Source organism: Giraffa tippelskirchi, chromosome 10, assembly GCF_054371585.1.
Source record: "Giraffa tippelskirchi isolate mGirTip1 chromosome 10, T2T-mGirTip1v1.2.pri, whole genome shotgun sequence".
Lineage (NCBI taxonomy): Eukaryota > Metazoa > Chordata > Mammalia > Artiodactyla > Giraffidae > Giraffa > Giraffa tippelskirchi.
The window spans coordinates 4,520,154-4,573,238 of NC_137284.1; the positions used below are offsets into that span (position 1 = coordinate 4,520,154).

General features: G+C 60.0%; 1 protein-coding gene and 1 long non-coding RNA gene across 14 annotated transcripts; one reads left to right on the forward strand and one right to left on the reverse strand.

Annotated features, from left to right (window-relative positions):
• Window positions 1-22,413: 22,413 nt before the first annotated feature.
• On the reverse strand, window positions 22,414-51,586 carry TPCN2 (two pore segment channel 2). Of its 13 annotated transcripts, none has more exons than XR_014067888.1 (27): window positions 51,411-51,586; window positions 47,910-47,990; window positions 47,076-47,140; window positions 46,248-46,324; window positions 45,694-45,871; window positions 44,664-44,780; window positions 41,571-41,677; window positions 40,062-40,134; window positions 38,624-38,723; window positions 37,657-37,722; window positions 37,255-37,319; window positions 36,605-36,705; window positions 35,961-36,042; window positions 35,707-35,793; window positions 31,624-31,743; window positions 31,478-31,537; window positions 30,791-30,919; window positions 29,993-30,042; window positions 28,672-28,771; window positions 26,858-26,929; window positions 25,547-25,620; window positions 24,974-25,055; window positions 24,769-24,886; window positions 24,384-24,465; window positions 23,944-24,038; window positions 23,100-23,217; window positions 22,414-23,051 (listed from the first exon to the last, which is right to left on the reverse strand). XR_014067888.1 is itself a non-coding variant. In XM_081537909.1 (27 exons), exons 1-26 carry the CDS (start codon window positions 51,520-51,522, stop codon window positions 23,139-23,141), a joined length of 2,337 nt encoding a protein of 778 aa, XP_081394035.1. In that variant the 5' UTR covers window positions 51,523-51,586; the 3' UTR covers window positions 22,414-23,051; window positions 23,108-23,138. The 13 variants fall into 13 exon arrangements, 8 of the variants coding, with proteins under 8 accessions (XP_081394035.1, XP_081394034.1, XP_081394037.1 ...); XR_014067890.1 differs by having other exon boundaries at window positions 26,858-26,987; XM_081537909.1 differs by having other exon boundaries at window positions 23,108-23,217; window positions 24,804-24,886.
• LOC145524856 (uncharacterized) lies at window positions 34,083-37,771 on the forward strand. The gene is made up of 2 exons (XR_014067893.1): window positions 34,083-36,891; window positions 37,300-37,771. It is a non-coding gene; the product is annotated as an uncharacterized LOC145524856 (long non-coding RNA).
• Window positions 51,587-53,085: the final 1,499 nt, after the last annotated feature.

Sequence of the window (53,085 nt, forward strand, 5' to 3'; positions counted from 1 at the left end):
AGCTGGATGGATGGATGGGTGGGTGGATAGATGGATGGATGGATGGATAGATAAATGGATGGGTGGATGGATGGATGGATGGATGGGTGAGGTAGTTATTCATTCACTCATTAATTTAATAATAATCAAACCATTCAACATCACAGTAATCTAAGTCTATGCCCCAAACACTAACGCTGAAGAAGCTGAAGTTGAATGATTCCCTGAAGACCTACAAGACCTTCTAGAAATAACACCCAGAAATAGATGTATTTTTCATCACAGAGGATTGGAATGCAAAAGTAGGAAGTCAACAGATACCTGGAGTGATGGGCAGGTTTGGCCTTGGATACAAAGTGAAGCAGAGCAAAGGCTCACAGAGTTTTGCCAAGAGAACACGCTGGTCATAGCAAACACCCTCTTCCAACAACACGAGGGACGACTTACACGTGGACATCACCAGATGGTCAACACCAAAGTCAGATTGATTGTATTCTTTGCAGCTGAAGATGGAGAAGCTCTATACAGCCAGCCAAAACAAGACGGGGGTTTGACTGTGGCTCAAATCATTAGCTCCTCATTGCAAAACTCAGGCTTAAATTGAAGAAAGTGGGGAAAACCACTAGACCATTCAGGTATCACCTAAATCAAATCCCTTATGATTATAGAGTGGAGATGATAAATAGATTCGCTGATGGAGTGCCTGAAGAACTATGGACAGAGGTTCGTAACATTGTACAGGAGGCTGTGACCAAAATCATCCCCAAGCAAAAGAAATGACAAAAGACAAAATGGTTGTCTTAGGAGGCCTTGAAAATGGCTGAGAAAAGAAGATAAGTGAAAGGCAAAGGAGAAAAGGAAAGATATACCCATCTGAATGCAGAGTTTCAACAAGTAGCAAGGAGAGATAAGAAAGTCTTTTTAAGTGAACAATGCAAAGAAATAGAGGAAAACAACAGAATGGGAAAGACTAGAGACCTCTTCAAGAAAACTAAAGATAATAAGGGATCATTTAACGCAAAGATGGGCACAATAAAGGACAGAGACTGTATGGACCTAACAGAAGCAGAAGATATTAAGAAGAGGTGGCAACAATCCACAGAAAAACTATACGAAAATGGTCTTACTGACCCAGATAACCAAGATGGTGTGGTCACTCACCTACAGCCAGATATCCTGCAGAGTGAAGTCAAGTGGGCCTTAGGAGGCATTATGACAAACAAAGCTAGTGGAGGTGATGGAACTCCAGCTGAGCTATTTCGAATCCTAGAAGATGATGCTGTGAAAGTGCTGCACTCAATATGCCAGCAAATTTGGAAAACTCAGCAGTGCCACAGGACTGCAAAGGGTCAGTTTTCATTCCATTCCCAAAGAAAGCTCATTTCACACGCTAGCAAGGTAATGCTCAAAATCCTTCAAGCTAAGCTTCAGCAATATGTGAACCGAGAACTTCCAGGTGTACAAGCTGGATTTAGAAAAGGCAGAGGAACCAGAAATCAAATTGCCAACATCCATTGAGATAGCAAGGGAATTCCAGAAAAACATCTACTTCTGCTTCATGAACTACACATGCTAAAGCCTTTGACAGTGTGGATCACAGCAAACTGTAGAAACTTCTTAAAGAGGTAGGAATAACAGGCCACCTTACCTGCTTCCTGAGAAACTTGTATGCAGGACAAGAAGGAACAGTTTTAGAACGACGGACTGGCTCAAAATTGGGAAAAGAGTACATCAAGGCTGTATATTGTCACCCTGCTTATTTAACTTTTATGTAGAGTACATCATGCAAAATGCTGGACTGGATGAAGCACAAGCTGTAATCAAGATTGCCAGGAGAAATAGCAATAATCTCAGATATGCAGATGACACCACCATTAATGGCAGAAATCAAAGAGGAACTAAAGAGCCCCTTGATGTGGGTGAAAGCAGAAAATGAAAAAGCTGGCTTAAAACTCAACATTCAAAAAACTAAGATCATGGTGTCTGGTCCCATCACTTCATGGCAAATAGATGGGAAAACAATGGAAACAGTGGCAGATTTTATTTTCTTGGGCTCTAAAATCACTGCAGATGGTGACTGCAGCCATGAAATTAAAAGACACTTGCTCCTTGGAAGAAAAGCTATGACCAACCTAAACAGAATGTTAAAAAGCAGAGTCATTACTTTACCAATAAAGGTCCATCTAGTCAAAGCTGTGGCTTTTCCAATAGTCATGTATAGATATGAGAGTTGGACCACAAAGAAGGCTGAATGCCAAAGAATTTATGCTTTCGAATTGTGGTGTTGGAGAAGACTCTTGAGAGTCTGTTGGAGAGCAAGGAGATCAAGCCAGTCAATCCTAAAGGAAATCAACCCTTAACATTCATTGGAAGGACTGATGCTGAAGTTCCATTATTTTGGCCATGTGATGCAAAGAGCCAACTCATTGGAAAAGCCCCTGATGCTGGGAAAGATTGAAGGCAGGAGGAGAAGGGGACGACAGAGGATAAGATGGTTGGATGGCATCACCAACTCGATGGACATGAATTTGAGTAAACTCTGGGAGTTGGTGATAGACAGGGAAGCCAGGCGTGCTGCAGTTCCATGGGGTCGAAAAGAGTTGCACATGGCTTAGCGGCTGAACAGCGGGAACAAATAGTGACCAGAAGGTGAGTCCCCGTGGATCCATGGGTGATCAGAGTGCCTCTCAGGGGTGGGGGAGGGCTCCTAGGTGGTGCAGAGCTGGGAGGGCAGCAGGGCGCCCCTCTCTCTGAAGTGGGATGAAGCTGCAGCCTGAAGAGTGGACAAGAGGGAGCGTGTCAGGCATGTCCTGGTGTGGCAGCAACAAGGAACACCACCCGGGGCTCAAAACAGCAGAAAACCAATGCTCTCCCAGCCTGGAGGCCAGAGCCTGAGGTCAAGGTGTAGTCGGGGCTGGCTCCCTCCAAAGGCTCTGGAGGGGCATCCTTCCTGCCTCTCCCACCTTCTGGGGGCTCCGGCCCCCCGGGCTGTGGCCACGTCTGTGTCTTCGCAGGACCTCCTCCCTCTCTGCTCTCTGCTCTTCTGTCTCTTATAAGGACGCTTGAGATCCCCTGACTTGGTTACATCTGCAGAGACCCATTATAGACACAAATAGTGTCACATTCACAGGTACATGGGTGGTGGTGGGGGGACATGACCAGGTGTGACTGTCCCATGGCACTGAGGAGTGGGGGCCGCAGGAAGCCCACCCCATGGATGCGACCTGAGGTGGAGGAGGCCAAGTTGCCCAGGGGAGCATCCAGGCAGGAGCCACGCCGGACGTGTTCACCGCAGAGCCCCGGCGGGCGCTACGCTGATGTGTCATTGTTCAGTCACTCAGTCGCATCTGACTCTTTGCGACCCCATGGACTGCAGCACGCCAGGCTTCCCTGTCCTCCACTATCTCCCAGGATTTGCTCAAATTCATGTCCATCGAGTTGGTGATGCCATCCAACCATCTCATCCTCCATCATCCCCTTCTCCTCCTGCCCTCAATCTTTCCCAGCATCGAGATCTTTTCAAATGAGTCAGCTCTTTGAATCAGGTGGCCAGAGTACTGGAGTTTCAGCTTCAGCATCAGTCCTTCCAATGAACACCCAGGACTGATCTCCTTTAGGATGGACTGGTTGGATCTCCTTGCAGTCCAAGGGACTCTCAAGAGTCTTCTCCAACACCACAGTTCAAAAGTATCAATTCTTCAGTGCTCAGCCTTCTTTACAGTCCAACACTCACATCCATACATGACTCCTGGAAAAACCATAGCCTTGACTAGACGGATCTTTGTCGGCAAAGTAATGTCTTTGTGGTGCTGATGTGGGGCTGAGCAAACCCCAGGCCCAGCGCACACTTGCAGTGTCGATGGCAGAGCCTTCCTTGCAGTTCCAGCACAAATACAGTGTCCCAGGCCCTGGGCCACATGCCGTGGCAGGGCCTGAGGACCCTCCTCGAATGAGCTCTGGGCACAGGAGGCAGGGTCTTCCTGAGCAGCGTGGCCTGGGAGGATGCTCCCTCCTTCACTGGATCTCAGCTTCCCCAACTCCAAGGTTCTGAGACAGAGGCCCCTGAAGGCCATTCCTGCTTCAAGTTCTCCAATTCCGAGGACATGTGGGGCTCGGCTTGTCTAGAAACCCACTCACTCGAGACTCGCCCACCGGCTCACGGAACACAGAGCTCATGCTCTGGGCGTGAGCCTCCAGGCGTCCCAGGGACCCTGCCAAGCCCCGGCCCCCCTCCCCCTGAACCTACCCTCTGAACCGTCCACAGGGTCCTGGTCCTGCTGCTGCCCGGAGGTTGTGATCCTTGAAAGCCCCGTCACCACGGGCCCCTGTCCAACCTGTCTTTCTGAGGCCGGGCTCCCCGTGGCCAGATGCCGTCTCCGTCACCTTCCAGATTGTTCGTGGGCAAGGGCTGGCTGGGGAGCTGGCCTCCGAGCGGCCCCAGTCTGGACAGCAGTGAGGAGGCCTGAGTCCCCAGGCTGGGGTTGGCGGGGAGGCCGGAGCAGGCTCCAAGAATCTCCCAGAGGCGGCTTCCCACAGAAGCCTCCCTGGGCGGCCCAGCCAGCGGGCCCCGGGGGAACGGCCAGTTCGGTTTGGCTTCGTGGATCCGGATGGACTGGAAATGCGCAGCTCCACACTGGGCGTTCCAAGCCGGGCCTGGAAATGCTTCAAAGGCCTGGGAGCGGGGTCGGGCGGCCGGTTCACACGGGCACGGTCACTCCCGCCGCCCACCAGCCAGAGGCCCCCAGGCCCTGCCCGCAGAGAGGGGGCCCCCGAGCACCAGCCAGGCGTGGGCCCCTCTCTCTCCACGTCAGATATTAATCAAACGCATCCTGATCGTGATCAATGGAGGCGGCTTGGCAGCGCAGGCCTGGCCGGTCTCCAGGCCCACCTCCAGCCACAGGAAAGACGAGGATGGCAGAAGTGATCCTTGGCAAGGCCACCACATTGTCCTGGGCTGTGGGAAAGCGCTCCCTGCACAAATGCTTCCTTAAAGCCAGCCACAAGGAAATGTTCGCGATGGCCTTGGCGACAACTGTCCGCTGGGCCGAATGGGATGCGAGTAAATTAAGGCCGCGTCCACACGTTCAGTAAATTAAGGATGCCAAGAGCCCGCGAGTCACCAGGTGGTGCCTCGCGGCCCCAGAGCAGGTGGTGGGGCCTTTCTTTTGCTTTTTTCGTGTTTCCAAATTGCCACCCCAGGGAAGCCCAGCCCCCTCCCACCCCAAGGGCCCTGAAGCCCCTGAGGGCTCCGGCTGGCAGGGCTGGGCCGTGGCTGCGGGTGGTGGGTGGGTCTCGGGATCGCCACGCAGGAATGTGGGGCCTGGCGCACGTCCGAACCTGCCAGATGGTCCCGCGTCTTGGGACCCAAGGCTGGGAGCCAAGCAGGAGCCCTGGGGTGGGGTCCGCCCTCCCGGCCTCTGCACAAAGCCATTTGTCAAAGGTGTTTCCCAAATGTCTCTGGAAGGGGCTGTCCTCCGAGAGGCTGGCTTGGGCCTGAGCCAGGCAGGGCCGTCGGGGGCTCTTGGCAGGAGCGCCAGCCTTCCTGAGATCAGAAGCCCCGCTCTTGCTCATCCTAGTTTCTCCAGGCCAGGTGAGCACGCCTGGCAGGGCACCAGGGGCCAGGTGAGGCCAGGGGTATCTGACCCAGATGACCACACGGGGGTCCCAGGGAACCCCCGTCACACAAGACCCACAGAGGCGGGCCCTGCAAACAAGAGCTCCCCTAGAACTGCTCCGTCGGGATCATTAGCTGTTAGACAGAGAGCCCCAGAGGGAGGGGCTGGGACGCCAGCGAGAAGGGAGGCCCTGCCAGCTGACGTGGCGTCGACACCAGAAGGAAAGACAGTCATGTCAATGCGAAGGGGTCCCAGGAACCCAACACAAAGTGAGCGCCTCTACACAGGGCCCTGTTTCCCACCTGTCCAGGACAGCCCCTCTCCACAGGGGCTGAGTGTTATCATAGTCACCCAGGTCCGAGATGTTGGCACTCACCATTCATAATGCTGATAAAACTCATGTCGGACCAAGGAATTTGGGGTGGGAGGCGGGGGAACAAGTGCCAGGCACCAGTGACAGGGGGTCCTCCTGCTGGTCTCTGCTCCATCGTCCCTGCAGGCTGTTATCCCATCTTGCAGATAAGACAGGGGGTTTGTGCGGCCACCAGCGGCAGGACGGGGCCCCTCAGCCATTCCCGAGGACGCTGTTCCTGGTCTGACACTATTTCTCTTCTGCCTTCTCTGTTTCCTTCAGAGGGTCAAGCCCAACGTCCACGGAGGAGGAAAACAGCAGACCCACTATACTGACAAAGGCACTAAGGCCAAGTGAGCTCAGTAATCCACCGACCTAATGGCAAGGCCGGCGTTGGAACCCACATCAGGCACCGAACTCCAGCCCTGATTCCTGCAGCCCCCCTAGGCTGTGACCTCTCGTGACCAACAAGAGGCCACCAGAAGCTCTGCGGGGTTCATTTGCGTCCCCCCGACTCTCAGAATATGACTGTATCTGAAAACAGAGATAAGATGAGGTCACCCTGGGTTGGGTGAGTCCTAAAGCGGACGACTAGCATCCTTACGAGAAAAGAGGACACAGACAGACGGCCACGAGAAGATGAGGCAGAGTTTAGTGGGATGCGGCTATGAGCCAAGGATTGCGGGGGGAGTTGGGGGCAGAAGCTGGAATAGGCAGGAAGGACCCTCCCCCCGAACATCCAGAGGGAGCGTGGCCTTGATCTAAGACTTCGGGCTCCAGGCTGCAGGGGGATATGCCTCTGTCGTTTAAAGCCACCCTCTTGTGGCTCTCTATTACAGCGCCCCCCACCACAGGAAGTTAGTGCAGCACCCCAGCACCCCGTGTTAGAGGCAGAGGGGCCAGGCAGGTCGGCTCGCACTCTGCACATGACCCTTAACGGGGGACGTGGGTGGGTTTTGTTCTGGAAAAAGAGGAGCAGGTGTCAGAACTCTGCACTGAGGAGCATGGGTCCCAGGTCCCCACTGTTGCGGGTGGGGACGTGCGGCCACCCAGCCCAGCGAGGATCAGCATAGGGCGGGGTCAGCAAGGGAAGGGCCCTGGTCATCGGCCAGGGCTGCGTGTCCGGTGCTCAGGTCTGGGGTCTCCTCATCCTCTTAACAGAGAGGCTTGGTGTCCCCTGGGCCCAGTCTCACCTGGTTGGTGGAGGGACTCGAGTCTGGCTCCTCTGAGCCCGGAGATGCCAGGCCACACAGGCGGTCCAGAGACCCTTGGGGAGGGGGCTGACTGTCCCTGGCTCAACTCTTGCTCCTGCCCCTGGAGCTGGGGAGGGGGCTCTGCGGGGCAGAGACCTGGCTCAGCTGTGCCCAGAAGGCAGCCAGGATGCAGCCAGAGACCCCTGTTCCTCCCCACGGAGGGCAGCCGCTCCTCCCACCAGAAGCCCAAAGGGGCCCTTCTCCAGCCTGCGCCAGCCTCCCGCCCTCCTCGGGGTCCAGCCTGGAGCCACCCTCCGCCCCCGGCTGCGGTCCCCTGACAGGCCGGGACAGAGCTCCGGTCCTGCGTAGCTTCGAGGCCTGTGGTCCCGAGGTCTCTGCCCTTCAGTTACGCTGAACAACTATGTGCCTGGTGGAAAGCAAGACCATCCAGGCCCAAGCGCCCCCAAACACATTCCTTGCGTCTCAAAACACTGCCAAAGGCCTCTGATGAGTGAGACTGCTCCCAGAGCGGGGACGCCCTGCCCTCTGAAACTTTCCTCGGGGCCTCAGCATCGGCCAGCCCCCTACTCACTGCCAGCCCCTCGAGCCCGGAGGGGAATAGGCCCATTTTCCCCAAGCCCATTGCCCCATGACACCCTCATTTCTGACAGTGACAATGTCCGCCTCGTTCCAAGCCAGAATCAGTCTCATTGGGGTGACCTTTAACCCTGGACAATCCCCGAAATGAGTGGCCAACACTTTGCTTTCTGGAAGCAGCCGGCCAGGCACGCACAGGAGGTGGGGGTGTTAATGCTGGTGGTGGAGGGGATAGTTCTGGAATGTTCTCAGCCCCTGTTTCTTCCTCTGTAAGACAGAAATGAGAACACACACATGGGGGCAAAAAGACACCCCCGGCACGCACTGGTCTGCACTGCTGCGGGCCCAGCCCCCAGGGGCTTATTTCACAGCTTCTCCAAGGACAGGAGCTTGGACCCTGTCATTCACCCCCTTGTCTGTGTCCCTGGAGCCAGAACCTCACCCGGACTTGGGAGGCTGGCCCTGCACGGAAAAGAGGTGGGATGGTCCCCTTGCTTCCTCGTGGCCTGTTGCCCTGGCTGCATCCTGGGTGCCCTCTGGGCACCGCTGAGCCAGGCCTCTGCCCCAGAGAGCCCCCTCCCCCACTCTTGTTCCAGGGGCAGGAACAAAAGTTGAGCCAGAGATGCTCAGCCCTCCCCCAACCGAGGTCTCTGGATCACACCTCTGGGTCCAGAGTAAGAAAGTGAATCCCTCTGCCAGCCAGGTGTGACCGGACCCAGGGGACAGCTAGCCTCTCCGGTAAGAAGATGAGCAGACCCCAGGCCCGAGCACTGGACACGCAGCTCTGGTACACAAGCAGGGACTCTTCCCCTCCCTGCCCCCGACCCTGCCTGACCCCGCCAGACCCTGCCTGACCCTGCCTGGGCTGGGTGGCCGCCCCAGCTAGCCAACAGAGGGGCACCAGGAAGAAGAGCCGGTGCAAAGAGGGAGCTTCGTCCTCTCACCTCACCCACCCCCCACCCAGCTCAGGAGCTGGACTGGGCGGCCCCGGGCCCTGGGCACAGGGTCAGGCGTCTATCCATCCACTCGTTGTCTGTCCATTCCGTTGACAGAGGCTTACTTACAGAGGACCCGCTCTGCGCTGAGCAGTGTTCTGGGGACTCGGCCGTGGATACGATAACATCCTTGCCCTCACAGAGTTTACATCCCAGTAAGGAAGACAAGCAACAGACAGACACCCCCCAAAGATACGCCAGAGGGCGAGGAATGCCACAGAGGGTCAGAGTCGCAGAGGGGTGGGAAGCAATGGCATGTGCAAAGGCCCCGAGACACACTCAAGGCTCCGTGGAGAGGGGTCACACCCAAGACACCTGGGGAGGCCAGGGGTCGCGGCGGAGCCCGCCTGAGGCCCAGGTTCCTGGGGAAATAGGGCCATGTGACTCGAACACCCTTAGAAGCATGAGGTCTTCCCAGCCATGACGGAGGGACCCGCACTGTCTCCGCCCCCAGCACCCAGACTCCCGCTGCAGGCGACAGAGGTGCCCCCACCAGGGAAATGGGGTTCCAGGTTCCAGGCTGGCAGGTGGGGCCGGCACCAAGTCACTCCAGACTTACCCAGAGGAGTCCCTGCAGCCAGAGCGGCCTGGGCCGTGTCCCGGCCCTCCGAGGATGGTCACACGTCTCCCCACTTTCAGGCCAAGTTCCCCTGGCCTGCAATTCAGCAGCTGTTTCCTGTGTATCCAGCACTGGCCCCGACACATCCCTGCCACCTCGCTGGTCCTCAGACCAGGTAAGATAGTGACAAGTGAGCCCTAATGAAGGCAGTGTCCACCCCAGCACAGGCCTTGGGGCCAGGAAGCCTGCGAGAGGAGGACCCTTTGTAGAGAAGGGAGAAGAGAGGTCCAGACTGGGGAACCTGCTCTGGGCTGAGCCGGGCCTGGTGCAGGAGTTGGTCTGGGGTCTGGGGGGTGGTCCAGGCCTGGCCTCCAGGGACCCCTGTTGCTGGGGCTCTGCTTCCCTCTGCTGGCCAGCTCTGGTACTGCGTGTGTGCCCGGCCGCCTCTCCAGGTGTGTCCTACCTGGCCCTCTACCTGGCCCTGCCCCGAACACCCAGGGCCTCACCTGTATGCAAATCACCCGTGGGGCCCCCAGCTCCCTGCCGGCAGGGGCAGCAGGAGGAGCCTGCATTTCCTGGCACCTGAGCTAGCTTAGCCGCCCACTCCCGGCCCACCTCACGCACCAGGCAACTGAGACCAGAGGAGAGAAGGGGCCTGGTCACAGAGCAGGATCCTGCGGGGCTGGAATCAAGCCCCAGCCTGTGTGACCTCCGATCCAGACCATCTCCTGGGCTTTACTGTGGATCGGCAAACCTCCCACTCAATCAGTGGGCCCCCTGGGAGGCCGTCCAGTCCCCCGTGGCTTCCGGGACCCCACCAGGATGGCTGGTCACCCACAGGTGGCTGGAACGCTCGGTCGCACTGTGCAACAGCCCGCCTGACCCGTGGACCCCTGCCTCTGGGCCCAGGGCAGGCTGTTCAGATGGTTCCCAGTACCCGGAGCCCCGAAAGTCACCCGCCCTGTGCGTCCTCTCCCCGCTGGCATCTCCACCCAGGCTCCCCCGAGGCCACCACTTAGAGCAGGGGTCCCAACCCCTGGGATCTAATACCTGATGATCTGAGGGGCGTGTGTGTGTGTGTGGGTTCGTTGCTCAGTTGTGTCTGAGTCTTTGTGACCCCATGGACTGTAGCCCGCCAGGCTCCTCTGTCCCTGGAATTCTCCAGGCAAGAAGACTGGAGTGGGGTGCCACTTGGAGCTGAGGTACTCATAATAGAAATAAAATGGACCATAAATGCAATGCGCTTGAATCATCCCCAAACCATCCCCACGCCCTCAGTCTGTGGAAAAACTGTGTTCCTCAAAAGCGGTCCCTGGTGCCAAAAAGGCTGGGATCACTAACTTAGGAGAGTCTCAGACCCAGGCTGCTGGGCCTAGAGGTGTCCCAGAAGTGGCCTTGGGTCACCTCACTAAGGACAGCAGGGAACAGGGCAGAACATCATCTGGTGCTTTTTGCCCCTTGAGCCCTGGTCCCTTTGGACGGGTCTGGGCTGCCTGGAGCTTGTGATCGGAGGTCTCCACGAGCTTCGCGAAAACCAAAATCTACAGCCACTGTGCACGCTGTCAGGGGCTGCATGAGTGTCCACGGACGGCCGTGTTAAGATGCCGTGGAGGACTGTCGGCTGGAAACAACAGAATGATTCCCTTCCCATCTGGAGACCAGAGTCCAGAATCAAGGTGCAGGCAGGGCCGCGCTCCCCCCGAAGGCTCTAGGGGAGGGTCCTCCCGTCCACTCCAGCTCCTGGGGGCTCCAGGCATCCCTGGGCTCAGCGGCCGTGCCCCTCAGCCTCCTCTGTGTGTCTCCCATTCTCTCCTCTTGTTGTCAGACACCCCTCTCTGTTCAGGGTGCACCTTAAATCCAGGGTGACCTCACCTGAAGGTCCTTAGCATACTCCCTCCTGCCAAGATCCTATCTGCAGATAAGCTCACCTTCACAGGCCCCAGGGGTCAGGACTCAGACGCAGATTTTAGGGGGTCATCACTGACTCCCCTACAGTGGTGCTGGGGAAGGGAGCACCCCCAGTGGTCCTCAGACTCCTGCCCCTGGCCAGCAGCAGGAGAAAGTGAACGTGAAAATCGCTCCATCGTGTCCGACTCTTCGCAATCCCATGGACTATACAGTCCATGAAATTCTCCAGACCACAATACTGGAGTGAATAGCCTTTCCCTTCTTCCGGAGATCTTCCCAACCCAGGGATCGAACCCAGGTCTCCTGCATTGCAGGCAGATTCTTTACCAGCTGAGCCACCAGGGAAGCCCAGCAGCAGCAAGAGAAGCTCCCAGAAACTGGTGAGAAACGCAAGCTCCCAGGCTGGTCTCCCCAGGACTGATGAATCAGAAACTCAGGTGGGGCCCAGCAAGCCGTGTTCCATAAGCCCTCCAGGCATCCTAAGATGTGCTCAAGCTTGGGGACCACCTGAAAGACCCCAGAAACCTCCCATCCTGCCTCACAGACCCATACACACAGGAGTCTCGCTGGGGGGTCCAGCGGCTAAGACTGGGAGCTCCCATCGCAGGGGGCCCAGGTTTGATCCTAGGCCAGGGAGCGAGGTCCCACACGCCACAACTAAGAGCTCACAAGCCACAATTAAAGATCCTGCATGCCGAAACAAAGATGGATGATCCCACACGACGCAACCAAGACCCGGCTCAGTCAAATAAAATAAATAAATCTTTTTAAAAAAGTCTCGCTGGGGGTTGCACTGGGTGTCACCCAGGACCACACCCTGAGACGTGTTGAAGACCGCGCCATGAAGCAGGTGGGACCGTAATTCCACAACCAGGGATCCGGTCAGTGCCCCTTGTATTGGAGAGTGAAGTCTTAACCACTGGGCCACCAGGGAAGTCCCCGTGTGGTTTAGGTTATGGGTTCAGCAGGTGCCCGAGGGCCCTGGCACCACAAGCACTACAGACTGGAACCCTCTATCAAACCTAGAACTTTCTGGCTCATTTTGAAGCCGTTTGCACCTACATTTCCACAACCGGGGCAGAATTAGTGGGGAAGGGTAGGCGTTCAACCCTTTCTTTGAACAGCCCAAGGACAGCCTCACCAGCCCAAGAATTTCCAGGGTTGCATCTCTGCAGACACACATGCAGGGGACACCACAAATGACGCTTCCACCTGCTCCCCAGAGCTGGGGCATCCCACGGTCACAGCCTTTTGGACACAGAAAGAATGGACAAAGGAGTTGGATAAACCAGCTCCCCGGTTCTTACGCTCCCTTGTCCACCTGAGACTCAAAAGTGCCCAGAGTGGGGAAGAGGTAGGATTCACACCCCTCCCCCATCTGCCACACCGCTTCCTGTCCCGGGGCTCGGGGCCACTGGAGGGCTGTACCCCAATGACTGAGGACCATGCACTGATGCCAAGGCAGCTTGGAGGCACCCCCAGCCTCCAGTCGGGGGTGGGGGAGGCAGGAACACCTGAGGCTTTCCGTGGCCAGGTGTGGGTGATGCGGGAAGGCATGGGGAACCCTGGGGTGAAACTGCTTGAAGATGTGTCCAAAGGGAACCCTGGGAGGATGAGGGTCTCTGGCAGCAAGCGTCATATCGGAGGACAGGCAGGGCACCTGTCACAGGAGGCCCCGGGCTGGTGCCACCTTCACCCCCGGAAAACCGTGCCCTTCACCGCAACCCTTGCCCCCGTCCCCTGGTTCTCCTTCGGGTCTGGCCTCCATCCACAAATCAGGAAGAGCCAGGGAGGGAAAAAGCGGGGACACATAGCCGAGCTCCAGCCGCCGTCCGCGGGGTGCATCTCGGTGCCCCCTCCCTCTCCATGATGCCATGGGGCAGGAGAAAAGAGGGCAGCCCACCCCGCGCCGTCCTGCCCTCGCACACAACGTCCTCCACGCCTCCCGCCTTGAATGGTGGGACACCCAGGAGGACTTCGGAACCTGACCCTCAGAGCCAGAGTCTTCCCTTCCATCCCTTCTAAATGGGGGGCCCGTGATATCTCGGAGAGGCTCAGTTGTCCATGGGCCTGGGTGGCCCCTCAACCACGCCCATGTCCAGGACTGGACCCTGTCTTTCTCCTAAGCGAGAAAAGGAGCTCGTGAAAGCTCACAGGGGAGTGCGGATGAACCTCCAGAGAGGGGAGCCCCTGGCCTCGGTGACCCACCCCAGGAGCCTGGGGGCGGAGATGACCCACCCCCAGGGGGTGGAGGGGAGGCTCCGAAGCATCCAAGTACAGGTGACACCCCAGGTAAGACCAGGTGCCCAGCACTGGGGCAGGGGGACTCCGGATGGAAGGTTCAGCCCTTTGAGGTGGGGCACACCCAAGCCCCTCCCTGCCTCAGCCGCCCCCGAGCTCAGGGTGACAGGGTGCTCACCAAGCGGCCCATCGACAGCTGAGGACGTGAGAGAAGTCAGGGATCCACCAAGACCCACAGTCTGTGTGCTTGAGCCAAGGGCTGGAAACCCGGGAGCCAACAACCTGGGAAATCGTGCCCACGGCCGTGAGGACAGAGGGCTGAAGGCATCTGGGCTCTGGGCCAGCCCTGGGCCCACACTCTGCCTTGCCACCGGTGGGTGGGCATGCACTGTGCCTCAGTTTCCCCTCCTGCAAAGAGCGACAGTGAGCCCCGCCTCCAAGAAGCTCAGAGATGGAGCCACATGCCCGCAGGGTAAGTCCTGCACCAGAGCCGGCACAAGGGCTTCCTCCAGCCACCAGCCCACCTCCTTTTCCGGTGAGGGAACCAGGGCCCCAGAAGCCCAGCCCAGGGTCAAGGTCACGGCAGGCGGCTGGCGGGGGCGCACAACCAGGCCGAGACTCTGGCTGCCCCGGGCTCCTCTGAACAGCGGCCCAGATGGGAGAAAGTCACAAACAACCCACCCTGTGTCCCAGAGCTCGCCTTGTCACCTGCGTGCCACCTCCCGCCTCCTGGGGTAACACACGGCCCGCCGCGGCCGTGCTGACCCTTCCAGTCCTGCAGATTGCATCTGACACTGCGCACTGGCTCTCTGAATTCTCCCTGTGATGTGTGGGCTTCCCAGGTGGCTCAGACGGTAAAGACCCCGCCTGCCAACGCAGGGAGATGCAAGAGACACGTGTTCCATCCCTGGGTGGGGAAGATCCCCTGGAGGAGGGCCTGGCACCCACTCCAGTATTCTTGCCAGGAAAACCCCATGGACAGAGGAGCTCGGGGGTCTGCAGTCCACAGGGTCGGACACGACTGAAGCGACTTAACAGACACACTGACGGGTGGGGGGACGGAAACAGAGACAAGCCCAGAAGAGGCGACACCTTCATCTGCTGTGTGACCAGGAGTAAGTGACTCAGCCTCTCTGGGCCTCGGTTCCCCCCGCAGCCAAGAACATCTGAGGATCAAACAAGCCAGCACACTGCTATGTCAAGCGCTCAGAAAAGCGCCTGCAGAAAAGCGCCTGCAGAAAATCGCCTGCAGCGAGCAAGCCCCCAACGGTGGTTCCTATTGTTCCTAATGATCGCTGCTACTGATTCTCGGGAGGGTCCCTTGAGGGAAATGCAAGGCTGACCCCTCCTGCATGTGCCGCTCCCCAGGCCTGACGGGAGGCCCCTCGGGCCCCCACCCTGAGCCCTGAAACATGGATGACCAGACCGAGGCTGGGGAGGCTGCTGCTGGTAGGGGCTCACTTCCCAGGAGACGGGTCTGGTCTGAGGCTGGGAGTCAGTGGTACCCAGCAGCTTCCCCACCGAGCCCAGCCCCGCCCAGCACATCACTCCTCCGCCCCCGGGCGGGTGAGGGACCTGGCTCACCAGCAAGAAGCCGGCTGCCTCCTCCGGCAGAAACCTTTTCCCTTTTCCCATGGGCTACCAGGAGGCTCAGAGCTGGCCTGAGTATCAGCTGCACTCCAATCACCGCAGGCCCTGAGGGTGGAGGAGAGAGTGGAAACACCCCACTGCGGGCAGGGGGAGCCCTAGGTGCAGCGAGGGGATCCAGGACTGCGGAGCCGGGGCATGAGGCTGCAGCCCAGCTCTCCCCGCTTCACACCCAGGGGCCCTTAGCGGGGGTGCTGCCCACCCACACCCACCCCACCCCCGAGACTGGGCGGGGCCCTCGGAGTCCAGCCGGCTGCCCACGGCCAGTCGTGCGGTCTACACACGGGCCTGAGCCAAGGACGGGCCGCCTGGACCCTCCCGACCAGGACACATGTCCGGTTGAGCTGGAATCTCCCTGAGCCCTCTGCCCAGAGAGGACGGATTGGGCAATTCTGACCACCCAGGAAGAGGTTCTCTCTGTAACAGCCCCCTCCCAAAAGGTTGCTTTTTAAAAATTCACGGAGACTTCCCTGAGGCTGGGAAGGACTGAGGGCAGGAGGGGAAGAGGGTGACAGAGGATGAGATGGTTGGATGGCATCACTGACTCCAGTGAAGAACAGGGAAGCCTGGCGTGCTGCAGTCCATGGGGTGGCCAAGAGTCAGACACGACTTAGCGACTGAACAACAGCCAGTAGTTAAGAATCCGCCTTGCAATGCAGAGGACGTGGGTTCGATCCCTGGTCAGGGAACGAAGGTCCCATATGTCTCAGAGCAACTAAGCCCACACACCACAACTCCTGAAGTCCAAGCACTGCAACTAGAGAATCCATGCTCTCCAGCAAAAGATCCCACGTGACGCAACAAAGATCTTTTGTGCCTCAACTAAGACCTGCTACTGCTGCTGCTGCTAAGTCGCTTCAGTCGTGTCCGACTCTGTGTGACCCCATAGACGGCAGCCCACCAGGCTCCCCCTTCCCTGGGATTCTCCAGGCAAGAACACTGGAGTGGGTTGCCATTTCCTTCTCCAGTGCATGAAAGGGAAAAGTGAAAGTGAAGTCGCTCAGTCGTGTCCGACTCTTCACAACCCCATGGAGTGCAGCCTACCAGGCTCCTCCATCCATGGGATTTTCCAGGCAAGAGTGCTGGAGTGGGGTGCCATTGCCTTCTCCCAACTAAGACCAGGTGCAGCCAAATAAATAAATAATTTCCTAATTAAAAAAAATAAAAATTGATCAACAACAGCTCTGGGTGCTTGTTGCTAAAAGAAAGCAAACTGGAGCGGGGCGGGGTGGCGGGGTGAGGGGGGCGGTTCTCCACTAAGTCTCCAAACTGGCAGCAGCATCACCCGGTAACTGTTAGAAGTGCAGGCTCCCAGGCCCCCAGGTGGCATGTGGGCGGGGCCCCAGGACTGGTGCTAACCAGCTCTCCTCCAGGGGATTCTGAGACCCCCAGGAGGTCAGAGCCGGTGGCCAAGACCCCTGCCCGATGCCCAGCCCTCAGCAGGCACCAGGCTTCAGAAACGGGTGCCGCTGGGCGTGGCTATGAGTACCCGAGACTCCTGTCTCCCCGCACATCTGTGTGCCCGTTAACCGCAATGGAAAAGCAAAGTTGGAGGGCGGGTCTGGCAAGTCTGACTCACCTGGCGACAGGTGTTGCGGGGGCCCAGGCGCGGATTAGGCAATTGCTGTGGGACCCAGGGCAGCGGCCGGGACCCGCAGGTGTGGGCCGGCTGCCCGGGGTGGCTCCGATTCTGTTTCCCAGGAGAATAACTCAGCAGCATGTTGGGGGGCGGGGCAGAGGAGCTGGGTGATGTGGCCTCTGCCGGCCACTTTGATGTGAGGGGTGTTGCCCGCCCCATGCCCCCTTCTTTGGTTTTTAAGAGCAGCGCGGGTGCCTGCCTTCCCACTTTTTTTGTTTCAAGCAAGGAATTGGTCTAACGTTTTGATAAGAACCACCAATTATCAGCGAGGCAGGAAACTAAACCCTGGCTGTTTTGGTGAAAGACAAGATTCGGAGAGGACCACATGAAAGGCCCAAACCCGCCTGCTGGGGCTTGGCTCTGAGGTTCCAGCGACAGGTCGGGCCTGGGCTCAGGCCCCATCCAGCTGCCGGGGCTGGGGGACAGCCTGTGGGAGGGGCCCGGGAGAGGACCTCAGTAGCCGCTGTCGCTCCCACGAGGACCCTGGGCCTGCGGGGCTGGAGGACACTCACTGATGCTGCCCAGGACCTCCGTCCAAGGCACTCGGAATGCCCGGCTGACCCCACGCCCTCGCCACCACCCTCTGCCCTCTTCCAGGGGGCACGCCCGTCCTGCACTCATAGCCACGGTGGCTGCCGCTCCCGTCCTCACTCCTGTGGCGCTGGGGGCTCCCCGCTGGCCACGCAATTTCCCCACATAAATAACTGACCTTCTCCTGACCCCGCTTCAGTGCAGGTCAGTGGCTCAGCCGTAACCGACTCTTTGCAACCCCGTGGACTGCAGCACACCAGGCTTCCCTGTCCATCACCAACTCCCAGAGCTTGCTTAAACTCATGTCCATCGAGTCGGTGATGCCATCCACCCATCTCATCCTCTGTCGTCCCCTTCTCCTCCCGCCCTCAATCTTTCCCAGCATCAGAGGCTTTTCCAATGAGTCAGCTCTTTGCATCAGATGGCCAAAGTATTGGAGTTTCAGCTTCAGCATCCATCTTTCCAATGAATATTCAGGACTGATTTCCTTTAGGATGGACTGGTTGGATCTCCTTGTAGTCCAAGGGACTCTCAGAGTCTTCTCCAACACCACAGTTCAAAAGCATCGATTCTTTGGCCCTCAGCTTTCTTTATAGAAGAAAAGAAAGCTGACCACACTGCCCTCCAAATGTCACCCCGTTCTCTCGGTTCCCCTGGCCAGCCGATTCCTGGGGGGAGCCTCCCACACCCTGTGTCTCCCACTCCCCTCCTCTTTCCATCTTTCTTCATTATATTTTAATATGACATGTGGCACATATATAAAAGAATACTTGTGGGGGCTTCCCTAGTGGTCCAGGGGTTAAGAATCTGCCTTGCCACACAGGGGATGTGGTTGGATCCCTGGTCAAGGAACTTTTAATTAGATCCCACATGCCGCAGAACAACTAAGACCACGAGCTACAATAAGAAGATCCTGCGTGCAGCAGCTAAGACACAACATGGCCCAATAGATAAATATTTTAAAAAAAAAAAGAATATTTGTAAATGTGTATCCATTATAAAGGGCTTCTCAGGTGTCTCACTGATAAGAATTTGCCTGCCAATGCAAGAGATGCAAGAGATGTGGATTTGATCTCTGGTCTGGGAAGATCCCCTGGAGAAAGGAATGGACATCCACTCCAGTGTTGTTGCCTGGAGAATTCCATGGACAGAGGAGCCTGGCAGGCTGCACCTAAGTTCAATTACACGCCCATGTCATCCAGATGGGCCTTCTCACCCTGCCCGTCTCCCTGGAGCCAACCTCCCAGGGCCCTCACATTTTGCTTTTAAGTCCTCCTGGTGCCCATGTGTACATGCCCATACTATAGTGTTTAATTGTGGTCTTGAATTTTATAAATAATATGATGCCACGTGGAATCTTCTCAACACTGAATTTCTAAGACTTGGTCATGAGGTTGTTTGTGGCTGGAGTTCACCCGGGTTCAGTGCTGTATAATATTCCATGGCGTGTGCACATTCTACTGGGGGCATCTATGCTGTGTACAGCTCTCTGCTGAACTCACTTTGCTCTTTTGGACATTTTACCACCTGTCTCATGTGGGCAGGCTACTTCTCTTGAGTGTGTTTCTAGCAAGGGGATGTTGTTGTTGCTGTTGTATTAGTCGTTAGTCATGTCCAACTCTTTGCGACCCCATGGACTGTAGCCCGCCAGGCTGCTCTGTCCACAGGATTCTCCAGGCAAGAATACTGGAGTGGGTTGCCATTTCCTCCTCCAGGGGATCTTCCTGACCAAGGCAACTCAGGTCTCTTATGTTTCCTGCATTGGCAGGTGAGTTCTTTACCACTAGTGCCATCTGGGAAGCCCCAGGAATAACATACAGAAGTAACTTAGGTGTTTTTTGCATGTAAGTTTCATGTCAGTTTTTCAATCAGTTCTTCAATTAGTTTCACAGCAAAAGAAGACCAGCACATTCTCTGTTCAAGCCTAAAATCACAGATTTTAAAGAAATGGTATAGTTTTCCTATACAGGCCTTGAACATCTCTTGTTCAATTTACCTTTAAGGACCTTGAAGATTTTACTCTGATTCAAGTAGTACTTTTCTATGGTGTCTTTCAAAATAAACTTAGGACAGTTTGTTGCTAGTGTTTAGAAAAGCAATTGACTTCAGTATATTAACCTTATTACAAACCATCTTGCGGAATTCTTACCATGTTTGATAACTTCAGATTTTCTAGGTAGACAATCTTACTTGTGAATAAAGTTACATTTCTTGTAGTTCTATTTATTTACTTATTTAAGCATCTGGAAAGCTCTTTCCTGGAGGTTTTTGATCGGGGGTGTCCACAGAGCACTGGGTGGGGTAAGGAGGACATCTCTGTGGGGACAGGGTGGCAGTGGTGATAGAGACTATTTATCTACGTGTAAATTGATCGAGTGAGTGTGTAGATTAAGGGAAATGGGCATCCTTCAGGGAAAAGTGCCTACGGCTATGGAAGGGGAGAAATCGGAGCTATTTGTTGAAATCAGAGGGATTGGTGTAGTTATAGTGGTCAGTAAAATAGAGAGATGGATAGATATAGATAGATTGGATAGATAGATAAATAGATGGACAGAGAGAGAGACAGGCAGACAGACAGACAGATGAGTGCATCGATTCCCTAGCTCTGTCCCCTGAGGAGGTCTGGGTGCAGCAACACCTCAACAGCAGTGAGCACACCTCAGAACCACAGCTTGGTCCCTAAAGCTTTTCTCACTTAAAGGAACACGGGTTCTTGGAGAAATGGCTCGTACCAGGGCTGGGGGAAAGAAGGTACAAGATAGGCCTGAAATACCTTTTCACGCCAGAAAGCAAAGAAATGTTCAAAGGCTAGTAGGTACATAGCCAACGGACACAAAAGCTAGGGCGAAGGCCTTTCCCCCGGCCAAAATGATGATTTGGGCTTGAAATAAAATCCAGTAACAGACTATAACCCACTGAATAAAAGAAACCACGATCCACACAGATGGAAGCAGGGCAGGAGAAGAAAGTTGAGTGAGAAATAGGATATTCACACGGGGTCAAAGCTCCTCCCCACTCATTCATCACAAAAGGAGAGCAAGTTACTTTATACCAGGCAGCCTAGCATCCACCACCCCAACCCAGTAGGAAGATTGGCCACCAGCGTGGAACAACAAAAACTGCACACCACCTGCCAGAATGCACTCCTTCTGCGATATTCCTGCAAAGACCACAGAACCTGCAGTGCATAAGGGAACCTCACAAAAACCCAGTTAGGGAGCCATTATATTATCACTGGCTGCTCTTCAAAACTTTTGAGGTTGGGACTTCCCTGGTAGTCCAGCAAATAAGATTCTGTGCTCCCAATGCAGGCGGCCCGGGGTTGATCCTTGGTCAGAGAACCAAGATGCCACATGCCGCAACTAAGACCGGCACAGCCAAAAAAATAAATATTTAAAAAGTGTTGAAGTCATCTGTCCTGGGAGATCATAGACATGACCTCAGCACCTCCACCGGGAAGCTGGGATCACAGGAAGTTCTTGAGTGAGATGCCAGGTGTGAACTTGGTCCTGCCAACCCCAGCCCTTCCCCGCAGACCAGGAAACCAGCTCACAGCCAAAGCTCCAGGCAGCAGGTGGTCCCAAGCTGGGTGGGGTGAGAAGTGAGACCTGCCCCCCAACATGGGGGCTGCATGTGCCAGCTGGACAAGACTCCGGCCCCAGATCAGCCTTCACTTCAGCCCTAGCTCTCTTTTGGACAAAGGTTCTGAAGCTGACATCACTTGAGGTAGGCAAACGATGTGCCCTATGGAGCTACAGGTACCCCAGCCAGTGGTCAGAAGGTACCGGCACAGTGGGACCAGCTCCAGCTTCAGTCACTCCCTCCCTGGGCAGAGCCAGCCTCTCTGAACAGCGCTGTCCCCCAGAGCCCAGCGTAGGTTGTCTGGAGTTATCTGCTGCGTGACAGTGTACCTACAGGGTGCTTCTCTGCACACAGGCCATGGAACGGGGAGGTGGTGGACCCTCAGGGCTGGGACCAGCCTGAGGACAAGGCAGCGGGCACACTGCCCACTAGAACCAGGCCTGAGTAGACAGGCTTGCAACCCAGTGAGGCCGGGCTCCCAGCCTTGTACCATGAGAAGGTCAAAGAGGAAGCAGGTCTCCAGGGGTCTGGGGAAAACGATGAGCTATCCCCTGGGGATCACATGTGTGTGCGTGTTAAGGGAATTTAGTCGTGTCTGACTCTAGCCTGACTCTTAGCCTGCCAGGCACCTCTGTCCATGGGATTTTCCACGCAAGAATACTGGAGTGGGTTGCCATTTCCTCTCCCAGGGGATCTTCCCAGCCCAGGAATCAAACCCAGCATTGGCAGGTGGACTCTTTACCGCTGTGCCACCTGGTTAAGCCAGGGATCACAGCGTCAAGGCAACAGTCAACTGAACCAGAGTCCGCCACTAGATGGCGCTCAGACCTTGAGGTGGGGTGGAAATACAGCCAGCAAACAGGGCAGCCAACCAAGCTGGGTATGACTTGTAAACCACTGCCCCGCCAAGGTCTCCCCACCCCAAAACCAGCCTTCCAGGAACGCACGAGGAGCACGCCTGGGACAGACCTCACTACCTCCAAAGGTCCCCCAAACCTGAGGAGCATCCCACTTATCTGGATCTACGATGGACCAAGTGGCAACGTGGCCTGCCACACACTGCGCTTTCCCCTCCTCCCCACCGCAGTCCCCCGTCACACACCGTGAGAACGCACAGAGTAGGGCCATCCCTGACTCATATGTCTTTATGCAAATTAGAGAAAGGGTCCCTCTTATAGGGTAGACAGCCAATGCCAGGACACACCTTTGTAGCTGGGTACTCTTGTGCAGTGCACAACCTATATAATCATACCTGGGGTAGCAAAAGCCCTGGCAATAGTTTTCTTAAGCTCTGATTGCAGAAGCATCCACTTCAGAGTATCTCAAACACACTGTGCACCTTTCTGCTCTAAGATTTGTTTTAGAAATCTTTCATTTTGATAACTGACCATTTGGGCCACTTTTTATCTTCCTTCATTTTAAATTCCTGCTCTTATGTTTTAAATTCACCAACCAAGAGTGAGTCCCCTGAAACCCTCAATCCCAATAAAAGCAGAACCCCAGGCCACGGTCTGTCTCTCTCTCTGCCTGTGACCTCGCTGTATGGGTCCAGGTGCACTAGGTAATTTCCAGGTCTTGTAGGTAATAAATCTTTATTTTTTCCAAAGTTTCCTGACGGCTGTTACTGAAAGGCTTCTTGCAAACACAGTAAGAACCGCGAGGGCTGGTCTGGCCACAGCACTGGTTCCCGACTGGCTGAGCCCTGGCAGCCCCGCTCCACAGAAGCAGTCCCGTTCCAGTAGGCAACAACCTCACACTTCCTGAGGCCTACTGATAAGGATGACTGGCGTTCTCACCCAGAAAGAAACACACTCGATCACACTCACACGAGCCATAAAATAATAAAACAGTCCAGATTCTTGTGTAAAACCAGGATTCCAAGCTTAATGCCCTGGAAAGCTGCCAGTCGGCCAGTGTGGGCCTTGAGGGGGCCCCTGGTCCCTGAAGGCCACCAGCAGCAAAGGCACCACGGAAACGGCAGGGTGCGAGGCAAAGGCCGCTGCGTCTCCTTTCACTCGTGTCAGTGGTCCCTGTGGAGTCACCCGCTGTCTGTATTTAGAAAAGGAAGTCCCTCGGAAGCAGCTTATAAAGGAAAAGTGGCGTGAACAGCACCCGAGGGGCTGCGGAGTGGTCCTGCTCGGCTGCGAATCAGGGCCTGCGCCTGTCTAGCCTCGGTCCGCACAGCGGGTCTACCCAAAGGGACGGCCCCTCCTCTGGGCCGCGGCCGCCTCCTCCCGGGCCCGAGAGCCTCCCGAGGCCGCCTGGCCGCGAGCCGCTGCAGCCGGGAAGGCGTCCGGACGTCACCTGCACAGCTGCAGGTGCGGGTGGCGGCTCAGCTTCTCCACCAGCTCCTCCTCCGTGGGCTCCTCCAGGACGTCCCTGTGGAACGGGGGAGACGATGGACGGGGCGCCCTGGGCGCCTGCAGGGGAGCAGGTGCGCAGGGCTGACGCAGAAGACTCAGGGCTTCTTGGGACCAGGAGCTGCGGGGAACCACCTGCAGGGGGCTTGGGTCCACCTCTGGGATGTTTACGGGGAGTCCCTCAAAGGCCGGGAGAAGCCCACTCTGTGCGGTTGTGACACACACAGACGTTCAGAGAGGGCGGTGCGGCCGCCTGAGACGGCAGTCGCTTCTCTGAGTCAGCTCCAGGTTACCATGGGGAAGAGGGGCCGAGGTTTTCACTTATTGCCTACATACGCTCATGGTGAGAGCAACTCAGCCCAGCGGCAGGAGCAGAGGCAGTCCGGAGGTCCCAAATGGAGCGCCTGCCCACTGCCTCCCTCCCTCTCGGCCCCGCCTCCGGCCCCACGCCCCGCCTCCCTCTCGCCCCGCCTCCGCCCCACGCCCCGCCTCCGCCCCACGCCCCGCCTCCGCCCCACGCCCCGCCTCCCGCCCTCCCTCTCGCCCCGCCTCCCGCCCTCCCTCTCGCCCCGCCTCCGGCCCCACGCCCCGCCTCCCGCCCTCCCTCTCGCCCCGCCTCCCGCCCTCCCTCTCGCCCCGCCTCCTGCCCCACGCCCCGCACCCTCTTGCCCCGCCTCCCACCCGCCCTCTCGCCCCGCCTCCGGCCCCACGCCCCGCACCCCTTCCCTCGCCCTCCCCCACGCACCTGAACGGGAGCTCCTCGGTCATCTCAGAGGTGTCCTCCAGCTCCTCCGCGAGGGGCTGCAGGTGGCTGCGGCGGTCCCACATGTGAAGGAAGTTCTGGCAGGAGGGAGGGAGGGATGGGTGGCGGGTAGGCCCAGGCCCTGCGTGGACCTCTCCTGTGCCGACCTGGCTGAGAAGCTCCCCCTGGACACAGAGACCCGAGGCCCGACAAGACCCCCGGCCCCTACAGAAGCGGTTGGTTCCCTGACGGCCCTCCTCCAGCCCCACCCCACAGGTCAAAGGTCAGGAGCCTTCAGGACGAGCTGCCCCGAGGGAGGGCAGAGCCGCACGCCAGGGCCCTGGGGACCTAGCACAGGCTCTTCGACCAAGATCCAGGTGGACCCCACCTCAGCAAGTTAGAAACTCCAGCGGAGAAGAGCCTGGGCTGGGGGTGCCCACTACCTCCAAAATCAGAGCCAGGAACAGGTTGACCCAGATGACCGACGACACCAGCCACCACAGCACAAAGTAGACCTCGGACCACCTGTGGAGAATGAGGGGGAGGCCGGGGGGCGCCCGTGAGCCCAGCGCAGCCCCCTTCTGGACCCGCCGCTCCCTGCTCCCTGTCGCTGTTTCCGCCCGAACCCCCAGGCTGGCCCAGCCTGGCCTTTAGGGGCAGTCGGCTGGGAAGAGCGGGGCTGGGGCTTGGACCTGGCCCAGTGCCAGGGCCATCTGAGCTCTCCAAGCTCCGGGCTGAGCCCCTTCACCCCAGGTCACAGGCCCCCCCAGAAGCCACCTGCTGCTCCGCACGCCCTGTGACCCCAAGAAGTTAGACCCAGACGCGCACCCCACGCAGAGGGGCGGCCAGGCCGGGTCACTCACGGGCCCGCGTAGCGCCGGAAGGCGTCCAGGAACACCTGCCAGTTGTTCACAATCATCACGTTCCACAGAGTGACCAGGGCGGCCTGCAGGGGGCAGACGGGGGTTCCAGGAGGCCGCGGGGAGCAGGGGCGGCGGGTGGGATACCGAGGGGCAGGGGGCGCGGGACTCACTGCAAAGTCGTCGAAGTTGTTGGGCCAGTACTCCAGCTGCTCGAAGCTCCCGCAGGGCGCTGAACCATTGTCAGAGGCCAGGCTGCGGGGAGGGTTGGGCGTGCACAATCCGGTCAGTGTGGGGGCTGTGGTGGGACACACATCCGGGTGCCCAGCCCTGCCTCAGACCCTGCTCTGCATGGACCCAGCGGGCCCTTGAGAAAGGGGGACAAAGAGGACGTTCCCCGCAACTGAGGAGGTGCTGAGGGCAGCGAGGCCAGTGCTGTGGACACACGGGCAGAGGCGGGCCGGGGGAGGGCCTCACAGTTTAGGCCGAGCCCTGAACACCCCTTTTGCAGCAAGCGGCCTCGGCTGCAGGTCCAGAAAGGGGCCCGGGGTCAAGGGTCACCCTCATTGCAGATTCTAGAGAGGACTGCTAGAGCAGGGGTGGAGGGGGGGAGGCAGGGAGACCAAGGAAGAAAGGGGACCCAGGAGGTCCCTCCTGGGGAGCTGACCCCACACCACCTCTGAGGCCTCACCCCGGCTCCAGCGTCCCCGGAGGCACTCCTGCTGCACCTCCAGGACCCAGCTCACCTGCTGTTTCTAGGGGCCACGACAACGCCCCGGAACAGGCTGATGCCGACGACGGCGAAGATGTAGTAGATCACCTGGGGGGGCAGGCGGGCCGTCGGCGTTGCACGTCTGCGGGGGGGGGCCCCACATCCAGACAGAGCCTGCTAGGGGCCCTGTGCCTGCGGAGGGGGCCCACATCCAGACAGAGCCTGCTAGGGGCCCTGTGCCTGCAGGGGTTCCTCCCCGGGGGGCCCCACACATCCAGACAGAGCCTGCTAGGGGCCGTGTGCCAGCAGGGGTTCCTCCCCGGGGGACCCCACACATCCAGACAGAGCCTGCTAGGGGCCGTGTGCCAGCAGGGGTTCCTCCCCGGGGACACGGGGACTCTGCTCCCAGGGGGAGAAACGGGGCTGTGAGCCCTCCTCCAGGGCAGATGTGGGCCCCACGGAGAGCTGGGCAGCGGGGGCTGCAGAAGGTCCCGGGAAGAGGGCCAGGAGCAGCCACGTCCCTCTGGGAGAAGCCCACCGCCCTCCCCATGTTCATCAGCAGGCGTCCGAGGTGCGCCCCTGGGCAGCTGTGTGCCACAGTCAGAGAAGGGGCTGCCAGTCGCCCCTGACCCGTCGCTAATGTGCCTGGGGGGCGGAGGACGAGGCGCACCCCCAGGCTAACCCAGCCCCTCTCCGGGCCTGTTTCCTCCACGAGGCAGACTGGGGCCTGTGGGCAGTGCCTGAAGCAGGTCCCCTGAGCATCCCATGACAGCCCCGGGCACCACGGAGCCCCCTGGCATCCACAACAGCAGGGCTTCATCACCCCCTCTCCTTCCTGCCAGGCCTCGTGCCTGAAGCAGCACTCGGGCCCCCTGCTCAAGCAGGGCCACAGGCAGAGCTGGCAGCACCCCAGGGCGGGGTTGGGGGAGGGGGGGGCCTGGCCCAGGGTAGGGGACATCGAGACTCTCTCAGCAAAAGCGGCTGTGAGTTCCCCAAATCCTCAAGCAAGGATGGCTGACCACTCTGGGGCCTCTGTGGGCCCCAGGGGGCCCATTAGTTTTTCACCTCTCCGTGTGGCCCAGGGCCCAGGACACACGAGAGATTCGGAAGGGACCAGGAGGCTCTCTGGCCCGGGAAGGCGGTGTGGTTGGGCCGCGCCTCCCACCAGACCACCCCAGCTCCTCTCTCCAGCGTCCCGCCCTGCCCTGGGTTTCCCGGGCCTCAGTCACCCACCCGAACACAGGGACCCTCCTTCTGAAGGCCACTACTGGGAAGAGCTCCGGCTGCCCGCCCAGTGGCCCGGCCTTGCTCCCCTCGAGAGGCCAGCACAGGAGGCCAGACTCACCACCAGGATCCCGCCAAAGGCCCGCATGTTCTTGATCAGGTCCAGGATGGTGCTGGCCACCAGGGACATCAGCTGACATGGCAAGAGAGCGGGTGACCCGCCTCACCTGTACACACATCTGTACACACACCTATACACACACACACATATCACCTGTACACATGCACACCCACCTCCCCTGTACACACACCTATACACACACCTGCACACACACATATATCACCTGTACACATGCACACCCACCTCCCCTATATACACACTTGTACATGCACCCACACACACTTCACCTGTACGCACACCTGCACACACACACATCACCTGTACATACACCTGCACACACGCACCCACACCTCACTTGTACACACACCTACACACACACACATATATCACCTGTACACATACATGCACACCCACCTCCCCTGTACACACACTTGTACATGCACCCACACGCACTTCACCTGTACACACACTCGCCCACCCCCACACACAAACCCCTATACATGCAGACACCTCTAAGACTGCTGGTGAAGCCACGATGTGCAGGGCCTTGGCCCACACTGCCCACCAGCCCACTAAAGCTGGTCTGGAGGCTCCTGAGAAATGCTGACCTGTAGATGGCCAGTCAGCCCCTGGATGACGTGATTTGAGGTGTGGGGCCTCAGAGACCCAGCCGGGGACCCTGGTACACGTGAATCTAAGCCCCAGAGACCAGCTTTCCAAGCAGCCAGTTTCCCCACTTGGTAAGTCAGGAGAAACAGCGCCGGACACTAGCAGGCGGGAACTCTGCTGTACGTGTGGACACGTGTGATTATATGCACATGTGTACATGCATGTGTGTACATGTCTGTACATGATCATGTGTGTGAGCACGTACACATATGTATATATACACTTGTGCTTGTATTGTGCCCAACTGTATGATTATGTGTATGTGTGTGGTTACATGCATGTGTGTGTGTATAATTGTGCAGTTACATGCAAATGCATCTGTTGGTGTGTGCATGCGTGTGTGTGTGTGAGATGACGTGTGTGATTACGTGCACATGTGTATGATTTTGTGTGTGCTCTGGGTGTGTGTGATCACGTGCCTGTGTGCACTGCACGTGCAGGGTCACACAGGTGTGTGTATGTATGGAGGACTCAGGGCTACAGTCCTCCTCTGCACCCAGGACTGCCTTCAGATGAGAAATACCACTGGGTGATGATGGGTCACCCCCGGCCAGGCCAGGTACACAGCCTGGCAGGACACACACAGGGGAAGGACCCGGACACTCAGAAAGGGGGCAGGTAGGTGTCCTCAGGTTTTCTCCCGAGAAGTGCTCTGGAAAGCAGACAGGAGAGACATCCCCGCCCCGGGCCGGGTGGGGGCTAGGCTTGCGCACCCAGACCGCCCACCTCCCAAAGTTGGGGCTACTCCTGGTGGGAACATTATGAGAAACCAGGGCTCAGAGATGGTGGTCACAAGCCACTCCACTCCTGCACCGGGGGTCCTCAGAGGGGGTACCAGTAGCCACCGGCAGCCCGTGCCAAGGCTGTTCAGAAACTCAGGATGCCTGGGAGCACACTGGCTCCCCACAAAGGCCAGGGACCCCAAGGAGCATGAGACCCCCCCCAGGTCCCACCCACACCCCTGCTTGCTGTCTGGGCTGGACGCTCTTATGCTCCCAACTGCCTCCAACATTGCCCAGCCAAGATGCAAGGCTGGGGCACACGCAGAGGGACCCCAGGTACTTGGGGGGACAGTGCTCAGCCCTGGTCCCTGCCCGCTAGGCGTGCCCGCCCCCAGAGTGAGGCCCGGCAGGCGCGGGCAGTACCTTCATGCTGGGGATGATGCGTAGGAAGCGGAAGACAATGAGCACATTCACCAGCCGCGTCATGTCCCACAGCGACAGCAGGCCCAGCATCGTCGGCTTCCTGCAGAGACAAGCGGAGACGGGTTGGCGGGCGAGGAGACGCCAGGAGACGCGTGGTCCCGAGACAGAGACGCAGAGAGAGCCACCAGGGATGCCAGGGAGTCGCCCCACAGGCGCCGCCAACCCGAAAAGCTCTGTCAAGATGGGAGGGCAGAGCCTGAGCCGCCCATGCCCGCGGCCCAGGGCACTCATGGCAACACCTCCCAGGGCACAGCCCCCCACGTGGTGCAGGGCTACATGACCCCATCTCCCACGGGAGAACCCTGGGGCTCCAGACGCCCAGCTTGGTCCCAGCAGGGCTGGCAGGGACATGGCCCCGGAGCTGTCTCCTATCCTCTGACCTTGCCCCTGGCTGTGACCCCGTCCCCTGGGCGTCCCTCCTGGGCCTTACTGTGCTCTCGTTTCTATTTAAATTTAACCCATTCTCACCCAGGACGCACCCCTCACCACCTCCCACCAGAAGCGCCCTGCGGGTTTTTAGTGCACGTGAGAAACAAGGAGAGCTGACAGGCCCCACAGCTGCTGGGCGGGCACTGAGGCTTCACTGCTTCCGTCTCTGTCCTCCTTGACACAGACCCCCCCCAAGACCCCGAGGGGCAGGACTCATTCAGCCCATCCTCGTCAGACAACTCCCAACCGCTCCACTAAGACGAAGGAGCCCGGCCGACGGACCGAGGGGCGAGGGCCACCGGAGGGCGAGGTCAGCACACGAGTTCACCAGTGCAGCTGTGCGTTAGGCAGTGAGACCCCCAAGGCTGCCACACACCACGCCGCAAGGCGCCCTGGGACCCCTGGCCAAATGTCCATACCTCCGCGTGGCCAGAACTGGGGGCAGCATTGAGTTCAGCAAGCCCTGAGCCACCCTGATGTCTGTGGGGAGGTGAACTGACGCCCAGGGTGGGAAGTGATGGTGGGGGCCTCCCTGCTTCTGGCCCCCGGCACACCTGGGCCCCAGGTCCCATCGCAGGGGCCCTCCAGAGCCTCCCACCCTGGCTCTGGGAACACGGTCGTCCTGAAGGTGGCCACAAGGCCTTTATGGCAGAGTCCCCAAGGGTGGAGAAGACGCCTGACCCCTCAGGCCTCGGCAGGGCAAGAGCTGCGGCCACTCGCCCGAGAGTCAGGCCTTCGGCCCTACAGAGGCCCGCACCAGCGGCTGGAGGCCGGACGCACACCCTTCCCTGGGGCGCTAGCCAGGCCTCCCCGGGTTCTCCGTGACACATACCAGCCCCGGTGTGGGAAGCCGTACACAGCCAGAGTGGAGATCTCCAAAACCTTTAATCACAAAAGAGAAGAAGGCTCGCTACGGCAGGCCCACCGGTGGCTCTTAACCCCGAAGGGTTCTGGGGAGAAACCACAGCCGGTCCTGCCCCCTCAGCTGGTGCCACGTGGGGACGTCCCGCTGCTGAGAAGGATGCCCTGGCCTCAGGAGTGGAGCTGGATGTGCAGAGGGCAGGGCTGGGACTCGGGAGTTCCAGGCTCGGGAGAAACTATGGTCAAGGATGGACCAGAAGGCCCTCCTCTCAGCTGCCTCCCTGCTGCTGCCGGGGGCCCACGGCTCTGATCCGTCAAACACGTAAGTATCGCACTAATATCGCTGCTGCGACGTGCACACCAGGACTGACCCCTCATTCCCCCAGGATCTGGGGAAACTCTTCCCAAGACCCCCAGTGCCTGAGACCCTGCCTGTCCCTCACGCACGCCGAGGCCCCACTGTCCTTGGTGGGGCTGGGCTGGCTGGCAGGGTCTGCAGGTTCCTTGCAGGCGTCCCTGGGGTGTCAGGAGAGGCAGCCTGCCCTCGCCCTGCCCCAGCCCTGATGACCCACAGAGGCAGCGGAAACCAGCCTCCTGTAGCCCCCTGCCAGGCAGCTGAGCCCAGGGGAGCCAGCCCCTTTGTCACTGGAGGCGGGAGCCCCAGGCCCTGCAGCCCCATGGGGTCCAGGGGCAGCTGAGAGACCCTGTGCACAGGCTGAGTGCACACCACCCGCCCGAGAGGCTGCGCCTCAGCCATCTCAGACTTTACCAGCAGGACGATGGTGAGGAGCCCATCGAACACGTTGCTGGAGTAGGACAGGTAGCCCTGCAGGCCCAGAGAGAACACCTTAAGCAGCATCTCCAGCAAGTAGCACAGGATAAAGACGCAGTTGAGAATCTGAAAGGGAGAAGAACGCCCGGCGTTTGGTCCCGGTGCCACCCAGCTCCCTGACCTCCCCCAACATCCCCCCCCACAGTGGGGCCAATAAGATCCATGCACCTCTGTCCACAGGGCCCCACGGGTCCCGCCCTGCTGCACATGGTGAAACCCGTGGCGCACAGACACCCCCTCCCACGCTGGGGCCATGTGACCCTCCCCTCCCACTTCTCTGCTGCTCATCACACCCCTCTGGGAGGCTCTTCCCGAGCCCTCTACCCCCAGAAACGGGCATCTCAGCACCTGCTTCTTGGTCCACATCCTCTCCTCGGACGACCTGTACCCCAGGCACGGCTTCAACCACAACTGGCACACTTGTACCCCCCAACCCAGGCTCCCCTGGCTATCGGACTGGCCCTCGAACCCCACACCCTATGTCTCCCTACTCCACAGACTCCGCTGTGAAGCACCAGGATGGCCTTGCCTCCCAGGGATCCGGGCCCGAGGTGGGGAGGCTGTGCCCTCTGCCCCCTCACGCCCTATCACCCTGGATGACAGCCCCGCGGCTGCAGAGCTCACCCCCAGCACGAAGTCATCGCGGTCCTTGGGCAGCACGTGCGCATCCAACACCAGGAACACCTGCGGAGCCAGAGCGGTCAGCGGCTCAGCCCAGGGGCCGGTGAGAGAGCCGGCGGGCAGCGACGCCAGGGCAAAGCCGCACTCACGCAGATGGTCACGAGGTTTCCGAGGGCCATGAGGTTGCCCAGGTAGTCAAAGTAGTGGTGGCCGAAGAGGAACTGGGTGCTCCGCAGAAACGGAGACTGGTACTCGGGCCGCGGCGGGTGCTGGGGGGACACACACACTCGGAAACACAGTGGAGCCGGCCTCGGCCACGGGGACCGAGACCCCCAACCCCCTTCTCCTGGGACTCAGAGTGTTCCCACCTCGCCTCCCATCCCAGACTCCCCAGCCTCAGGAAAACCTCTCAAGGTGTCAGGTTTATGCATGAAGATGATCGTCACAAACGTCTAATGCCGAGAGGCGTGAAAATAACCCAGAAGGGCACTGATGCCGCACGCAGCCCGCAATGGACGAGCACGCAGGCGTCGTAAATGTGTGCCAAGTGTCACGCGAAAAGACACGCGTAAATTACTTGCACAGAATGGAGGTAACTCACACACCGTCACCAGGTTGGAGTGGAGCCTGATCAGAGGAGGGCAGCTGGGCAACAAATACACCGTGAAGATGCCCGTGAGACTCCGCACTCCCATGCCAATCTGCTCCCCCTGCTGCAGAGACCCATGCCACCCTGCTCCCCCTCCCCCAGAGACCCAAGCCAACCTGCCCCCCCAGAAACCCACGCCAATCTGCCCCCCTAGAGAGCCACGCCAACCTGCCCCCCCAGAGACCCACGCCAACCTGCCCCCCCCGAGACCCACGCCAACCTGCTCCCCCAGAGACCCACGCCAACCTGCTCCCCCCCAGAGACCCACGCCAACCTGCTCCCCCCCAGAGACCCACGCCAACCTGCCCCCCCAGAGACCCACGCCAACTTGCTCCCCCCTAGAGACCCACGCAAACCTGCCCCCCCAGAGACTCACACCAACCTGCTCCCCCTCAGAGAGGCCCCCGCCTGTGCACCAGGACAGAGGTGCAGAGCGGTCATTGCAGCACAAGATGGACCATCCCACGTGGGGGCTACTCACTGCCCGTGGCCACTTGATTCAAATTTAAATCTGATCAAACTGAACACTTGGCTCCTCTGTCACAATAACCACATCTCAAGTTGGGGGAGAACACCTGTGGAGCTCTGACCCAGGCCCACACTCAGACGCACGGTTCCCTGGTGACCTGCAGCCACAGCCTGACCCCATAAGAATGTCCTCCACATGGGTACTGGTGCCCAGAGGCCGCCAGCCGGCCCTGGTGCCCAATTCCCTCTCCACTCCACACGTTCTGCTCATGGCCAGCACCTGCTGCACCCTAGACGGTGGGTAGCATCCTGCTTGTCTAGTGACAGCAGACCAGCTCCAGCCCAGGTAAACCAGCAAACATCTCTGTCCCCCTGGGGTCTGGACCACAACTTCTCCAAAGGCATCTGCACCCTGGCCTTGGGGAAGGGGTCCCCTCCTAGGTCTGTTCTTCCCCAGGCATCTTCCTCCACCCTTGGGGACCACAGAGCTTCCCCATACATTACAGTGACTCTCATCACAGTTAATGCTTTTCGATGTTAAATTTCTACGTGATTTCTGTCACCTGCCTAAACCCAGACTGATATATTGACCAAAATAGACTTCAGCATTATCCTTTAGGTTAAAATTGTTACAAGAAGAATGAATTCATATATCACATCATTATTAAGAAATAATAAACCTTGAAATGATTTCCGTGAAATGTTTTCCTGGAAGGTGGACAGTTGGGTGGGTTTTTCTATTTTTCTCTACTATCTATAATGAATGCCTGCCATGTTTTTAACCTCAAAAGCATCTTATTAAAAGAAAAACATGGACTTCCCTGGTGGTCCAGTTGTTAGGACTCCGGGCTTCCACTGCAGGGGTCATGGGTTCAATCCCTGGTCAGGGAACTAAGATCCCACATGCCATGTGACACAGCCAAAAAAAGTAAAAGAGAAACAGGCTTTCAGAAGCTGGCATGGTACCTTCTCTGCAGCCAATTAGCATGAACTGACCAGCACTGGACTAAGGCCTGGTTGATGGACAGGTGACCATACATTGGAGGGCTCTCATGAAGGCTCATGATTTCCTGCTATCAGCCACCTAGAGAACACCTCTCTTCAGCAATGATTCCAAAATCACAGCCTGTCAGGGCACCTGGGACAAGCCCTCACATGCTAACAAGCCTTGAAGCACCTGCCTGCCGGCTTGCAATCAGCACTGGCGGGGAAGGAGGATGTCATAAAACCAAGACAAGGACAACGCAGCTCCCCAGACTTCTAGGACCCAAACACCCACCTCAAATCATAGTTCTGGACTTTAGATCTAGGGCATATGGGAAGAGAGAGCATCTCATGAACCACAGTAAGAAAGGTGTGGCCAGAGGAGGGGCGTGGCCAGTGGAGGGTGTGGTCAGAGACGGGGCGTGGTCAGAGGAGGGCGTGGCCTGAACGTGAGCCCTGACATCAGCCACCCCCACAACCACAGCACCTCCTTTTGATATCAGATCCTGACTCAAGACAAAGGGAGAGTTGGTCTTGGACGACCTGGACCCAGCAGCATCCTACAGGCCAGCTAGCAAGAGCCCAGGGAGGGTCTGGCTGGCCCAGTGAACCCTGAGAAGGAGCCCACCTTCCCAACATTTTCTCATCCAGGTCAGGCTGCACCCAGAAAAGGGCTGGATCACAGCAAATCAAAACAACAACAGCTGCCAAGAGCTGCCTCCTGGGCCTGGCAAACCTCCTGCCCCAGGACCATCATCTAGAAAGGTGTTTCCGGATTTACTATCCTTTGAAAACCATCGTCACGGTTTCTATAAAATCTGCACCTGATGGCACGTACTTACTATTTCCTTTAAGTCACCTGGACACAGATGGTGTAACATATGTTAACATACCAAGTGTCTGCCTGTCTGTCCCTATAACCATCTCCTATACCCCATGGGTCCTGCAATGAGGATGCTGCTGACCACCCAGGGGCTTGAGGATACAGCACCCATAGCTCCAGGCCAAACAGGACTTGCCTCTGGGGGACATGAAAAAGCCTCATGTTCTCAGGGAAAACCACCTCTGACTGGGGCCTGGGGCCACAGAGGTTGATCACAAGACCTGGAGAAGACACTTGTGGGCTAAGGTGCATCTGCCAAAATTTGTATTTTGAGACCCTAACCCCCAGGACCTCAGATGTGACTATATTTGGAAACTGGGTCTTTCAAGAGGCAATTAAGTTAAAATGAGGTCACTGGGGTGGGTCCTAACCCCACAGGACTGCTGACCTTATAAGAAGGGGAGATCAGAAGACAGACACACAACAGAGGAAAAACCACATGAAGACACAGGGAGAGGATGGCCGTCCACACACCAAGGAGAGGAACCAGCCCTGCCCAGGCCTGGATCTCAGATTCCAGCCTCCAGAACTGGAGACAATAAGCCCTGGTATTTAAGTACCTCCAGACTTCACACACACACGCACAGGCTGTGATACTTGTTACAGCAGCTGAGCTGACTGACTCAACGGTGACACTGAGCTGCGAGAGATCCTATCAACACGAGACGACTGACTCCACCTCTTCAATCCCCATTCGAGCCCAGCTCGGCCCTGTCAAGGCCAGGTGGCTGGAGTGGCAGCCCCCTCTGCTGCCCCACAGTCTGCCTGGGGGCAGGTCGGCTGTCTCCCTGCACCTCCTCCCCCGCCACCTCCCAGACACCTGCCACATAAAATGCAGGCGGGCCAGGGTCCTGTGGACACAGTGTTAAGCTGGATGCTGAAGCCCACCTGCTAACTTTAAAAATCAGTGTCAAGGACAACAGACAAAGGTTTTGGACAAACTCAGGAACCTCCCGGGTTAGGACGTGTGAAAAGAGGAGAAAAGTCTATCATGAAGAATGGAGAAAACTGGAAAGTTCCCTGGGTCAGGACTACAGTCCCTGTGGTCTGGGAATTTCATGAGGTCACAAAATCTCCCCAGTTTCCAAGAGCCACACCAGCTCTGCTCCCATGAACACCCCAGGGGCCAGAATCCCTGGGAAGGTGAGTCCCGGCGCCGGTCACTAAAGGTGACCCAGGTGATCAACGCCAAGAGACACCGAGGACTTCCCCGCTAACCCCAGGTGCCCCTGGCCCGGCCACAGTTACCTCTTTAATCACCCTCTTATCAAACTCGTCAAAGAGTTTCTGAAACTCATCAGTTGACAGCAGGCCACCACTGTGGGAATGCAGCTTCTGCAAAGCAGGAACGCACAGCTGTGCTGGGCAGCCAGGCCAAAGGCAGGAAGGGAGCCGCCCCCAGCCCCAACAGGACCAGGCCAGCCGGGCTGACCTGAAATGACACCCACGTGACCTAGGGAGCCCAGAGGCACAGGTGGGGGGCGGGGGTGGGGGACCAGTACCTCCGTGATGGCCTGTTTGTGGTCACTGTCCAGCTGGACTTTCTGGAGCACTTGCAAGAAATCCTCAGGCTTCACCCCGAGTCTGTGGGGAAGATGCCTTCAGTGAGCCCAGGCAACTCAGTACCCTCGGGCGCCCTGACCACTGGCCCGAGCAGCCTGGGCAGTGACAAGTTCTCCAGGAAGGAGTGCTTGATGGTCCTCCTGTCTCCAAAATCCCGAGACCCCATGGTCCTGCCTTAGAGAGCAGCAGCTGAGGATGCTAGAGCATGTGACCCACAGGCCCCAGGGCCAGTGAGCAGCGGGGACCTGAGCTGCTCTGTGACACTGCCTCCAAGCTGTCAGAGTGGGGGGCAGAGTGGACGGGTGTCCCAGGCCTTTCTCATCCTGGACCCCAAGTCACAGCTCGGGTGTGGGAAGGGCGCCCGGGGGACAGGCCAGAGTGCATAGCCCCCGCCAGACCAGGATCTCCAGCAGGTCACGAGGACATGATTTAACCCAGACACCAGGACCATGGAACCCGCCCAGGGATGCTTGACTCCAAAGGAGCCTTGCGACCCACTGCCAGCAGGGAGCTCAGGAAACCCCTCCCATGAGTACCCCTCCCAGACCAGCCTCGGGGGAGGGGCGGGAGCCCCCACTCTCACCGCTCGGAGTGGGCTTCTCCCTCTGCTGTCACGGACGAGAGGACCTTGTAGGCAGCCCGGGCCCCCAGCCGTCTCCGCAACAGTGAGGTCTGGAGAGACATCTGCAAAGGGGATGGCGCTGAGGGGCGTGGCCCAGCCCTGTCCCTGGCCACCCTGCCCCTCGCCCCAGACAGGCCCAGCTCACTCGTAGCCCAGGGAACAGCCCCTTGCCCTGTGGGCATTGGGGGGCAGTCACAGACAACAAGGGCCAGGCCCTGCCGGCAGCCACAGCTGTGAAATTCACTAAGGTATGCATCCCTTCTCAGTGGACTTGGGGTCCCCGGCCCACCTACATGGGGGGTGGGGGGGTGTGGTCACTGCCCCGGGAGTTTCAGTCTTCTTGTAGTTTCCCCCTAGATGAGGTGGGGCAGGGAAGGGGCCGGGGTGGCTGTGGGGCCAGCACCCCCTGGGGGGCAGAGAGGGAGGATGGGCCCAGTCCCCCTCACCCACAAAAGGGAGGCGGTGGCAGTGCCGAGACCACCACAGACCCCGCGCTCCCACCCATGTCCACACCTACACAGCCCCGGGGCCACCCTGCTGGTCAGCTCCCTGCCAGGCCTCCAGGGGCAGCTGCTCCAGGCACAGCCGGGCAGGGGGGCAGCTCAGCTCACCATCAGGTAGCCCCGGAACTGGTTGTAGATGATGGCCGTCATCAGGTTCATCAGAAACAAGCTCCCTTGGGAGAGGAAAGGCCACGGTCAGCAGGGACGAAACGGTCAGCGAGGACCATGCGGGCAGGGGGCAGAGTCTGGAGGAGCAGCAGCATCGGGGGCCCAGAGGGTCAACACAGGCACAGCCCGTCACCAGCAAGCTTGCTGAGTGAGCAGGGCAGGGACCCGAGGCCCTAGTGTATGGATGGGGGCACCACCTGGCCTGCCCAGCAGGCACTGAGGACAGGTCGCCGGTGCTCACGGAGTGAAAACTACAGAGGTCACACCGAGGTGAGGGCACAGGGTTGGGGAACACACCCGGAACCTTGCCCAAGTGACCCCTGCAGACCTGCCCAGACTCACCGATCAGGGTGAAGGCTATGAAGAAGATGGCGTAGGCCCGGTTCCTGGAATACACAGGAATCATCACTGAAAGAAATCAGAGAACATAAAACACGCGTAATCCCAGCGTCCAGCTGATCCCCTTCTTCGTCTTAAAGCACTGTCTTTTCAACAGAAAGGAGGGCCCTGTGTTGGTGGACCTGGAAGGCCTTCTTGCCCAAATTATGCCCCCTCACACCTCTGCTTGCACACCTGTGGGCACGGGGCACTCACTACCTTAGGAGGATGCTCATCCTGTATGTGTCCCTGTGAGCACCCCCTGCAGACAACGCTGAGCCCTCCCTCAGTGACGGGAGGACTCACAGCACATGTGGGAGCGGTGCTCAGGGTCCCGGGCACAGACCTCGCCAGGTATGGAAGCCAGTGGCTGACCTCTTGGGAGGGTCTCTACGGTTGGTGACCACCCCCAGCCCGAGACGAAAGGCCCCAGCCAGGCTGGCCAGGCTACAGCTGAGCCCAAGGACCGCAACCCCCCCACCTCCTGGCCACATGCACGGCCTGAGCAGACAGAGGCCCCATCAGCAACCCTGACACAGTCAATGTCGCAGCCCCCAGAGACCCCGGGGCCTCACACATGGTGGGGCTGAGCCTCAGAGAGGAGGAGGCCACCAGGCGCCTGCTGAGCCCAGGTCGGTCCATCACCACAAAGAAGAGCATCCACCTCTAGCTTCTCAGGACTCAGGAAATGAGGGGAAGAGGAGAAGGAACAGAGAAAGAAAACTAGAAAGAAAGGGGAAGGAAAGGGTGGGAAGCAGGAGAGAGAAGCGACACTAGAAAAAGAAAAACAGGGAAGAGGAGGCGGGGGCTCCACCTTTAATCCCCAGCTCTCGACAAAGAGGCTTTGGGGCCCCCACGCCCAGTGCCAGGCTCAGCTCTAGCCCTGTGCCCCCGCCCACCCCCAGTCCCACCCTGCACCCGGCCCCCGCACCGTCGGGATTGTTGGCAGTGGTCAGCAGCACCAGGAGGGTGGTGAGCGCTTCAGGCAGGTTGAAGAAGTAGGTCAGCCGCTCCCGGTCCTGCCCGGCGTCCTGCGGAAGCAGGCGCAACAGCACTGAGGAGCCACCAGGCCTCAGGCTGCAAAGCCCAGGCCCCAGACCCAACAAGCCCGGACGTCTCACTAAGGCTGCGCAGCCTCAGAGCCCATCTCTCCTTCTCCTCCCAGTGGGTTCCGAGCTCCAGGCCGGGCAGACCGCGCTCAGGACTTTTGGGCCCAAGAGCCAGTGTCCAGCGACGCCCCACACGGACACTGGCCACTGGGGCAGGCCTGCTTGGAGCCACAGTGAACAGCTCTCACCAGCCTGGCGGGCAGCATCACAGCCTGGGCCGAGAAGGCCTGGTGGGGGCCAGCCGGCCTGCTCCCAGCCAGACTCCACAGGCCGTGCATGTGCCCTGGACACAGTGTGGGCGGGAGGCGCTCGCCCAGGCACAGAAAACCACCTCATCCCTCAGGGAGCCTCACAAGGCCACTCTCCTAGCTGCCACCCGAGGGCCAGCCCTCCACGGACACCTCGGGACCCTCAGTGTTCCCAGGTCAGAGGCCCACCCCTCCCCCCCACTCCCGAGGAGCACCCTCGCCCACCCCACCCATCTTGCACTCCATAAACAGCAGTGACACTGGACAGACACATGGGTCCTGAGATACTGTTAGCTGGTGCCACCTCCCAGCCTAGCTGCCCCTGCCACCCAGACTCACACACACACACATAGACAGCCCCACGCATGCACACACACAGAGAGAAACACACAGCACACACACAGAGTTACACACACACAGACAGACACCCCCGTGCGTGTATACACAGAGATAGAAACACACACACACAGCATATACACAGTTACATAAATACACACACAGACACAGACACCCCCATGCATGCACACACAGAGATAAACACACACACACAGCATACACACAGTCACATAAACACCACCTCCACACGGCAAGAAACTGCCGGGGGCCGGGAAGCAGTGAGGGGCTGGGAGGGGAGGGGTCCAGGCAGGAAGGGGTCCCCTCTGCAGAAACAGGCAGGGGCTGAGAGGGGCCACCCTGACGGGCGGTCTGAGAGGCCTCCATCTAACAGGGATTCAGAGAAGGAGGGTCAGTGAATGCCCAGGGAGAGTAGGGCGTGGAGTGGGCAGCCGGAGCCGGGAGGCCGGGGGCAGAGATGCCCGGCAGGATGCTCCGCGAGGGCTGAGGCCACCACGGACCTCGGGGACCAGGTGGGCAGGCAGGCAGCCTAACCGGGACCTGTCTCTGCCGAGCAAGAACTAGCCAGTGGACTAACAGAGTGTGGCACTGGGGGTCGCCTGGCGGGGTGCTGCCTGACGGGGTGCTGCCTGGCGGAGGAGAGCAGAGAGCACCGTACCTTCTCGCCGGTGAAGAGCAGCATTCCAAACACAGTGAAGAGACACAGGTGGACAGCCAGCAGCAGCCCGACGCTGGGGGGGAGGTGGGGAGAGCGGCACTCAGCGCCGGGCAGACGGGGTCCCGGCACCGCTGACCTGGCCCAGCAGGGAGCTCCCTGCCCTGGGCCAGGTCCCTTCTCTGCCCCTACCCGGCTCAGCCACTCAGGGGACTCTGGCAGGAGACGTGCAACCCTAGCGAACCTGTCCCAGGAGAAACAGTTCCAAGGACCCCTGGGACTCGCAGAGGAGAAAGGCCACTGCCATCAATGTGGGCCAGCAGTGAGGGGTCAGCCACGTGAGTCATGGGGGTGGGGGTGCGGGGAGAGGGTGAGGGGTCAGGGACGGAGGGAAGTGAGCGGTCGCAGCCAAGGCAGGAAGCATATGCAGGATTGAGCAGGGGGCAGGGGTCAAGGCAAGGCCGTTAAGAGGGCTGCCTTAGGTGCGAGACAGAGACCCCCGAACGCCTGCCTGCCCACAAGCACCCCCTGGCCAGAGGAAGGGAGCCCCAGGCCCCTAGCAGGAAGCAGAAATCCCTGCCTTGCCCTGCCAGCCCACCTGACCCAGCACCCACCTGGCCCATCGCCCACCTGGCCTAAGTGTCACCTGACCCCATGCCCATCTGACCCCATGCCCACCTGACCCAGTGGCCACCTGACTCAGCACCCACCTGGCCCAGCGCCCACCTGGCCTAAGCGCCCACCTGACTCCATACCCACCTGACCCAGTGCCCACCTGGCCCAGTGCCCACCTGGCCCAGCGTCCACCTGGCCTAAGCGTCACCTGACCCCATGCCCACCTGACCCCATGCCCACCTGGCCCAGTGCCTACCTATACCAGGGCCCACCTGACCCCAGCACCCACCTGACCCAGCGCCCACCTGGCCCAGCGCCAACCTGACCCAGCGCCCACCTGACCCCAGCGCCCACCTGACCCAGCGCCCACCTGTCCCCAGCGCCCACCTGACCCAGCGCCCACCTGGCCCAGCGCCCACCTGACCCCAGCGCCCACCTGACCCAGCGCCCACCTGACCCCAGCGCCCACCTGTCCCCAGCGCCCACCTGACCCAGCGCCCACCTGGCCCAGCGCCCACCTGACCCCAGCGCCCACCTGACCCAGCGCCCACCTGTCCCCAGCGCCCACCTGGCCCAGCGCCCACCTGGCCCAGCGCCCACCTGGCCCCAGCGCCCACCTGACCCAGCGCCCACCTGACCCCAGCGCCCACCTGACCCAGCGCCCACCTGACCCCAGCGCCCACCTGACCCCAGCGCCCACCTGACTCCAGTGCCCACCTGGCCCAGCGCCCACCTGGCCCCAGCGCCCACCTGGCCCAGCGCCCACCTGGCCCCAGCGCCCACCTGGCCCCAGCGCCCACCTGACCCAGCGCCCACGTGGCCCAGCGCCCACGTGGCCCAGTGCCCACGTGGCCCCAGCGCCCACCTGACCCAGCGCCCACGTGGCCCAGCGCCCACCTGGCCATCTCCGGCAGCGAGCGCCTGATGCACTTGAGCGTCTTCTTCATCATGGAGGAATTCTGCATCAGGAAGAAGGGGCGCAGCAGCCGGCGCACCCGCAGGGGCTGCGAGAGACCCACACCCAGGACCCTGAGTGCAGCCCCCAGGAGAGGCCCAGAGACCTGACACTGTGAGGACGGCCACAGCCCCGGCTGTCCCCAGGCTGCCCGTTCGCCCAACCTTGACCTCCACGTCCCTCCAAGCCCAGGTCAGAACCCAGGGCCCCCAGGCCCCCAGATGCGCCAGCACCAGGCCAGGGGGGTGACCAGCCTGTCTCCCTAGACCCCTTACCCCCACTCTCGCAGAGGGCGGGCGCCCCTGGACTTGTCTGGGAAGCCGCTGTCCTGCCCTCTGGGGGCTGTCCCAGGCCTCCTCAATCTGCGGCCCCCAGCCCCTCATATGCTCTGGGTCCCAGCCTCCCACACAAACCAGACTGGCAGAAACTGAGCAGGAACCCCGCACCGCCACACTCACCCATGCACCCGCACTGCCACGCTCACACGTGCACACACCTCCACACCTCCATGCTCACACACACACACCTGCATCTCCATGCTCACACGCATGCAAACACACACCCCTACACCTACATGCCCACACACACACTCTGCACCTCCATGCTCACACATGCACACACACACCCATACCTCCACACTCATACGTGCACATACACACCCACATTTCCACACACGCACACACACACCCTGCACCTCCATGCTTACACACATACTCGCACCTCCACGCTCACACATGTGCACATACCCACACCTCCACCACACACGTGCACACACCCACACTTCCATGCTCACACACACACAACCTGCACCTCCACAGTCATACTCATGCACACACACACACACACACCTCCACACTCACACCTCCATGCTCACACACACCTGCACCTCCATGCTCACACACACCTGCACCTCCACACTCACACACACGCACACACCACCACCCCTCCACGTGCTCACACACACCCGCACCTCCATGCTCACACAAACACACATCAACATACACCCCTTCCTCTCCCCCTCCTGTCACACCCGAGGGCCCTCCTCCCTGTGCTCAGGACCCTGGCCCCTCAGAGCCCCCCCCGAACTCTTACCCCGTCCCCACATGCACACACACACCACATGCTTCAATACGTTCCACTCACAACAAGAACGCCACACTCCCCTTCACTCATCTGTTCCTTGCTCCTGTTCCAGCCGATCCACCCTCCTGCCCGAGGGCACTGGACCAGCCCGCGGTGACCGCCAAGTCTCTGAGCCCAAGATCACTTCCTGTGCTTCTGCCTGGCCAGCAGGGGCCTCCCCCCGCCTGACACCTGTGTCACCCGCTCCGTGCCCGACCACATGTTGGACGCCCTGAGCCCCTCCTCCCCTCTCGCTGGCCTCATGGCCCAGGGAACTGGTCTGTCCTTACAATATTAAGAGTCCCTCTACATTCAATCTACAACCCACGCTGTCAACTCCAGACACATCCTAGCGGGCATCTTCTTGTCTCACAAACACAAAGCTGATGGCCTCCCCTCCCTGCCCAAGCCCTCCATGGCCGCCTGGCAGCCCAGGGCACCCACCCCTCACCTCCGGCTAGCAGCCGCACTGGGCATCCTCACCCCCACCTCTGCTCAGCTGGCCGCCTGCCCCCTACAGCTTAGGTGGATGGGGATGGAGGTCATGCCTGGGGCCAACAGTACAGACCTCCCCACCCTGGCCACTGGCAGAGCCCAGCACCGGCCCCCATGTGGCCCCGGGGGGACTCACCAGCCCCTCCCCAAGTAAGGCAGTCAGCTGTCCTCAGCAGACAGGCGGGCGGGCGGGCATGGACTCTGCCCCCCGTCCCCCCACCTCTCCCAGGACCACCCCCGAGGATGGTGTTTCTGAACCACAGCTGTCCGTGAAGAGGACTGGGGGCCGGTGGGCAGGGCGCAGAGCTCCAGTTACCATGGCAGGCTTGGGGAGCTGCCACCCAGAGGGACAGGGAAGCCTGTGTGGGCTCCCCCGAGGGACATCCAGGATGAACAACTGTCCCCAAACCCCAGGAATAAAGAGGCAGGACCACCACGGACTTGGGCCCCTCAGGAGTGAAGGTCCCTGTGTACAGAGACCCAGGGGTGTGGCACTGGGGCAGGGAGATTGCAAGTGTTGAGTCCGGGTCCCCAGCCCCCACAAGCCACACCGTCCTCCCCACTGGGTACACAGTGTCTGTGCCCAGAAAGGGCCCTCGTGACTCTCTCTTCCCTGATTTCACGGAGGACCCTCACCCAGAATGTTCGGTGACGCGAGATGGACACAGTGACCATCGCTCAGAAACGGAGCCGGCGGTGGCTCGGCTGGCCTCTGCCCCGTCTGGGGAGAGGGGCGAGCCTTCTCCTTGGTGGGGAGGAGGTAGCAGCTCCTCAGGGAGGAGGGTGCTTGTGCAGGAACATGGAGGAGGCTCGGGGGGCTGCAGGGGGCACCGCACCCTCCCCCCACCCTGCAGCCCTGCTGTGAGCTGGGGACCCACCCCTGACACCCCTGACAGCTACATCGGTTGCCCCGCTGGGCAGGAGGGAGGCGGGAGGGGGAGGGGTGCCAGCTGGCCTCTGTCCACATGCCGTTCCCGGCTGGCAGCACCTGGGACCAGCCTCCAGCATCCTATCACAGGGCGGTGCCTCTGGGTGTTCCGGGCAGGCAGAGATGCAGGCAGCACGCCTCAGGGCTGTCGATTGCTGATGGCAGGTGGGACCCTGGAACTCACCCCCAGGGCCTCACACCTTCCCTGGGCCTGAAGGTGGGGACAAGGCTCCGGCCTGTGGGCAACTGACGTGGGCCGGATGGCGCAGAGCTGGGCCAGAGGGATGCAAGGCCCCAGGGCTCTCCCCTGCACCCCGAAACCGTTCATCTGTGCCCCTACCCCTCGGAGAACTCCCTGCTGCCCTCGGAGCCGCCTGGCCACCCCCTCTGCAGGGCCCCAGGGCTCTCCCCACTACCCCGCACCGTTCATCTGCGCCCCTCGTCCGCCTCCAGAGCTCCCCGCCCCCCTCGGAGCCGCCTGACCACCCACCTCCCGGCAGACGAGACTCAGCGACACGATCCAGTCCAGGAGAGACACAACGAGCACCACGAGGTAGGCCAGCAGCCAGGGGTTCCTCCGGAACTGGGCCCACCCGATCAGGTAGCTCTGCAAGACAGACGGCGGCTGAGCGGGGGCAGCCGGTGCGAGGCCCGCGCCGTGTGGACGCCGGGCGGCCTCAGGAGCCGCCTGGTCCCCGTGTGACTCGGAGCAGGAAGCTGGGCGCTGGGCGGGCGGGAGGCCACGCGCCTCGCCCAGCCTGCTTGTGACCGCGGGCGCGGCACCGACCCGCTCCAGCCTGTCCTCATGGCCGTCCTGCCTGCCCGGTCACCGCTGCAGGCGGTGCACAGGGACAGTTCCGGAAAAGACCAGGAACCAGAGCGGCCGCCCAGGGGCCAGCCTTGGGGGGGGTGGGTTCACTGACCCCCCTGGAGGTCACCACGTGCAGATAAAACCCACGCTCTCTCGCACCTTCGGCCGTTCAAAAACGGCCAATGAAAACTCACTGGTTTCAGTTTCAGGTTAAGACCCCCAGACCTCCTGACCACATTATAGGCTAAAAAAGGAGAAACAAGACACGGCCCAGGGCTCTTGGCCACACACCCACCGAGGCTCACCCGTGCCCCTCGGGGCCAGACCACAGAGGCTGAACCACCGCTGAAGGGCCCGCAGGCAGGGCCCTCCCCTCCAGGCTTTTCCTCGGTTGGTGGGGGCAGTGAGGGCTGTGAAAAGACCCCTCCAGGCCCCTCTTGTTCAGCAGGGGTCTCTCCCCAGGGTGGCACTGTGGACCCTCAGCAGCGCCCTCCCCGGGTCCCGCGAGGCTGCGCACCCCCCATGGCTTGGCCAACCCCCATCAATGGTCTGGGGGGGGAAGGGCCGTCCCAGAGGCAGGTCTGTGCTCCGTGGGTCAAAGTGCACAGTGGGGACAGGCGGATGGCTGCGGGAGGGGGAAGAATGAACCCGGGAAGCCACGGCCAGGCGGGAGGGCGAGGTGGGCGAGGTGGGCGAGGTGCCCCCTCACCTTCACGGAGACATCAGCTGCGAAGACCAGCAGGCAGAGTGCCTCGATGCCCTCCGTCAGGCCGCAGGGCGGCTCCCAGGGGGCTGAGCGGTAGCGCACGTCCGAGGTGCGCGTGAGCGAGGAAGGGGTCTCAACGAAGGCCAAAGCCAGGATCAAGAAAATGGTGAAGCTCAGAACCCTGGAAAAGGAAGCGAAACTGGTCAGAAGGCACGAACCAGCCACGCTCAGGAGCCCACAGAGCAGACCAGCAGGCGGAATGCCTGGAAGGCGGCAGGGCAGACTCCGCGGGTCCAAAGGCCGGGGCCCACACTTCCTGCTCCGGGGCCACCCGTGTGTGGTCAGACCACACACACTGAGTCCAAACTCAGGTGCCATGGCTGGCCGGAAGATTCTGGAAAGGAGCCCTCACCACAGAGGGGCCTTTTCTGCCTCTGCTCCAGTAAAGACGGGAGACAGTGGCTCCTCGTCCACCCCAGGGAGGGGAGCCTGCCTGCCCCCCGAAGCCCCCTCCCAGGCCCAGCCACAGGAGCCCCATGGGGCGCGTGCCCACTTACCACTGGCTGGTGCTGGAGTAGTACCACCGGTAGAGCCACAGCGACCGGGCATCCATGCGGTGGTTGATGGAGCGATACTGGAGGTGGAGGCCACACGGGGTGGTGAGGCCTCGGTGCCGCTCAGCACAGCCAGCCCGTGCAGGGCAGCCCCACAACCCACGACACGTCCAAGGCGGGGACACGGCCCGGGGATCACAGAGTCCACTCCCACCCAGCACAGGGACCAGGGGCTCGTGGCCACCCAGCAGGGTCGGACCCTCCCAAGCTCCGAGGTTTCCTGGCAGAGGGAGATGGCCTGAGGGCCGGACCCTGGAGCCAGCCAGTGGACGGACCCCAGCCTGCTGGGTGCACAGCTGTGCACGCAGCTATGTCTGCCTGTGAGGCTCTCCTCACTCCTGTGCAAGGCTGACCCCGCCCTGCCTCAGCTGTATCACCCTGCAGGATGCCCCCAGCCTCATCCCCCACAGGGGCCACTGCCAGCTTCCACAGTCTATCTCCCTGATTAACCCGGGGTGTCGTCTGCAGGCAAAGGAAGCTCGTGCCACCTCTGGGCATCTTTCAAAGAACCCAGAGCAGTACGGCACATGACAGGCCCTGGGCAGACGGTGAATCGGCAAAATGAGTGACCAGGGATCCAGAAGGGCACCTGGCACACGTCTGCTAAGGAGGATTGGAGGGGACCAAGCCCCAAATCCCGGTCAGCACGGGGACGATGACCACATGGCCCAGCAACCGCAGCCTGGCCCCAGGATGGCAGGGGTGAAGGGGCCAGTGGGCCAGTGCCCGCCCAGCCCCCATGAGCCCCAGGGCAAGCGCAGGCCCACCCACCTGGATGGCGTCTTCGATGAGGACCACAGCCTGGTCCAAGCACAGATCCCGCCTGGCCACGGCGCCTGCGGGCAGAGGGGACACGGCGGGTGAGGAGCGGGATAGGGAGATGCTCATCCACCCCAGGACTCCTGGGGATAGCAAGGCGGGGGACCCGGCTGCGAACTTTCTGAGGCTCTGGAATGAGATGCCTTTTGCCTGGCAGCGTGTGGGTGGGGCAGGGTCTGAACAACAGGCTCCAGGCCCAGGACAGGAGCGGCCCCCACTGTGCCCATTGCCCCCTGTCCAATGTGCGTGTTAACAACCCCCCAGCTGGGCCCACAAGGCAAGTGCAGGACCCCCAGGGCTGGCCTGGTGCATGGACTGTGTTCATGGTCCCCCTCCCCACCCCGTCCCACCACGGGCCCCCAGGCGGCCTTTGTCAGGACACCGCGGCCCAGCTTCCTCAACTGTGAAACGGGGTGGTGCTCCCAGCCAGCCCTCTGCCAAACAAGGGCACGGGTCTCACAATGACACATCAGCATCACATCTAGAAGCCTGATGTGCTGCGTGACCCTCCTCCGCATACGGAGACCTAAGAAGGGCCTTCTGGGGTCATCGTGTCCCCCTAATTCCCCCGCACCCCAGCTTGTGTCACAGGCCCACAGGGCCCAGGCAGCCACAGCCGAGTCACCCCAAGGGCAGGAGCCGAGGGAGCCTTCGCCAAGCAGAGACAAGGGTCCTCGGGGGCCAGGGAGGACTGACTACGAGGGGCCTTCGGGCAGGACGAGTCGGGCGGCTCCAACCTCAGCCCGGCACCCCAGTCCCCCCATCAGGGAGCTTCGAGCTGCGCACCTGGTCGGTCCCCTGGGCCGGCGGTGCTGCCTGCCGCCTGGCGAGCATGGACGCCGCTGCGACTCTGCACAGGACCGCTCCCTGACACAGGGGTGTGAGAAAGGCGTGAGGAGCTGCAGCCCAGGGCGATGGGGAGACCCCCCGGAGAGGCCGCGGGGGGCGGGCAGGGTGCAGCCCAGGTACCCAGGACAGCAGAGCCGGCACACAGCCCCCAGCGGCTCTCGGGGCTTTGAGACGAGCTGAACCGACCGGTCACCGTTCCTGTTGAAGACTCCGCTCTCACGTCTGGTCCCTGGAGGTCAGCGGCTGCCAAAACCACCCTTCACAGGTACCGAGAGAAGACAGAGAGGCATAGAGGTGCCCGGGAAAGGGGACACTGGGCACCTGGGCAGAGGTCCTGACCACTGCCGGCTCTTGTCTCCCGTCCACTGAGGCCGCTGCCCCTGTCCTCAGGGCCCGTGCAGCGGGGTCCAGGGACCAATGGGGGACGTGGGGGACCATGGACAGAGACGGGGACAGGGGTCTGTCCAGTCTCTGCCATCACCTTCCCGTGTCACCGAGAACAAGCACCATGTCTGTCGGCACCTCGGGGTCCCCCCACAGACAACCTCCACGCTCACCCCCAGGGGCCCAGGAGTTCCCCCGGGCAGGCTCTCAAGGCGGCAACCGCTGCTTCCCCTGAAAGCCTCCCGGGCACGCTGCAATCTAAGGGCGCTCGGTTTTGTTCCCTGCTGCGTCCACTGAGCCCGGGCCGGCGCGGGGCCCGGCACACAGCAGCTGGGGATGCCTGCCGACCCACTGAATGAATGAACAGCCGAGGGGAGCCCAGGGAGGCAGGGTGGCCTGAGGGCCCCCATGTCACAAAAACCCAGGTGAGAGACGGAGCTCAGCCTGAGGGAACCCAAGGAGACAAGCTTCCTGCATAAGACAGGCAGCCAGAGGCCCCAGAGCTCGCTCCAGCACCGGGACTGGGGGGCACTGAAGGGGCTCGCCCAACTCCGGCCACCCGGCCCTCGAAGCGCCAGACCTCCCGGGGACCCTCCCGCCCTGTCCCCCGCTGCAGCAGCCTTCCACCTGCACCTCGAAGCTTTCCCTGGGGCCCCCCCGCCCCAGGAGAGAGTCCACACTCCGCCCACCCACCTCCTCCCCTGATGCTTCCTCCATCCTGGGCCCTCCTTGCCACTCACCCCAAACTTGGCTCCACCAAGGCCAAGCTCTCCAAAGCCTCCAGGCCCTCGCCCAGGCCGTCGGCCCTGCCAGGAGCATCATCCTGCAGCTTGGCGGTCCAGGGACTCATTGCCCCGGGGTGGGGGGGAGGCAATCACCCGTCCACACCCCCGTCTCCCCGCTGGGCACACCAGGGTAGGATGCCAGAACACGAAGGACATGAGGGTTCAAACCCTGTCCCACGTCAGCCCTGCGCTGGTCCCCCTGCCCCAGGCCTCCCCTCCCTCGCTGCCTCCAGCTCCCCTGAGCCCTTGGCTGGGCCTGTGTGACCCTGGGCGAGTCCCCTCACCTCGCTGTGCCTCAGTTCCTGCAGGCCTTACACAACAGGACTGATGTGCGGGCTGAATGGGTTACTGTAGCCAACGCACTATGCACAGCAAGCCCTTCATCAACACTTGCTCTCAGTATTCTTCTCAAAGCCCCTTCTATAGCATAGCAATCCCTTGTTTTCTGACTTTTCCATAACCAGTAAGAGGGTCATTCCCTGACCAGGAGGGGAAGAGAAAACCACTATCCCCACCCTGCAGTCGTGGTCCACGAGGAGGGGCTGCATCAGGACCTGACCACAGGGGCCCACTGGGGCCCGAGGGGCACCCAGCAGCAGCCTTCCCCCGCCTTTGTTCCTAGGAGAGTCCGGCTGCGGGCCAGACAGACCCTGAGCTCAGGGTCCTATCCAGCAGCCCCGCACGGGAGCTGGGGGGGGAACTCAGTGAGGGTCCCCAGAGCCTGGCTGGACAGCCTGGCCAGGGAGATCCAGAACACAGTGTCTTGTCTGTGTTCTCAGAAGCCCTCACCAAGGCCACGGGGCAGGACAAAGAGCCCTCCCCAGGGTCCCCCCCACACCGGCCACACTGCCTGCCCCAGTCCTTGTCTCTACGGTGAGGGTCTCAGCTGCCTGGCTGGGCGTTCTCCCGGGGCTGGACCTGCAATGATCACAGTTCTCTGCCCAGAACACCTATTGGCACCAGTGAGCACCTGCTTTGCCACCTGGCCGGGCACCTAGACTCTCTCTGAATCCTCACAAGGCCCCCCTCCAGGGCAGCCCTAGTGACCACCTCCGTTTTACTGAGACTCAGAAAGGTTGGCATCATCGATTCAATGGACGTGAGTATGAGCCAACTCCAGAAGATGGTGAAGGACAGGGAAGCCTGGCGTGCTGCAGTCCATGGGGTCGGAAAGAGTCAGACACGACTGAGCGACCGAACAACAACAACAACAGGAAGGTTACACCTGCCAAGGTCACACAGCCGGGAAGTGGCAGCACCAGAAAGGCACCCGGACCTCCAGACACAAAGTCTGCTCCTCCTGAACACCACCATGTCCTATGTTCCTTGTCCAGGGCCCTGGGAGGCCTGGCACAGGCTGGATGGAGAACTGTCCTGGGACAGGCTCTGAGATGGGCAGGTGGGCATGTTTCCTACCTCCGGTCAGGGACCCGCCCCAACAGTTGGGCACACAGTACAAACCCCCCAACAGAGGAGGAGCAGGATCCCCGTTGGCCCCTCAAGGAGCACCCCGTGTGGGCCAGCAGCAGCTGCGACAGGTCCCAGGGCTGTGATCTTGCATCAGTTGTGGATATTCTCGGGGTCTCAGTTTCCCCCTCCATAAAAGGCTGAGGCCCTTCCCTCCCAAATCCTGCACCCAATGCCCCTGGGATCTGACAGGGACGGAAGGCCTCCACCCTTCCAGGGCTCCCCAGGAATCAGCAGTCTTTCTGCGGATAAACAGGAAGGGCAGGCCAGAGCTGCAGAGGGCAAAGGCAGGAAGCTGCCCCGGTTTGGGAAGCCTCACAATTCACTCCCAGCTGGGTTCGAATTTCACCTCGGCCACTTCCTGGCTGTGTGACCTTGGGTAAGGGAACGCCCCTCTCTGTGCCTCACTTTCCCCCATAAGAACTGGACAAAACGGGAACTTCCTCCTAGGAGTCACCAAGGCGATCCACGGAAAGTACGAGGTCCCGGGCGCACGGAGGGGACTGGGGGGGTGGGGCGGGGGGACGGGGCTGGCTGTCCCCGGGCTGAGCCAAGCCTCTCCGTCCAGCCGGTCGGTGGAGAAGGGCGAGACACCCCCCAGCGACCCCGCGCCCCCAGCTCCACGCCCAGGCCGGGATCGGGGTCCGCAGGGCGCAGCCGCCCAGCCCTCCGCAAGGCCCGATCGGACCCCGGCCGGGGGAGGGGGGCGCGCCCGCAGCGACAGCAGGGACGCGACACTGGCCGCCGGGACCCCGACGCGCCGTCCCCGCGCGGCCCGGCCCCTCCCCAGGCCGCGGCTCACCAGGGCCCTCTCGGACGCTGCTGCAAGCGGGTACGCCCCTTGGGCAGTCGCGGCCGCTGCTGCCGCGGGGTCGGCTCAGAAGGGGCTCCGATTCTTCCCGGCTGTCCGCCATAGAGTCTCCGCCAGCCACCCGGACCGCGCAGAGGCGCTAAACCCGAGCTCCACCGCGCAGGCGCAGTGCCCCGCCCCGGGGTTTGGGCGGAGGCGGGGACAGCACCGTGATGAAGGGGCGTCCCTTCCCACCAGCCAGTAAGGATGGAGAGCTTGCTGGTGGAGGCGGGACTTACCCGACCACACGCCCCCCTGGTGGGCGGGGCTCAGCTTCCTGGTGGGAGGGGCTATAAAGGCCTCCCAGGGGTAGGGAGAAGGGCGTTCCTAACGGGTGGTCGGGCCAGCTCAGTCCGCCCCACGTGGGCACGGGTTAGGAATGCTCGTTCTTGGGCCGGCTCGACCCTCCTTCATTGGAAGGACTGATGCTGAAGCTGAAACTTCAATAGTTTGGCCACCTGATGTGAAGAACTGACTCACTGGAAAAAATCCTGATGCTGGGAAAGACTGAAGGTGGGAGGAGAAGGGGAGGACAGGATGAGATGGTTGGATGGCATCTCCGACTCAACAGACATGAGTTTGAGTAGGCTCTGGGGGTTGGTGATGGACAGGGAAGCCTGGCGTGCTGCAGTCCATGGGTTGCAAAGAGCCGGACACAACTGAATAGTATCTGATTCAGTTCAGTTCAGTTCAGTCGCTCAGTCGTGTCGGACTCTATAGTATCCTTAATTACATCAGCAAAATCTCCTTTGCCGTCTAACCCACCACAACCACAAGCATGATGGGGAGGGAGAGGTCATGGGACCCAAAATTCTGCCTCCCACAGAGTTCTGAAAGATCAATAAGAAAAAGATTAAATTCCCCATAGGTGGTGTTTTTCAGTCGCTAAGTCATGTCTGATGCTTTGTGACCCCATGGACTGCAGCACACCAGGCTTCCCTGTCCTTCATTATCTAGAGTTTGCTCAAATTCCTGTCCATTGAAGTCAGTGATGCCATCCAACCACCTCATCTTCTGTCCCCCACTTTTCCTGCCCTCAATCTTTCCCAGCATCATAGTCATGGGAAAGGGGCAAAGGATAAGAACCAGAAGCTCACAAAAGAAGAAATATGAATAATGAGTGCTTAAAGAAAAGCTCCACCTCGTTAAGATAAAGATACACAAATTGCAATAACAATGAAATCAGTGAGCCCATCACTTGGCAAGTATTTAAAAGATGATACAGCCGTGGAGGGCAAGACTGCGGTTATCCCAGGATGGTAGGGAGAAACCGCAGGATGTGTTTGTGGGTTTGGTTTGGGTTTTGTTTTTGTTTTTTTTTTGATCAGTTTGTATCTTCAAACCTGGGAAAAAGTAAGATATTTTTATTCTGAAAAAGCAAATAATAGATGCACGCAGCTCTGGGCTTCCCTTTTGGCTCAGACAGTAAAGAATCTACCTATAGCACAGGAGACCCAGGTTTGTTCCCTGGGTCAAGAAGATCCCCTGGAGAAGGGAATGATAACCCACGCCAGTATTCTTGCCTGGAGAATCCCGTGGACAGAGGAGTCTGGTGGGCTACAGACCGTGGAATTGCAAAGAGTCAAACACAACTAAGCAACTAACACTTTGCAAAAATGGCCCATCC

Coding starts and splice junctions, on each gene's coding strand:
- TPCN2 (XM_081537909.1), bottom strand. CDS start 51,522: ATGGCGGACAGCCGGGAAGAATCGGAGCCCCTTCTGAGCCGACCCCGC. Junction 36,706..37,254: donor AGTTCCGGGGCTACCTGATG/GTGAGCTGAGCT, acceptor TCCCCTTTGCAG/ATGTCTCTCCAGACCTCACT. Junction 25,621..26,857: donor CCTTTGGCGGGATCCTGGTG/GTGAGTCTGGCC, acceptor CTGCCCCCCCAG/GTGATCTACTACATCTTCGC.